The sequence below is a fragment of the Chionomys nivalis genome, chromosome 2, assembly GCF_950005125.1.
Source record: "Chionomys nivalis chromosome 2, mChiNiv1.1, whole genome shotgun sequence".
Classification (NCBI taxonomy): domain Eukaryota; kingdom Metazoa; phylum Chordata; class Mammalia; order Rodentia; family Cricetidae; genus Chionomys; species Chionomys nivalis.
This window is the reverse complement of record NC_080087.1, coordinates 130,676,218-130,748,306: the sequence shown is the minus strand read 5'-3', so window position 1 is coordinate 130,748,306 and position 72,089 is coordinate 130,676,218.

Genomic DNA, 72,089 nt, shown 5'->3' with positions numbered 1-72,089 from the left:
TAAGTCCCCAATGTATGCTTTCTCTGTTTTCTTTAAGTGGGCACTTAGTGCTATGAACTTTCTTCTTAGCACTGCTCATCATGTCCCATAGGTTTGAGTATGTTGTCTCTTTATTTTCATTAAATTCAAGGAAGACTTTAATTTCTTTCTTAATTTCTTCCTTGACCCAGGTGTGGTTCAGTAGTTGACTGTTCAGTTTCCATGAGTTTGTTGGCATTCTGGGGTTAGCCTTGTTGGTGCCTTCTAACTTTAATCCGTGGTGATCTGATAAGACACAGGTGGACACTGATTTTTTTTTGTATCTGTGGAGGTTTCTTTTGTGTCTGAGTATGTGGTCAATTTTTGAGAAGGTTCCATGAGCTGCAGAGAAGAAGGTATATTCTTTCCTATTTGGGTGGTGTGTTCTATAGATGTCTGTTAAGTCCATTTGCTTCATTATCTCCAACAATTCTCTTAATTCTCTATTAGGTTTCTGTCTGATTGACCTGTCCATTGGTGAGAGAGGTGTGTTGAAGTCTCCTACTACTAGTGTGTGTGGTTTAATGTCTGTCTTAAGTTCTAGTAATATTTCTTTTACATACGTGGGTGCTTTTATATTAGGAGCATAGATATTCAGGATTGAGACTTCATCCTGATGAATTGTTCCTGTTATGAGTATAAAGTGTCCATCTCGATCTCTTCTGATTGATTTTAGTTTGAATTCCGTTTTGTTAGAAATTAGTATGGCCACACCTGCTTTTTTTAAGGACCATTTGCTTGAAAATCCTTTTCCCAACCCTTTACTCTAAGTAGATGCCTGTCTTTTGGTTGAGATGTGTTTCTTGCAAACAGCAGAATGTTGGATCCTGTTTTCGTATCCAATCTCTTAGCCTGTGCCTTTTTATTGGTGAATTGAGACCATTAATATTAAGTGATATTAATGACCAGTGGTTGTTTGCTCCAGTTATTCTTATTGTTTTTGGTAGTAGAGTTTGTGTGTCTCCCTTCTTTGAGTCGCGCTAGTGAAGGGTCGCTAGATGCCTGATTCATTGTAGGCAGTGTTAGCAATGTTGGATTCCTTTGGTTGTGATTTTCCTTCTATTACTTTCTGCAGGGCTGGATTTGTGGCTACGTATTGTTTAAATTTGTTCTTATCCTGGAATGTCTTATTTTCTCCATTGATAGTGAATGATAGCTTGGCTGGGTATAGTAGTTTGGTTTTGCATCTGTGGTCTCTTAGTTTCTGCAGTACCTCTATCCAAGACCTTCTGGCTTTCATGGTTTCCATAGAGAAGTCAGGTGTAAGTCTGATCGGTTTACCTTTATAAGTTACTTGCCCTTTTTCCTTTGCAGCTCTTAATATTCTTTCTTTAATCTGTATATTTTGTGTTTTCATTATTATATGGCGAGGGGTTGTTTTTCTTTGGTCCAGTCTGTTTGGTGTTCTGTATGCTTCTTGAATATTCAAAGGAATTTCATTCTTTAGGTTGGGAAAGTTTTCTTCCATAATTTTGTTAAAAATATTTTCCGTGCCTTTGAATTGTGACTCTTCTCCTTCTTGTATCCCTATTATTCTTAGGTTTGGTCTTTTTATTGTGTCCCATAATTCCTGAATGTTTTGTGATGAGAATTTGTTGACTTTGCTGTTTTCTTTGATCAGTGCATTTATTTTCTCTATGGTGTCCTCAGGATCTGAGATTCTTTCTTCTATCTCTTGTATTCTATTGATTATGCTTGATTCTGTAGTCTCTGCTCGTTGACCTAGATTTTCCATATCCAGCTGGTCCTCAGTTTGTGTTTTCTTACTTGCTTCCATTCCAGTTTTCAATTCTTGAACTGTTTCCATTACTTGTTTGATTGTTTTTTCTTGGTTTCCCAGGGTATCATTCACATATTTACTCATTTCTTCAAACTTTTTGTTTTACTTCTCATCCATTTCTATAAGGGCGTTTTTTACATGTTGTTTAAGGGACTCTATTGCTTTCATAAAGTCAATTTTTGCCACTTCTTCTGTGTTAGGGTGTTCAAGTCCTTCTGATGTAAGATCATTGGGTTCTGGTGTTTTCATGTTGTTTTTCAGATTGTTAGGTGAATTCTTGCCTTGGCACCTGTCCATCTCCTCTTATTGATGCTATCTAATGGGTCTTTTAAAGCAGGATCAGGTTTCCCTGCTGGGCCAGGGGCCTCGCTTACAAGATGCCCTCGCTCCGTTTCCTGTCTACCACCATGGGCCATGATCCTTCTCACCACTCAGAAGGGTCTCTAGGAACATGGCCAGGCTCCCCGTTCACCAGGGATCCCGCCAACAAAAGGCCTACCACTCTGTGGGCCAGCCACCAAAACAGAGAAATTCCAGCTGCCCTTTGTCCCGAGCTCCTGACCCAGAGCCCAAACAGGCTAAACTGGGTGATCCTGCGGCCCCGCGTAATGGAGGGAGAGTGAAGGGGGCCCCCTGGTTACAAGCTGGGATGGGCCAGGAAGAGAGAGGTCGCAGCAGAGGAGGAGCAGCACCAGCAGAGGGGACCAGCCCTCACAGGCTAACCGACGGGTCAAGGAGGTCTGGGAATGCCCCTGCTCCATTTCCTGTGGCCTGCCGTGGGCCAAGAACACTCTTCCCACCCAGGAGTGTCTTCAGGGACAGGCCAGTGGATCTCGCCAATAAAAGGCCTCCCAATCTGCAGGTTAGGCCCCAAGAAACCTACTTGATTTAATTGTAGTGGGATGATCTGCTCTCAGTGTGGGCTTCACTGTTTCATGGTTGGACTATCCCACATCTGCCAGTCTCCGCCGCATCTGCGCGCCGGTCTCCGCTGCGTCTGTATGCCGGCCCGCCAGTCTGTCTCCGCCCGGCGCGTGCGTCCCATCTATTACTTTAAAATATAAATTCTACCATAATTGATTCTTTAATCTAATAATTATGTAAAAGTGTGAAGCTTAAATTAGTCTTTAGAAAAATTTTCTCCATTTCAATTATTTAATTAAAATTATTTATTTTTTGGATTAAAGACCTCAATATAAATCCAACCCACTGAACCTGATAGAGGAGAAAGTGGGAAGTAGCCTTCAATGCATGGGCACAGGAGACCACTTCCTAGGTATAACCCCAGTAGCAGAGACAATAAAAGCCACAATAAATAAATGAGACCTCCTGAAACTGAGAAGCTTCTGTAAAGCAAAGGACACAGTCAATGAGACAAAAAGGCCACTTACTGAATGAGAAAAGATCTTCATCAACCCCACATCAGACAAAGGACTGATGTCCAAAATATATAAAGAACTCAAGAAACTAGACATTAAAATTCTAAATAACCCAATTAAAAATGGTGTTCTGAACTAAACAGACATTTCTCAACAGAGGAATTTCAAATGATCAAAAGATACTTAACGACATGTTCAACTTCCTTGGATATCAGGGAAATGCAAATGAAAACAACTTTGAGATACACCTGTCAGAATAGCTAAAATAAAAAACACTAATGATAACTTATGCTAGTGAGAATGTGGAGTAAGAGGAACACTCATCAGTTGTTGGTGGGAATATAAACTTGTGCAATCACTTTGGAAATCAGTGTAGTGGTTTCTCAGAAAACTGGGAGTCAACTTACCTCAGGATCCAGCAATACCACTCTTGGGAATATACCCCAAAAATGCTCAATCATATTGCAAAAGCATTTGTTCAACTATGTTCATAGCAGCATTATTTGTAATAGCCAGAACCTGAAAACAACTTAGATGCCTCTCAACTAAAGGATGGATTAAAAAAAAGTGTGGCACATTTACACATTAGAGTACTACTTAGTGTTTAAAAAACAAAACAATGATTTCTTGAATTTTGCATGCAAATGGATGGAAATAAAAAACACTATCTTGAGTGAGATAACCCAGACCCCAAAATATGAATATGGTATGTACTCACTCATTACTGGATACTAGCCATAAACAAAGGACATTGAGCCTATAGTTCATGATCCTAGAGAAGCTAAGTAATAAGATGAACCCAAAGAAAAACATATAGATCCACCTGGAAATTGGAAGCAGACAAGATCACCTGACAAAATTTGGGAGCATGGGGACCAAGGGTAGAAGAAAGGGGAGAAGGGGAAGAGGATGGGAGGAGGAGAAGATTGGGGAGAGCTTGAGGGAATAGAATAGTTGAGATAGAGGAAGGACAGATATGAGAGCAAGGAAAGAAATATCTTGTTTGAGGGAGTCATTTTGTGGTTAGCAAGAAACATGGCTCTGGAAAAATTCCCAAGAATCCACAAGGATTACCCCAGCTAAGACCTTAAGCAATAAACGAGAGGGCATCAGAACTGGCCTTGCCCTGTAGTCAGACTGATGATTATCTTAACTATTACCATAGAACCTTCACCCAACAACAGATGGAAACAGAGAAAGAGACCCACATCAGAGCACTGGACTGATCTCCCAAGGTCCATTTGAAGAACAGAAGGAGGGAGAGCATGAGCAAGGAAGTCAAGACCGTGAGGAGTGTGTCCACTGAGACAATGTGCCTGAGCTAATGAGAGCTCACCAACTCCAACTGGACTGGGAATGAATGAGCATGGGATCAAACTAGTCCTTTTGAATGTGGTTTACAGTTGGGGCAGACTGAGGGGCCAATGACAATGGCACTAGGATTTGTCTTTATGGCATGTTTTGGCTTTTGGGGATCCTATTCTCTTTGGTTGTATACCTTGCTCAACCTGGATGTAGTTGGGAGGGCCTTGGACTTTCCACAGGGCAGGGTGCCTTGACCTCTCTTAAGATTGGAGGGGAGTAGGGGAGAGGGTATGTAGAGGGGGTAGGAAAGGAGTGGGAGGAAGGGAGGAAGTGGGAATCTGGATTGGTATTTTTTAAAGTAATAAAATAATAAATAAATAAAAATTATTCATTTGTTTTATAATTCCAAAGCTGGTTTCCACCTCTCAAAAGACATTTTCCCACTCTTAATGACTATGGTGATCATTTCTAATTTGCTAATTCATAATCAAATTTCAATGGCCTTTATCACTAATCCTCTTTGAACAATACCTCACAGTCATAAAATAATCATCTCTTGCCTCGGGTGGCCCCTTGAATTTGTGGACTTCTAGTTACAGTTGTTAAGATACGACTTTTTTTGCTGCCTTTCTTGAGTCAGAAAGAAAAAATGACATTAAAAATAACGACTGTTAAAAGGAAGCCACAGCTTGTTGGTTTTCAGCCACCCAGCTAACTTAGACCAAAAATAATCACACAGAAACTATATTAATTAAATCACTGCTTGGCCCTTTAGCTATAGGTTCTTATTAGCTAACTCTTATATTAATTTAAGCATTTCTATTAATCTGTATATTGCCACATGACAGTGACTTACCAGCAAAGTTTTGGCATTTCTGACTCTGGCAGTGGCTCCATGGCATCTCTCTAACTTCACCCTTCCTCCTCCCAGCATACAGCCTATCTTTCCTTGTCTAATTCTGTTCTTCCCTGCCATAGGCTCCAAGTAGTTCTTTATTCATTAACCAATAAAAACAACACATAGACAGAAGGACCTCCCACACCATACAACTTAAATTTCTATAATGATAACAATTACCTTTCAGATGAAGAAATTTGTCAAATACTAGAAACAATTGTTCCTGTCCATAAGCCTGTAACAATGGTGAAAACTTGATTTGACTTCTGTATGTAGTTCTGATAATTAATCAATTTCAAACATAAGTTCTTAGGCAATAACTTATCAAAGTAATTTCTTCTGTTTATTTTTACTAATAATTCCTTCAGCAAAATCTTAGCAAATAGAAGAGAGTTCAGAATGTGGACTTTAAGTGATTGTATGTTTCTGGTTAAGGCTCTGAAAGCTTTGGGTTACCTATAGCTATGGCAGGACCAAACTTCTTGTTTCTTTCCTGCCCCTGATTCTGTTCTAACTTTTTCATTTGGAAATCCTATTTAGGTTTAGAAATAGGAGTTAGATATAATTTTGACATCTTACACCATGCATTTAAACTCAAAGAGGATTTGTTTGTTTATTTATAAACACAGTACACTGGATCTTCATATTGGAAGTCTTAGTGACCAAGCAATAATAATTTTCCAAGAAGATAGGAGAATGTTTCCATCAACTTGGCAATTGAATCTATCTATTTTGAGTTGTTCATGACAGAATTAAAAGGGAAACAAAGGCAAAAATAAGGAATGAGAGAATTAAAAAGAAAAGGAGAGAAAAAATAGAGAAAGGGTGTGTTGGAGTTGTGGATTGGTTCTTTATTATTGAAAATTTAAGAATGTAATTGTCATAAAATTAGGTCACTGGGTAAATCAATATGGTAAAGATATCTTTAACATATCATCTTAATCAATGATAAAAACTAAAGATTGATTATCTAAATCAATCACATAAACTGTTAGGATTATAATAGTTATTCAAAATTTATTTTGTTATTGGGTTTATATACACACATATATATCACAATTAATTATGTTTTAATCTTAATATTTGCTATAACATATTTTATTGTCACTGGTGATCTTTGTAACATATCTCACACATTTTATATGGCTGTCATATAATTATGTTCTAAGAAGAAAAAGAATTAAAATTGTCCAGACCCAGGTGGGGACTTTGGGAGACAGGAATAAAATTTCATTATGTATGTGAGATAATTACATAGCATCAGATGGATGAAATTGCTGATGTTTTATAGCCTTTTCATGGGTATGAACAAGTATAAGAATGAGCTGATTGGATGCTATATATTTATATTCAATTTCTTGTAGTACAGAGACTATAATATTAAAACTATATTCCACATGTGCCCCCTAACTAGGGTTCTTTGTAAGATTTACAACCATTTCATTAAGTACAGATTTAGAAGATAGAATAAGCTAAAAAGAAAGCTATGATTATCAATCTGTAATTCTGTTAATAAGTGCCATTTAAAGTATCTGATTTTTCTTCAGTGTCTTTCTTTGTGACACTTTTACAGAACACAGTAGTTTCCTGTGGCTGATCTCTACAGAAAAACTTTGAAAATCATATCAACAAACAAAATTTAAACTTTGTTATCTTAGTCCTTTCAATAATTCTTAATGCCAGTTAGTAAAGCAAAATCCACTCTGTTCTGATTAATTTACCATAGTTTAATTTCCTAGGAATTCAATTTTGATCAGTAAAATTATGATACAGGTTAACTCATTGTGGAATGTAATTTTCAAATATATGCAAACATTATCTGAAAATACCATTTTGCTTTCATTCCTCATGTATAAAGTAATGAGTTGTGTAATAGCAGATTTAATATAGAAGCCAGACAACAGTGAAAAGTTTTTTTAAAATAAGAAAGGGGGAAAAGGAATGAAAAGGGGATGAACAAAACTGAGGTCTCTGCTGAGGGAAATTCTCCTTGAAAATCAAGAGAAAACTAGGACAATAAAGGACAATTACAAGTATTCTATCCAGCATTGGTTATAAGTATTCAGGTATTTGTAAGAAAGTAGTTCAGTATTTAAAATAAATCTGTCATTGCTGATGCAATTTATACAACATCTAACATTGAGAGGTGTGACAGAGTAGCATGGATTCCAGGATATTATGTTTCATGAAATGTAATTCTATATTCATTCTAACTGAACTGTGAAGGAGTTTGTATCTGTCTCTACATTCATATGTACAGGCAAGCAGTAACCAAAATACACAGAGAAGTAAATTATGAATAGGAAAATCAAAACACAAAAGTGTAATTGTTTAATCAATACAAATAAAAACAGAGAAGGCAAACAATGGAAGAAGAAACAAATGCTAAAATTGACATATATCCAACAATGTTAGATATAATGTCTAAGACAAAAACTTGAATGTACGGACAAATTATAGTTATGAAAAATTTAAAATGGTGTGAGAAATTGAGCAACATGGTTAAAGTATTGCTAATTATATTTGAACATATGACCTACACTAGCAAACATATTAGTTAAATTAAAAATTTTAAGGTAGTATATCCTATTTTCTTTTCAAGCATGCAGAACATACTCATCAAAAAGGCTGTATGCTGGACCATAAAATATATTTGGAGGAATTTTAAAGAATCAAAATTATGTGCATAATATTCACTGATCTCACAGAACTATGCATTAAATCTGTTTTATAAAGAAACTCAGCAATGGCTGGTAGAGATGGCTGAGTGCTTATTCATATGGACTGCTCTTGCAGAGAATTGAGTTTAGTTCCCAGCATCTACACAGTGAGACTCACAACTGTCTGCAGCTACAGCCCTGGGGTGGAGTGGGGTTCCATCACCCTCTTCTGCACTCCAAAGGCATATTCATTTACACTTGCACACACCCACACATCGACACATACATATGTGGAGATCATAGGACAGTTTGCCTGTAATCCTGGCAGTTGAGAGGGAGAAGTAGGAGTCTTGCTGTGGAAAAAATAAAAATCAAAAGTACTGTCTGGGACTCTATGTGATCTGAGTGCTGAGTGTGGAGTTTCTTCTTTCTGGCTGTCAAATCAATGTTACTTTGCATATGTTCTGGCCTAGTTGAATGAGTTAGCTAAAAGCGCAAAGTTATTAGCATGCAGCTGTCATTTGAATCTGTAGTGTATGTGAATAGATAATAGCAAAGTGAGAGAAGGGAAGGATTACAGTGGAATCTTAGAGAGCATCCCCAGGGATGATGCTCAGCAGAAGAGACTAAGGGGAGGAAGGAAAGGAGCTGGAAGCCATTAGTGAGTGTAGAAAAACACATACTGAGCAAAGTGTAGTGAAAGAGAGAAGACCACAGTGTTTTATGTTAGAGGGAGACTGAGTAAAGAAAAACCAAACCCAGGTGCAGGGATGCCTGACCACAATCGAAGCTATGGTCAACAAGAGAAAATTTTCAGCAAAGGAATGAAAAGGAATGGCCTAATATATATTTTAGAAATATATTCCTGTAAAAGTAAAACAATCCTCAACTTCATTGGTGAAATGAGAACATGTTTTCCTATGTACAAGAATAGTGTTAGGAAATTGCCAATGTCTAGTAAAAAGCAGAGCAGTATGGAGCTGAAATCTGTGTAATCCTCTTTTGGTACTATTAAAAGGTGAAAGATGCCACTTCTGTCTTTTATCTAACTCCTGTTTCCAAAGGAATCTGGGACAGTGTGGGCTCAGTTAAAAGCTCAGCTGTCTGAGGGAAAGTCAATCTGTTAGCAAGGAGGAAGTGGGAAGGATGACAGGACCATAACCCAGAATACTTCATGCATGTGTATCTCATTCACTGAGACTATCCTTCATTCCACACAGATGCCACACATTAGCTTCTGAATCTTTTTCATCATTTCACCAATGTTTGTTGAGTGTCTGTTACTTTTCAGGTACTGTTCTAGGTCTTTGGTGTATGTTACAGGCGAAAATTAAAAAATTCCTGATGATGGAGCTTAATTATAGCAAGAGGCTTTAGAAAAAAAGTCACACTTCATTGCCTCAGATTACTGATGACAGTGCAGTTAAGTGTATGGTTTATCTCAGAATACAAATGCTGCAAGCATAGCAGCATGTGTACTACCCTTGCTGGACACACCTCTGGAAGCTATAGTCAGCAAGGACAAGGCCTTTTTCCAGCTAACAGTCACTTTTTCAACTGAAATTATTTTCTCACTCCTAGTTAAAATATCCCAAGTTAGCTATAGTAGTTCAAAGACTGTCCCTTTAATTATTTCATGTCTATATATTTAATCCAGAAATAATTATTATGATGCCTAAGTAGGAAATACTTGAACGAGATACCAGCGTTTAGGCACACTTTTGGCTGTCTCCTGAACCATACCTAGAAGGTGCCTGTTGAGCATCACAGGATAAGGGGTAAGCATTTACTCAGCTCTTGACTCTGTTCTACACACACCTTTCTGCATCTTAAGTAAATGCCATGTGAAAGTGGTCAAAAGCAACACAATAGAGAGAAAAATGGAGAAAGCAAGCCATGGGTCCAGGAGGCTAAGTGGCTGTTGATTGACACACAGAATCCTCTCATCTCTCTCATCTTCAAATGATAATTATGTAGTAGCATTAATAACCTAGGCAGACATTACTGTATTCTCTATGATAGGACCACGTTCCCACAGCCACGCTGGACTAGGTATAAACAGCTCAGCAATTTCAAGCTCAGTGGTTATAATTCATCAGTGGTTCAATAGGACCTCTAAATGCTCCATCACAATACTCATGTTTCTAAGCAACTATTTCTATAGCAGTGTGCCACTAACCTATGATTAAATAAATTACACACAGGATTGAGTAATAGTCTTCTGGAAGATTTGAAATTCACAACAAATTTTGCATCCCAATTTTTATTTTAGTATTTCATTAGTTTTATCCACCTTCCTTTGAAGACATTAAAATTCCAGGTGTGTTACACAGAAGGAGAAAACATACATTTCAATGAAAATAATAACAAAAATAATAACAAAAGGGTCAGAAATGAGATATGACTGGCTGTACCAATGACATAATGGTTTAATTCTGCCTGCAGATGACAACACCCAGCCAGACAGAGGAGGAGACAGGTTAGAGACATCCTTTACTACTGCATCCTTTTCTGGAAATCTGGGAAGAGAATACTATGTAGCTTACCCAGCTAATAGTTGTATTGATGTGAGAAGGGCCAAAGGAAAAAAGAATGAAGGAACTTGACATGATTAACACAGGACAACAGGAAATTCTTTGATTTTGTAAGAGACCTCAGTTCTGTTTTTGTTTTCTTAACTTTATATGTATGTTTATGTATCTGTATGTGAATGCCATGGTGCATACATGAAGTTCAGAGCACAACCTTGGACATTAGTCACTGACTTCCATCTTATTTGAGACAGGACACCTTGCTTATCATTGCATATCCAGGCTAGTTGGCCCTCAAGCTTGTGGGAATTCTCTCATCTCTATCTTTTACCCCAACCGAGGAGTCCAAGATTACAGATGTGTGGCAGTATGTCTTTACACGACTCTGTGTATCTGAATGTGAGATCCTAAGTCAAGTCCTCATGCACTCTTTAACCACCCTGTGATTTTCCCAGTTTTCAAAAGGAATTCCTGCATCAGTAAGATTGGATTGAACTTTAAATCAGTTTCAAGAATAGTGTCTTAACAATTAAAATGACTATAGAGTGGTCAAGGAGATGCTCAAGAGATGATCTGATTTCAGTTTCTGGATCCATATAGTAAAAGGCAAGAACTAACTCCAATGAGATGTCCCCTGACCACCACACATGCCCTGTGACACATAGGATAATACATTCTCTCCCTGATAAATATTTATAATTTAATATGTTTTTTAAAGAAGAGGTGCTAAAAAGGCAAAAATCCAGGTGGCAAGTGACTTTAGATGAGTTCTAGAATATTCTCTTTTCTATGATAGTCTCATTTCATGAATGACTGAGGCAGACATTAGGGAATTCACAGGAATCTCTGCATACTGCTGCCACCAGTGTCATAAACTTCCCATTCTTAACAGTTTAGCAAATAACTCCAGTGGTTGTAATTCAGTAGTAGTTTAATAACATGCTCAGTTGTTGGAGGATGCCTTTTGTTTGTTTCCCAGCCCCGACATAATCACCCAGAAACTATATTATTTAAAACATTCTTTGGACCATTAGCTCTAGCTTCTTATTGGCTAACACTTATATTTTAATTTAACCCATTTCTAGTTATCTGTATATCACCACGTGGCTGTGACTTACCAGGTAAAGTTCCCAGCATCTGTCTCTGGTAGGGCTACATGACTTCTCACTAACTCCTCCTTCATTCTCCCAGCATTCAGTTTAGATTTCCCCATCTACATCTATTCCCTATGCAGATCCAAGGCAATTCTTTATTAACCAATGCTATTCACAGCATACAGAGGGGAATTCCACATCACCTCCCTTTTCTGTTTAAATAAAAAGGAAAGTTTTAACTTTAGTTAAAATAACAAAACAATTATCAAGCAAGAATTACACTTACAATATTTATATCTACTTTATCTCTTATCATAACTAAGGAAAACTATAACTATAAATTCTTCAACTCCATCAAAGACTCCAGAAGGATATAATATTACCTAAGTAAATAGGAAGTGCATTGTAAGTAACTCCCAAAACTTTAGAATTGACAGACGTCTCGCTGCCTAGACAATCACCCAAAGTTCTTCTCTATAGTTGGGACATCCTTCTTCATCCTACAAACATCTGGCAGACTTTTCCACGAAGCAGAAAATTTCAAAGACAGTTCCACCTATACTGGCAGTTTGTCAGTCACTTTCTTCTGTATTCTGCAGAATGTCTAGCAGACTCTTTCATGAAACAGTAACTCCAAAGGATTGTCACATCTTCAGGGAAGTTCAGTAGTCATTTCTCTGTGGGTTCTACATGTTCAGTTCACATAGCATACCATCAAGCAGTCCATGCAAGAGAAGTTTCTTGCCCAAATGTCTAACCAACTTCTTAAGGAGCCTCATTGATGCCCATCTTCTTTTTGAAGTAGATTAGTGTTGCCAGGAACAGATGTATCTCATTGTCATGAAAACTCCTAAGTTCTAAAGACATTTAAATACCATATTCTGAAGGTCTTTGAAAGGTTTGAAGACCACCTATCTAATTGAAATATATCTCTATATATCTAGAAAACCTAACTAACCTGACTAGAATCATGACTATTATAGATGATTATCTATTAACCTATATTTCTTAATTATATATTATATTTTTAAATAAGCTGGACAATCATAATACCTTAATCAAAATCAGAAATACATATACACAGTATAACAAAATTGACCTTAAATCTGTATCAATAAACCAAGATCCATAGCAATGCAAATTTCTATAGCATATCCCCCTTTGAATGTAAACAAACATTTATAAGCAATATTTGGGAATATGGGCATAGTTCTTTTCATACTGTTTCCTGCTTTTTGTTGGGTGAAGTAATTTTTGGGGATGTTCATGGTAAGCTTTCAGGGGTCTTGGTGTATCAAGCCACATTAGCTTGGAATGAATACATAGGTTCTCACTTCTGTGGAAACAAAAGAAGACCCTCTTTTTCAAAGTAACATATCCTTGGACCCATATTTTAAAATCAGGATGTCTTTAAGATATATATAGGTTGGTTTAGCTTAGCAGCCTGTACAATGAAATGTCTCTCTGTACTTAACTAATTCACAAACCAAAAATTCAAAGAAAACACAGTAATATACATAATCCAGACACTCTGAATTTTCCATCTTTACATGCCTTATCATTTTTTACTCTATTTCTTTAATCTATGACTGATTGTACTCTGTTTCTTTAAAGACTTTACCTTTTTATAACCATTTACCTTTTTTTATAACTGTCTATGTTTTTTTCTTCTCTCGCCCAAGCCTATATACATTTATCCAACACTGTAACCCATTTAGAGGTCTTTTTTAAAATCTGAATCTGTCTTTATTGTGTATCTGTAATTATTTTCTGATCAGAAATGCTTCTTAAAATGCTAAGCCCTTCTTATGAACTTAAGCAGAGGCAATGGTAGGGAAAATACAGCACTGCCTGATTGCCCTGCCCAGTCCAGCAGGGCAGAGCTGTTTGCTGCTTCTGAGAGCCATGCTCAGAGCTCCATTTTTAGACACACAGCCAGTCTATGTTGCTATTAAGCAAGTTGTAGCACTCTGTTAACAAATCCCATTTAAATGTTCCATAGCAAGATCTCGTCAGAGTTCACCCTGGCAGCACAGCCCAGGAAGCCGCAGTTTCAAAATAGGGTGGCTTTTTTTCTGCTACTGCTGAATCAGGTAAACATCTCTTAAAGAGATACATGCTTCTTCTTGCTTCTAGCAAACAGAGCCCACCCATGAAAATATTGCTACCAAACCATGCTTAACTCTGTTCTTTTGTGTCTAGGATTCTTTGTAATTTCCTCAGGTATTTTCCTCATGGGTTTAGTCAACCATGTTGGCATGCCATTTTGTTGGAGGAGGCCATTTGTTTGTTCCCAGCTGCCCAGCAGCTCAGACCCAAAATAATCACACAGAAACTAATGGGCACCACTCAGTATGTTAAGTTACATTCTTCCTAACAAATTTAGTTTACAGATGATACTAAAGATGTAACTTTGAAGTGAAAACTAGGAGAACAAATATCCTTGCCACTCTATTTTGTTGTAGTTAGAATGGAATAGCTAACAAATATCAGAATCTCTGGGTAAAGTTAAGCTACACCCTAATATAATGTGGCAATGCATTTTTAAAAGTTTACGTGTACAGGGACAAATATGTGGTTCATTTGCCCTACAATAAACACTGGTGATTTGTTTTGGTGTGGAATGTCATGTGAGGCTAGCAGAGGTAACTGTTATGGCAGTTTGGCCTCATGGAAACTCTATCTTTAATGGTAATCATTTCTGGGAATGGATGGTATTGAGAAATCAAAGTATCACACCACACAACTTTGGGGGCATTTAGCTTTATGGATTCACACAGTTGGGCATTGTTCACTTATTCCTCTGCACACTCATTCAGATGCTACAGTGGGTCCAATGCCCTGGCTAGGAAGATGAAGCAAGTACAATGGGTTGTTCTGTATGCTGACCTCAGACATTGAAAGAGTTGGATGCTGTGTCTACCTCAGCTAGGCTCTGGTTTCTAAGATGCCTTCCCATGGTGGTGCTGGAGAAAATAAGTGAGTCAAGGAGACTTTGTCTCCAGAAGCACAGAAAGAAAACTCAGAAGCTTTCTCAAGCACAAAATTCAACTGCCCCTTCTCACGCATTATTTGTAATGCTCCTTTGTGGTATAATGCTTCATGCAAAAACAAACACCTCCAAAACTGCTTACATCTTTCCTGAAACTTGAGTGCTGGCATCATGCCCCCTTTTTCCTGTGTGTGCACTTTTTCCACATATAGATTACTTCCTCAAGGGTTGGCTGGGAATAAGACACACACAAGGGAGCTTTAATTAAATAATATCCAGCCCCACTTTCACCCACTGAAGCCTTGGCTACCTTTGCTATTTGTGATGAAATGCAAAACAACTTCATATTTTCCTTCTTTTCCCCACTCCCCTCTTCAACCTTTTCTTCCTTTTCTGCCTGTCATTTTGTCTCCTCTTTCTCCTTTCTTCTTCTCCTCTCATTTGTTTTGAGTTATTAATTGTCCTTTGTATCTTGAGTCTTATCTGCCTCTACTTCACTTGAATGAATTTGAGCAGATTGTTTTCAAGCAGAAAGGGAACAGTAACCCAACCATTGGCTGACACCTTGATAGAGTTAAAAAAAAATCACTGAAAGGTTTTTAAAAGTGTAGGAGAGAAAAATCAATAGGTTATGAAGAACATGATAGGCAGCCCAGACAAGAAAAATGCCCAGGAGGAAGGATATGATGGAAAGCAGAGCTGTGGCCTCAGCAGACATTTCTCACTCCATTTAGTCACCTGGGTAAATTAGTAACTACTGAGTGGCTCAAATGGCTTATTTCAGGCCTGTCTTGGTTCTTGTTGCCATAGATTCTGACTTAAGAAAGAATCTTTGATGCTGGAGATCTGAACTCAGGTCCTTATGTTCGCATAGCAAGCACTTTACCCACTGAGCCACCTCTGTATCCAGGCCCTGCTCTTAAAGTCTGTTGAATTATAGCCTTACTAGAATTGATCAATTTTAATTAAATGCCAAAACATATCTTTTATTTAACTATCACATTCATGTATAGAAAACCAATACCTAGCCAAAGTTCCAAATGAACTAATGTGAGGTCTAAATAGATGAGAAAGATGTGTTACAGAGGGAAATGATGTAGTCCCGTGTTCTCCCTCTTTTGATAAAGCCAGCGTAACTGCACAGAAGCCACATCCTCAGAGGCAGTGACATATAACTCTCATTAGTTTTGTTCTTTTAATTTTTTTTCTAACTTTCTCCTCCTCATCGGTGAATCATAAAAATTTAATATTTTGCAGGCAAGTGTGATATTAAAAAATAAAGGAAATAATAAAACTCATCTTTTTGCTATTATTGCTGACTTTATATCACACTCAAAGCAAAGGTATCTCCAAACTCAAAGTGTTTTTAAATAGGTCATTTTTGTGTCAACTATATGCCAATAAAATTGCTTAAAAATAAGGTAAATCTTTTATTACAAGGTCACATATAATAGTTGGGACTAGTTCTCTTTGCAAAATGTTTAAAATGAAAGGCAGAATTTCCCAATATTTCAAGGTACAGAAAAGCAGAAGGAACAACAAGGACGAAGTGAAGGGCTGTATGCTTGTCCCTGATGGCACAGCTGTGAATCTGGAGTGGAGACTTCCTTGAAAACACCAGCTGTGGAAGATCAGTGCACCTGCTGTTTGGGAGAAGTGAATAAGCCTGATTCAATCTGCACAAACCACAATTAGAGAATTTTTCAGATAATTATTCAGCCTTCATGGCATTATTCTTACCATGTGAGAAAAAAATCAATTGCAGAAATGACAAAGTTCAAAGTGATTTCCTTATTAATTATTAGCATATCATATGATTTAATTGGATTAAATTCATTGGTGCTTACTCATAGAACATCACCAAATTTTAATGTCCAAAGATCAGAAATCTCTGTTAGTTGTTCAAGTTCAAGTCTTTGACCCTGCTGAGGAGTCTTATTCTCATGTCTGTTCATCCATGAGGGCTGTTCTGTTCCACATTGAGGAAGCCATGCTCTATTCTATTTTTGTTTCTACACCATGTTCATTTTAGAAATAATATAAATTCTTGCATATTTAAAGGTCAAGTAGAAGAGAGAAATAAACTGTCAACATTTTTTGGCTTAGAATAGAAAAAAAAACAATCTCCACCACTTAGTGTAATGATTAATTCTATTTTCTCTGTTTACTGTTAAACCTGTCAGTAATGAGATAACAGTGACATAAGCAGTGAATATTTTATGATTTATCTACAGAAGACAGCCCCGTTGCAATGCCTATTAACTTGGAAATCTATTTTAACTATTCTTTAAGGTGAGATGCCACCCCATCCTGTTTTAGTTAGGGTTTCTATTGCTGTGAAGTAACAACATAGCCATGACAACTCTTATGAAGGAAAACTTTTAAATGAGACTATCTTACAGGTCCAAGGTTTAATCCATTATCAAAATGGTAGGTAGCATGAAAGCAAACATGATGCTGGAAAAGTTGATGAGAGTTCTCCATCTTGATGCATAGGCAATAGAATGTGAACTGTACACTACACTGAATGTAGCTTGAGCAAATGAGACCTCAAAACCCACCATAAGTGACACATTTCCTCCAATAAGGCCACACCTACTCCAACTAGGTCACTCTTCCTAATAGTGACACTGCCTTTGGGGGTCATTTTCTTTCAAGCCACCAAACACCCCTTTAAAATAGTAGAAGTCATCATCCCCACAAAAAAGCATGTGTATAATTCTTTTTTTCAAGAAACTATACTTTAAGATGAGTCAATTAGTCTTACAAGATGATCTGAGTTACAGGAAGTACATTTTTTTCAAGAGCTTTATCTTACTGTTAGGCACAAATGCAAATCATATGCCTTAATATTCTACTCCACCAGGTTCTTTAGTTTTGGAGGTTAACATTTCATAATTATCACATTCCTATATGATATCATTTTCTCATGAACTGAAATCACTCATGAGCTGAATATTTATGCTGATCTCAGAACATGTTTCTGTAACTTATTACCGGGCACAGATTGTTCTATGTGGAGCTTATTTTTTTAGTTTCTGAAGACATTTAGATTCTGATATATGCTAATCATTGAGATAAATTATTGTGCTAAAATGAATTCACGAGAAACAAATAAACAGAACAAACAAACAAAAATCACCACATGAAACAGACTTAGAAAATTAGCAAGAGAGTATATTGCTCCTCAGTTGCTCCTGTAAATCTTCTTTTTATAGAAGTGATAATATATAGCCAAAATATTTAACCAAGTTTTAAAAAAATTATCTACTCAGCTATTTATACATTTACACGTAGTAAGTGATTTTAAAATTCTGTTAAATTTTAACTAGTAAGAAAATCACTCTCACCACTGATAAGTCATAAAGGCTAGACAACTACAGCTCCAAGTAAAAAACCTTTACAACTGCAGAACAATTTGATAGCATTTGATAGCTGTTTACACAGAAGTAAGTATTCTAACTCTAGCTACTACCTCTATTGTATGAACTTTATTGTTTTGTGATGAATTACAACAGATACTTAGAAATTGTTTTTGCTGAACAGTACTGACTTCTAGACAAAGATCTGGGACCTCTGCTTTCATTTATTCCTGCTGAACTATACACATCCATGTCAATAAATCATTTGTCTTTAACCTGGTGATGCTGTCGGGTAGCTATTGGGTATTAGTGGGTCTGGAGACACTGCTTATGGATCCTGTTCATAACCAACTGCTGGATAAGACAAAGACTGGAGCTGCAGGAGTCTGACTGTTGGCCCGCGAAATGGAGTCTGAGTCATATATCTAGCCCTGGGAGGATCCATAATGTTCTCCATTTATTGGACTGTTATCATATCAGCGGTGTGGGAGACAGAATCATAGCTCAAGACTGCTATTATTAACAGCCTTAGGTATTTCCCTAATCTTCCAGGGACCCCAACCCAGGCCAAACCAGGATTTATGGCTTTGATACTACAAAGAATTTCAGGGTTAGTTGCTACTATGAAGCCATGTCAGAGATATTATCAAAGATATTGAGAAAGAAAGTCACTCAAGTAGAGAACAAGGGCACATCTGAGGGATTTTCTGAGAGTCTGATTTCAAGTATTCTGGTATTAACTTTATATAGGATTTTGGAAGAGTTTGAAAGTGTATTGTTCAATTGGTTTCTTAGGACTCTTTCTGCCTTCTACCCTTTTTTCTTTGATAATTGAGATTACAAGTTGCTACTGGGTTGCTAATTGTATTTATACAATTTGATAAAATAAAAAGCAGGGATTCATTGCACATGGGTTTAGAACATGATTTTTCCTGTAAATGGGATTCTGTGAGAATCTAGAAAATGACAGATTTTCAGTGAGTGAGCAACTGAGGCCACAATTATTGATTTGCTAGATTTCTTCATTCAGTGCTGTCAAGAGACTTTGCACAGACTCCAGGATGATGGGATCTCCACTCTTCTCCCAATGGAAAACACTGAGCTCAGCTCAAAGGAGATGAAAGATAATTTATTCTGAAGCTAAACACGAGTGACCATGGCCCAGGAACATAAATTTATATTTATTCAACTTCCACATTTCAATATGAAAGCAGTTTCATAAAGCATTTTAATAACAGAACAAAGAAACCATAAGTCAAGATCCTCTTACAATACTTTGATGGAGACATTAGGTCGGCAGATTAAAGCAAAGTGGAAAAATCTCTGCTGTAATTTTCAGATGCCTGAATGGCATTCTCAGTCTTTTAGTTAGTAGATTCCAGGTGTCTGTGTATGCTAAAGGGTTTACCTGATGGTCACAAAGATGCTAGGTCATGCACAAAGGAAGACAATAAATGGCTGTGGAGAAGGATAAACATGTCCCAAGATAATTTGGCTGTAGACTATTGTTTCAAACTCTCTACAATCCTTCCGTTCTCATCAGTTATTCAGCCTTGCAGAAGGTTCAGTGGAAATTGTAGCTTCTTTCCAAGAATTTTTGTTCACAGCTCTCGTATCCCCCAAATAGTCTTTATATTCTGCTTCAAATGGTAAATAGCTATTCAAAATCTCCCAGGAATTTCATCTAGCCAGAGGCTTTTGAATAAAGAACAGAGACTATTACCCATTAGTAACATAGACAGGAAAAAGCCTCTTTTTAAAGATAGTCTAAAGCCTTCCTGAAATGTAGGTTAAGACAGACTTGGATTCATTGTCCAGTCTTACCCTGTGAGTGTGCTCTACATTGCAATAAATTTACTTTTGTTCTATCCTGTTTTGTAGGGTACCTCTGAGTGTTTTTGATACAGCTCACGGGGTTAATGGGAGAGGAGGCCCGCTTGTTTGTCCCAGCCACCCGGCTTGCTTAGCCCCAAAATAACCACACAGGAATTGTATTAATTAAAACACTGCTTGTTCATTAGCTCTAACTTCTTATTGGCTAACTCTTACCTATTAGTTTAACCCATCTCCATTAATCTGTGTATCACCACCTGGCTGTGGCTTACAGGCAAGATTCTAACCAGCATCCATCTGAGGTGGAGGATCCATGGCTTCTCTAACTCTGCCCTTCTTCCTCCCAGCATTCAGTTCTGTTTTCTCTGCCTACCTAAGTTCCACCCTATCAACTAGGCCAAGGCAGTTTCATTAACCAATGAAAGCAACACACAAACAGAAGGACATTTCCTCTCGAGGAGATGCCTCAGAGGTTAAGAGTACTGGCTGCTTCCAGAGGTCCTGAGTTCCATTTCCAGAAACCACACGGTGGCTCACTACCATCTATAATGTTATCTGGTGCCCTCTTCTGGCATGTGTATACATAATAAAAACTTAATTAAATTTTTTAAAGATACATTGAAATGAAAGCAACTGAGATGTTTTATTGCTAGCTTTGCTAGTGCCTTATTACTGACCATGAGAAGGCATCCAAAACTGTGCCATCATTGTTCTAAAACTACAGTCTCCTTAGATTCCAAGAATAGCAAAACTTTGCATATAAATTGCCCCATTATTCAACCTCAAATAGAAATAGTTATCTCCTGGGCAATTGGGTAACTGGATCATGTTGTAGCAAGTAGCTAGGTCTTGCTTGGGCTCATCTTGTAGAACCAGAGCTGAGACGTGGTTAACTGGATCACAAGCTGAACAAGAGTGTTTGGTTAGACATCTTATCTCCTACCCAATTCTTCCCCTGTTTAAACCTAAATCTAAGGTCAGCACCACTAAGATTTCTGGAATGCTTGGTCACCATTTTCCAGAAATGTCCATACTGATAAAAATAATTTCCTGCCTTTTCACCATTGCAGAAATAAAAACAACAAAAGCATAAACAATCAAAGCCCTACAACAAATACCTTCTGTATACAGTCATTGTAGAAGGTAATGTTTCATAATGACAGCTTCATTCAAGTACACTATTTACCTCAGTACCATCTCCTGTTGGTGGAGATTACTTGTTTATTGCCCGGCCACCCAGAAGCGAAATAATCACACAGAAATTATATTAATTATTGCACTGCTTGGCCTATTAGCTCAGGCTTCTTATTAACTAACTCATACATCTTAAATTAATCCAATCCTATTATTTTATATTTTACCATGTGGCCCATGGTTTACCAGTAAGGTTCCATGGCATCTGTGTCCTTTGGCAGCTACAGGGCATCTCCCTGACTCTACCATGTTTTCTTCTCTATCTATGCTTGGAGTTCCTACCTTGCACTATTCTGCCCTGTCATATGCCCAAGAAGCTTCTTTATTCATTAACCAATAAAAACAACACATATATAGAAGGACTTCCCACAACCAATCTCCAAATCAAACCTCCATCCTCTTACAAATCCTTTTCCTCTTCATATCATCTGTGCTTCTGAGAACACAGTCAAAGAACTAAATCAACAGTTGCATTTTTGCCTTTCTAACATATTGGAAACCTTGAAGTTGGTTTTTGGTTGAAAAATTAAATGTATACTTATAGTCATCTTCAGAGAAGGACATATCAATTTATTATACAATGCTAAATTGTCAGCCCTGAAGACATATACATAGAAGTAATATTATACAGACTGATTAGATATTACTTATATATTTAGAAATGAACATACATACATCTACACAAATTCACACTCACACATACATATCATACATATATGTAACAACAATTGAAACAAAAAGGGTCATAAATTTGAAAAAGAGCTCTCTCTTCCTAGCCCACCCAGCTTGCATCCAGAACCCTTCTTCCTTCTGCCCCCTTCCTTCTTTGGGCACATAACACCACCTAGCTCAGCCTGTCTGGGCGCTGGGGGCAAATCCTCAGGGCAAACAGGCGAGCGGGAGTTCCTTTGTCTCACTGGCCTGCCTGCACCAAGCAAGGTAGGCGCTTTGTTTACGAACTACCCAACCAGCACGGAGATCTGAGCTCGGTACCAGGAGAGCCATCATTGGGGTGAGTTTGTGACCCACGGCAGCAGGCCCGGACAGGGAACTCAGAAGTTCCTCACACTCCCCCATCCCTCCTGGGATCCCTGCAGAGACTCTACTCCCTGCAGACTGCCTCTCTCTTCCTATCCCACCCAGCTTGCATCCAGAACCCTTCTTCCTTCTGCCTCCTTCCTTCTTTGGGCACATAACACCACCTAGCTCAGCCTGTCTGGGCGCTGGGGGCGAATCCTCAGGGCAAACAGGCAGGCGGGAGTTCCTTTGTTTCACTGGCCTGCCTGCACCAAGCAAGGTAGGCGCTTTGTTTTCGAACTACCCAACCAGCACGGAGATCTGATCTCAGCACCAGGAGAGCCATCATTGGGCATGGAGAGCTAATCTTGGCACCAGGAGAGCCATCATTGGGCACGGAGATCTGATATTGTCACCAGGAGAGACATCACTGGAGAACCAGGAGAACCATCACTGGGGAGTACCATCACTGGGAAGGTACAACAGTAGACAAGGAGACCTGATCCTGTAAAAGAAGATCCATAGGAGAGCATTCGGAAGAAGAGATGGGCAGACGCCAATGCAAGAATTCACCCAACAATCTGAAAAATAATATGAAACCACCAGAACCCAGCGACCTCACAACAGGAGGACATGAACACCTTAATCATGAAGAACTAGAAAAAATTGACTTTATGAAAGTGATTGACGCCCTTAAACAGCATGTAAAAAATGCCCTTATAGAAATGGATGAGAAGTATAACAGAAAGTTTGAAGAATTGAGTAAATCAGTGAATGATACCCTAGGAAACCAAGGAAAAACAATCAAACAGATAATGGAAACAGTTCAAGTCTTGAAAACTGAAATGGAGGCAAAGAAGAAAACACAAACAGAAGGCTGGCTGGACATGGAAAATCTAGGTAAACGAATAGAGTCTACAGAAACAAGCATAACCAACAGAATACAAGAGATAGAAGAATCTTAGATTCTGAAGATACCATAGAGAAAATAAACACGCTGATCAAAGAAAACAGCAAGGCCAACAAACTCTCATCACAAAACATTCAGGAAATATGGGACACAATAAAAAGACCAAACCTATGAATAATAGGAGTAGAAGAAGGAGAAGAAGCGCAGCTAAGGGGTCCAGAAAATATATTTAATAAAATTATAGAAGAAAACTTTCCCAACCTAAAGAAAGATATACCTACAAAGGTTCAAGAAGCATACAGAACACCGAATAGGCTGTATCAAAAAAAAAATCCCCTCGCCATATAATAATCAAAACACAAAGCATACAGAACAAAGAAAGAATATTAAGAGCTGCAAAGGAAAAAGGCCAAGTTACTTATAAAGGTAAACCTATCAGACTTACACCTGACTTCTCTATGGAAACCATGAAAGCCAGAAGGTCCTGGATAGATGTACTGCAGAAACTAAGAGACTGTGGATGCAAGCCCAGACTACTATACCCAGCCAAGTTTTCGTTCACTATAAATGAAGAAAACAAAATTTTCCAGGATAAAAACAAATTTAAACAATACATAGCCACAAATCCAGCCTTACAGAAAGTAATAGAAGGAAAATCACTAACCAAGGAGTTCAACATTGACCACAATATCTCAGACAACTAGAGACCCTTCACCAGCGCAACTCGAAGAAGGGAATCACACAAAATTTACTACTAAAAAAATGACCGGAGTTAACAACCACTGGTCATTAATATAACTTAATGTCAATGGACTCAACTCACCTATAAAAAGGCACAGACTAAGAGATTGGATACGAAAACAGGATCCAACATTTCATTTACAAGAAACACACCTCAACCACAAAGACAGACACCTACTCAGAGTAAAGGGTTGGGATAAGGCTTATCAAGTAAATGGCCCTAAGAAACAAGCAGGTGTGGCCATACTAATTTCTAACAAAGTTGACTTCAAACTTAAATCAATCAGAAGAGATGAAGAGGGACATTTTCTACTCATAACAGGAACAATTCATCAGCATGAAGTCTCAATCCTGAATATCTATGCCCCTAATGTAAAAGCACCCACATACGTAAAAGAAACATTGCTAAAACACAAGGCAGCAATCAAAACAAACACATTAATAGTAGGAGACTTTAACACTCCTCTCTCACCAATGGATAGGTCAATTAGACAGAAACCTAACAGAGAAATAAGAGAATTAATGGAGGTAATGAATCAAATGGACTTAACAGACATCTATAGAATATTCCACCCAAATAGGAAAGAATATACCTTCTTCTCTGCAGCTCATGGAACCTTCTTGAAAATTGACCACATACTCGGTAACAAAGCAAACATCCACAGTTACAAAAAAATATCTGTAACCACCTGTATCTTATCAGATCACCATGGATTAAAGCTAGAATTCAACAACAATGCTACCCCCAGAAAGCCTACAAACTCATGGAAACTGAACAGTCAACTACTGAACCATACCTGGATTAAGGAAGAAATAAAGAAAGAAATTAAAGTCTTCCTTGAATTCAATGAAAATAAAGAAACAACATACTCAAACCTATGGGACACTATGAAAGCAGTCCTGAGAGGAAAGTACATAGCACTAAGTGCCCACTTAAAGAAAACAGAGAAAGGTCACATTGGAGATTTAACAGCCCATCTGAAAGCTCTAGAAAAAAAAAAGAAGCAGACTCACCTAGAAGGAGTAGAAGACTGGAAATAATCAAACTAAGGGCTGAAATCAACAAAATAGAAACACAGAAAACAATTGAAAGAATCAATGAAACAAAAAGCTGGTTCCTGGAGAAAATCAACAAGATTGATAAACCCCTATCCAAACTAATCAAATGGCAGAGAGAGAATTTGCAAATTAATAAAATCAGAAATGAAAAGTGGGACATAACCAAAGATAAAGAGGAAATTCAGAGAATCATTAGATTTTACTACAAAAGCCTGTAAGCCACAAAACTGGAAAATGTTAAAGAAATGGACACTTTTTTAGATGAATACCATATACCAAAGTTAAACCAGGACCAGGTAAACAGCCTAAATAGACCTGTGAGTCGCGAAGAATTAGAAACTGTTATCAAAAACCTCCCTTCCAAAAAAAGTCCAGGACCAGATGGTTTCAACGCAGAATTCTACCAGAACTTCCAAGAAGACCTAATACCTAAACTCCTAAATGTATTTCACAATATAGAAACAGAAGAGTCATTGCCAAATTCCTTTTATGAAGCTACAGTAACTCTGATACCAAAACCACACAAAGACCCAACCAAGAAAGAGAATTACAGGCCAATCTCACTCATGAACATCGACGCAAAAATCCTCAACAAAATACTGGCAAACCGAATCCAAGAACACATTAGAAAAATTATCCATTATGATCAAGTAGGCTTCATCCCAGAGATGCAGGGCTGGTTTAACATACGCAAATCTATCAATGTAATCCATCATATAAATAAACTGAAAGAAAAAAACCATATGATAGTTTCATTAGATGCTGAAAAAGCATTTGACAAAATTCAACATCCCTTTATGATAAAAGTCTTGGAGAGATTAGGGATACAAGGGTCACACCTAAATATAATTAAAGCTATTTACAGCAAGCCAACAGCTAACATCAAATTAAACGGAGAGAAACTTAAAGCCATCCCACTAAAATCAGGAACACACCAAGGCTGTCCACTCTCCCCATACCTCTTCAATATAGTTCTTGAAGTCTTAGCAATAGCAATAAGACAACATAAGGGGATAAAGGGGATTCGAATTGGAAAGGAAGAAGTTAAACTTGCGTTATTTGCAGATGATATGATAGTGTACTTAATCGACCCCAAAAACGCCACCAAAGAACTTCTACAGCTGATAAATACCTTTAGTAATGTGGCAGGATACAAGATCAACTCCAAAAAATCAGTCGCCCTCTTATACACAAAGGATATGGAAGCAGAGAGGGAAATAAGAGAATCATCACCTTTCACGATAGCCACAAACAGCATAAAATATCTTGGGGTAACTCTAACCAAGGAAGTGAAAGATCTATTTGACAAGAACTTTAAGTCTTTGAAGAAAGAAATTGAAGAGGATACCAGAAAATGGAAGGATCTCCCTTGCTCTTGGATTGGGAAGATCAACATAGTAAAAATGGCAATTCTACCAAAGGCAATCTATAGATTCAATGCAATCCCCATCAAGGTCCCATCAAAATTCTTCACAGATCTTGAGAGGACAATAATCAACTTTATATGGAAAAACAAAAAACCCAGGATAGCGAAAACAATCTTATACAATAAAGGAACTTCTGGAGGCATTACCATCCCTGACTTCAAACTCTATTACAGAGCTACAGTAATGAAAACAGTGTGGTACTGGCATAAAAACAGAGAAGTCGACCAATGGAATTGTATAGAAGACCTCGCTTTTAACCCACAAACCTATGAACACCTCATTTTCGATAAAGGAGCTAAAAGCATACAATGGAAGAAAGAAAGCATCTTCAACAAATGGTGCTGGCAAAACTGGATGTCAACCTGTAGAAGAATGAAAGTAGACCCATATCTATCACCATGCACAAAGTCAAGTCCAAATGGATCAAAGACCTCAATATCAATCTGAACACATTCAACCTGATAGAAGAGAAAATGGGAAGTACCCTACAACATATGGGCACAGGAGATCGCTTCCTGTGTATAACCCCAGCAGCACAGACATTAAGGGCAACATTGAATAAATGGGACCTCCTGAAACTGAGAAGCTTCTGTAAAGCAAAGGACACTGTCACTAAGACAAAAAGGCAGCCTACTGACTGGGAGAAGATCTTCACCAACCCTGCAACAGACAAAGGTCTGATCTCCAAAATATATAAGGAACTCAAGAAACTAGACGCTAAAATGATAATTAACCCAATTAAAAAATGGGGCACTGAACTGAACAGAGAATTCTCAACAGAAGAAGTTAAAATGGCCAAAAGATACTTATGGTCATGCTCAACCTCCTTAGCGATCAGAGAAATGCAAATCAAAACAACTTTGAGATATCATCTTACACCTGTCAGAATGGCTAAAATCAAAAACACCAAAGATAGCCTTTGCTGGAGAGGTTGTGGAGAAATGGGTACCCTCATCCATTGCTGGTGGGACTGCAAACATGTGCAACCACTTTGGAAATCAGTGTGGCTGTTTCTCAGAAAAATTGGGATCAACCTACCCCTTGACCCAGCAATACCACTCTTGGGAATATACCCAAGAGATCCCTTATCATATGACAAAAGCATTTGTTCAACTATGTTCATAGCAGCATTATTTGTAATAGCCAGAACCTGGAAGCATCCTAGGTGTCCTTCAATGGAAGAATGGATGAAGAAAGTGTGGAATATATACACATTAGAGTACTACTCTGCGGTAAAAAACAATAACTTCTTGAATTTTGCATGCAAATGGATGGAAGTAGAAAATACTATCCTGAGTGAGGTAACCCAGACCCCAAAAGAAGATCATGGGATGTACTCACTCATAATTGGTTCCTAGCCATGGATAGGGGGCCACTGAGTCTATAATTTGTGGTCCTAAAGAAGCTAAGCAAGAGGGCAAATTCAAGGAAAAACATATAGTTATCCTCCTGGCTATGGGAAATAGACAAGATTGCCAAGCAAAAAATTGGAGTCTTAGGGGTGGGGTGGAATGGGTGTCAGAGGAGATGGAGAGAGAAAAGTGTGAAGGAGAGGATGAGGGGAACTTGGGGAAACGGGATGATTGGGGATATAGGAAGGTTGGATAGGGGAGCAGGGAAACTCATATCTTAGTTAAGGGAGCCTCCTAAGGGTTGGCAAGAGACTTGAACTTGGAGTGGCTACCAGATGCCCAGGGCAATGTCCCCAGTTAGTTCCTTGGGCACCTGACGATAGGGAACCTGACATGAACCTATCCTATAGCCATACTGATGAATATCTTGCATATCACCATAGAACCTTCAACTAGCAATGGATGGAGATAGAGACAGAGACCCACACTGGAGCACCGGACTGAGCTCCCAAGGTCCTAATGAGGTGCAGAAGGAGGGAGAACATGAACAACGAAGTCAGGACCATGAGGGGTGCACTCACCCACTGAGACAGTGGGGCCGATCTATTGGGAGCTCACCAAGGCCAGTTGGACTGTGACTGAACAAGCATGGGATAAAACTGGACTCTCTGAACATGGCGGACAATGAGAGCTGACGAGAGGCCAAGGACAATGGCACGGGGTTTTGATCCTACTTCAGGTTCTGGCTTTGTGGGAGCCTAGACATTTTGGATGTTCACCTTCCTAGATATGGATGGAGGGGGGAGGACCTTGGACATTCCACAGGGCAGGGAACTCTGACTGCTCCTGGGACTGGAGAGGGAGGAGAAGAGGAGTGGGGGGAGAGGGAGAGGGGTGGGAGGATGGGGAGGGAAATGTGAGGTGGGGAGGAGGCGGAAATTTTTTTTTTTCAATAAAAAAAAATTTGAAAAAGAACTGAAATGGGTACATGGGAGGGTATAAAGAGAGGAAGAAGAAGAAAGTGATGCAATTATGATATAATCTCAAAAATAAAAAAATTAAAAGTACATTTTAAATCATAAAATCAGCTCTTGCCTGCTTTAACTTTGAGACAAGAGCAAGGGGTCATTTAAAGTAAGGTTCCCATTTTCTTATAGAGACTAAGATGCAATGTACTGGTTTCTTTGATGTTTACAGTTCAAAGGGAAAATTCCAAGGCCCTTGACAAAGATAATTTTACGTTGTAAAACTAAGAAAAGGACTTTTAAGAGAGATTTATATCTCAAAAAGGCAGTGAAAGAATTGACACTTGAAAATTTTCTTTTTTTTCCAGCTTTTTTCCCCTTTGTTGAAAATAAATTCTTTTCTCAGACAATATATCTTGATTATAGTTTCTGCTCCCTCTATTCTTCCCATTGCCTCCGCATTTTCCTCCCGTTTCCCTCCTCAGGCTTCTAAGAGAAAATAACCAAACATGACAAATTAAAATATAATAAGATAAAGCAAAAACTATCTTATCTAATTTGGACATGGCAACCTAACAGGAGGAAAAAGTCCCAAGAGCAGGCCCAAGAGTCAGAGGCCCACTCGTTCTCACAGTCAGAAGTCCCTAGAAACCAATAAGCTAAAATCTGTAATATAAACTCAGAGGACCTAGTACAGAGCTTTGTAGGCACTATGCTTCCCGCTTCAGTCTCTGTGAGCTCATATGCTCCTTGTTTAGTTGCCCTGGTTTTCTCTGCCCCTTCTGGCTTTTTACAGTCTTTCTGCCTCCTCTTCTATGGGATTCCCTGGGACCTAAGGAAAAGGATTTGATGAACTGCAGTATCATGGTAGCTCTCTCTGTCTGCCCTTCTTCCCAGCATTCAGTTCTGTCTACTCCACCTACTAAGTGCTGCCCTATCAAAAGGCCAAGGCAGTTTCTTTATTCAACCAATGAAAGAAACACATAGACAGAAGAAACTCCTACACCAAAGTCATGTGTGTCTCATGGTTAGTGTTTATAGATCAAAGACTTGTCAGAATGCAATCCATGTGAGTAGATTCATTACAATGTACATGTACACAGCTATTACTCATGTCTTATAATAGTATTATGATTTTTCAATAATTCTAGACCCTTTGGCTTTTTAAAGATTATGCTTTAGCATTTTGTAGCTAACAGAATCTAAACAGTAGAAAATTATATAAACAATTATGATCCATCTCTCTTGCAGTTAGAAAGTACAAATTATAAACTATGCAAATGTATTTCTGCTGCTTTGAAAGAAAACAAATTATATTTGGTACAAAAAATAACCATCCTTCTGCTCACATTTCAAAATGGTGCATCAGTGTTCAGGATAATTAAACTTAACTTGGAGAAAGAACATTATTTATATATTAAGCCATAAGAAAAATTATAACTAATATGTGGTTATTATTAGGATAATCCAAAGAATAAATCATTGTATCATAAATCTTAAGAAATATAACAAATTTAAAACATAAAATCTCTGCAAAAAAAATTAACCACATTATAACTCTTGGCTATATTTTATGAATCAAAAAAACCAGTAAAGGATGTTTTTAAACAATAAGAATGTTGCAGCTAGACTTTTTTTGAGTCCATCTTAATTTTATTTAACTAACAGAAATGAAACAAAACTTTATATAGTTAAACAAATGCAGCAAAAATAAAAAAGTAGCACATTTTTGACTAGTTAAACAAATATTCTACAACATTTCTCCCTTTTGTCTTTTTTTTTTTTGGTTTTTCGAGACAGGGTTTCTCTGTGGCTTTGGAGCCTGTCCTGGAACTAGCTCTTGTAGACCAGGCTGGTCTCGAACTCACAGAGATCCGCCTGCCTCTGCCTCCCGAGTGCTGGGATTAAAGGCGTGCGCCACCACCGCCCGGCTCCCTTTTGTCTAAATAAAGGAAAGATTTTAACTTTAACATAGAAAAAATATAAACAATAAGAACAGTTGTTAAGTACAAATTACATTTACGAAATCTAGTCCTTTTGCATTTAGCAAGTTTGAAGAAATCCTTTATTAATCTATCCTATCTTGCTGAGTCAAAAGCTCTGTACCTAATTTACCTTCTATCATAAATAAGGAAAACAACTATAACTATCCAGTTTTCAACTTAAACAGAAACCAAAAGAACATTGTCCCATTCATTGTATGATACCACCTTTACCTTGATACTCAAAACCATATAAAGACTTAACAAAGAAAGAGAACTACAGAACATTTCCCACTATGAACATAGATACAAAAATATTCAATGAAGTATTTGCAAACCAAATCCAAGAACACATCAAAGAAATCATCCACCATGTTCCTACTTAGGCTTCATCCCAGATATGTGAGTGTCCCAGAGATGGAAGTTCAACATATGAAAATCAGTCATAGCAATACACTATATATACAAACTGAAAGAAAAAAAAGCATATGATCATCTCATTAGATACAGAACAGACCTCTGACAAAATCCAACACCTCTTCATGAGTAAAGTCTTCAAGTGGTTTGGGATACAAGGGACATACTTAAACATAATAAAGGCAATTTACAACAAGTCTATGGCCAACATCAAATTAAATGGAGAAAAGCAATCCCACTAAAATTAGGACAAGGTTGTCCACATTCTCCATGTCTATGTAATATATTGCTTAAGCCTTGACCTAGAGTAAGAAGACAACTGAAGGAGACCAAGGGGATACAAATTGAAAATGAAGAACTCAAAGTATCATCATTTTCAGATGATACTATAGTTTACATAAGGACTCTAAAAATTCCACCAGGAACTCCTACAGATAAACACTTTCAGCAAAGTAACTGGATACAAGATATATTAAAAAAATAATTAGTAGCTTACAACATACAAATGTCAAACATACTGAGAATCATATCAGGAAAACAATACCCTTCACAATAGCCACAGATAAGACATCTCTTGGGGTAACTCTAACCAAGCAAGACAAAAAGTTATATGATAAAATTTTTAAGTCCTTGAGGAAAGAAATTTAAAAAGATATTTGAAGATGGGAAAGATCTCCCATGCTCATGGATCAGTAGGATTAACATAGGAAAAATGACCATCATATAAAAAGAAATCAACAGATTCAACATGTCATCAAAATTTTCAATACAATTATTTACAGAACTTGAAAGAATAATACTTAACTTCATATGGAAGAAACAAAACAAACAAACAAATTCATGATTACTAAAACAATCCTGAGTAATTAAAGAACTTCTGGAGGTCTCACCATTCCTGATTTCAAGCTGTACTACAGAGCTGTAGTAATAAAAATCCACATGGTAGTTGCATAAAAGCAGACATGTTGATCAATGAAATTGAGCTGAAGACCCTGACTTAAATCCATACACCTATGGCTACTTGAGTTTTGTTAAAGAAACCAGACATTCATACTGGAAAAAAAATAGCTTCCTCAACAAATGGTGCTGGTCAAACGGTATGTGTGCAGTAGAAGAAATGCGAATAGATCCAAACATACCACCCTGAACAAAACTCAAGTCCAGGTGGATCAAAAACTTCAACAGAGGACAAGAGAGAGTAGGAAATAGCCTTGAATGCTTTGGCACAAAAGACATCTTTATAGAAAACATTGATGGCATAGGCACTAAGACCAACAATTAATAAATGGGACCTCATGAAACTGAAAAACTTTTGTAAGGCAAAAGACATTGTCAATTAGATGAAGTGGGAGCCTAAAAAATGGAAAAAGATTTTTACCAACCCCACATCCAACAGAGGGCTATTATCTAAATTATAAGGACAAAAAAAAAAAAAAACTAGGTATCAAGGAAACAAATAATTCAATTTAAAAATGGGGTACAGATCTAAACAGAATTCTCAATAGAGGAATCTTAAATGGGTGAGAAGCACTTAAAGAGATTTTCAACATCCTTAACCATCAGGGAAATGTGAATCAATACCTGTCAGGATGACTAAGATAAAAACCACAAGTGACTTCATGCTGACAAGGATGTGGAGCAAGGGGGAACACTTCTCCACTGCTGGCGTGAGTGCAAACTTTTGAAACTATGGAAGTCAATATTGTAGTTCCTCAGAAAAATTGAAATCGACCTACATCAAGACCCATTTATACCACCCTTGGGCATATACACAAAGGATACTTCATCTGACCACAAGGATACTTGCTCAACTATGTTCATCAACTATTTATTCTAAATAGCCAGAAACTGGAAACAACTTAGATGTCCTTCAATTGAAAACTGATTAAAGAAAATGGAGCATTTCTCAGAAGTTAAGACAGAATGAAATCATGAAATTTGCAGGCAAATGGATGAAACTAGAAAATACCATACTGAGTGAGGTAATGCAGACCCAGAAAAAATAAATATGGTTTGTACTCACTTATAAGTGTGTATTATCTGTTAAGAAAAATGATAATCAAGCTATAATGCACAGATCCAGAGAAGATAGGTAAAGAGGAGAGCCTAGTAGGAACTCATGGATCTCCCTGGGAAGGAGTAATAGAATAGATTTTGTGGGTGGACTGGGGGTAGGTAGGGATAGGAGTGGGAAGGAATCAGCTGATGGTAAGGCGTGGAGGGAAAGAGTTTGGGGAAGTACAGCTGGAATTGGAGGTCATTTGATGGACAGTGTGGAAATCTAGTGCAGTGTAGACTTGGAATCTGTGAAGGTGACCCTAGTTAGGACTCCTACTAAGGGAAGATATAGAGTCAGAACTGGCCATCTTTGTCACCAAAAGCTTCCAGTGCTGGAACGGGATTTCATTTGTTTCATTTGTTGGCCCATGTGTAACAATGAGATCTATAAGCAAGCAAGGCTGATGCTAAGGCAGAGGGTTGCTCTCTAGATGCTGACATCAGGGCTGCATTGCTGAGGACAACATCCATGTAACTCATTGAATGTAGAGAGGTTGAGTTGGTGCCTACATGGAACCTTCAGCCATGTTTGAGTCTCTTTGGTGCAGCAACATATTATGCAGGCTATGGAAAGAGAAACCTGAACACTAACTCAGTCACAAAACCTTTACCTATATTCTGTCCCCGCTGAAAGATGTGCTGGAGCAATGATGGCACCAATCTTGTGGAGTGGCCTGTCAATGTTTATTTAACTTGAAGCCCATGTCATGACAGGGAGCCCATGTCTGACACTTTCTGAATGACCAGTAACTTGAGACTGGATAGCCCAGAGCCTGGGAAGAAAGCAAACACAACTGCCCCCAACCACTGAAAATGTCAATTAAACTGTTCCTAAAGATATTGTGTTATACTCATAGATTTATATCTTGCCCAGGCATCATCAGAGAGTCTTCCTCTGGCAGCAGATAGTAGCTATTGCAGAGAACCGCAATGAGACATTATGCAGAGAGAGAATATAAAATGGAGGTTTCGGTCATGTCCTCTAGAGACAGGAGAGCTCTACAAAAAGGTAAAGAAAGATTGTAGAAGCCAGAAGGGATGAAGGACACCAGGAGAACATGGCCCGTTGCATCAACTAAGCAAGGTTCATATGTGCTCACAAAGACTGAAAAGGCAAGCATGGGCCTGCATGGTCTACACCGGGTCCTCTGCATATATGTTATGACTGTAGGCTTGGTGTTTTTGTGGGTCTCCTAACAGTAGAGTGCTCCTGGAGGATCTTCCGTTCCTTCAGCAAATAGCTGCTGAAATGCCAGCCCACTGGGGCGTGGTCTATTTATCCTTAAAAAAGAGCGGCAAGCCTCGACCTGCTGTCTTGGTTCTGGGGCTTGGTTCCGGCTCCTGCTCCAGCGACTAGGCTCCTTTCCTGATGGTTGGTGTTTTGTGAGTTTTACCTCCCAAAATAAATACCCCTTTAAATCCTAACTGGTGTGGGATTGTTTCACGCATTAGTGGAGGCAGTGTGTTTTTGTTTTGCCTGCCCTTGGGACTCTTTTCCTCCCATTACTGTGCCTTGTCCAACCTCAATTTGAGGGCTTTTTTTTATCTTGTCTTTTTGTATTCTGTTTGGTAAGGTTCGGTTGTTGTCTCTTGGGGGTCTGCTCCTTTCTGAAGGAAACCAGAGGGAGTATAGGTCTGGGGGACAAGGGAGGTTAGGGGAACTGGGAGGAGTGGAGAGAGGGGAAACTGTGGCTGAGATGTATTAAAGGAGTCTATTTTCAATAAAAAAGCATCATTATATCTTATGCTTAAAAAATTTTCCGTAGACTGCATTTTTTATAATTTTAATTTTAAAGTGTATGCTGGTTATTTCTGAACTTTTCATTAACGTATCAAACTTTATCTGAAGTCACCTACACAATAAATGATAGCTTTCAAAAGAAAAAGAAAGAAAAAGAAAGAAACTGAGCCCCACTTCCATATGTGATTTACTGTGCATCTTCTTATAAATTAACTGATTCCTTAATGTTTATCTCAAAAAGTTTTAAATCCCAGATGCATCAAATTGGCTCCAAGATCATAATGCAGGAAGCTGCATCATACATGATCTAAAACAATACAATAGAAGAAATCAGTTTGATATACCACCCAAATACAAATTAAGATTTTTTTTCCCCTTGTCAATAATAATCAATGTTTCAGGGACCTCTATGTTGAAGTTGTTTTTTCCCCTGAATTTCTTCATCTTCTAAATACTGGTACAGTGCCTTTCAGTTGAAAATTCATTTTTCACACCAGCTCTGAGATAATGGAATAGACTCCTCAAGTATTTTTCCTTTAGAGTGAACAAAGTCTACCAGCCACTAAGAGAAACATAGGACTGAAAGTACATCTGATTCTGGTCACAGAGAACTAAGTTTTGTTCTTGTTTTTTGCTTCTGTTTCATGCCCATTAGTAGTGTAATTAGAATTATCCAATCTTTATGTTGAGGTCTTTGATCCATTTGGACTTGAGTTTTGTGATAAATATGGATCTATTTTCATTCTTCCACATGTTGATATCCAGTTATACCAGCACCATTTGTTAAATATGCTTTCTTTTTTCCATTTGATATTTTTGCTTCTTTGTCAAAAATCAGTAGTTCGAAGGTGTGTGGATTAATATCTGGGTCTTTGATTCAGTTCCATTGGTCCTCCTGTCTGTTCTTATGCCAATACCAGGCCATTTTCAGTACTGTAGCTCTGTAGTCGAGTTTGAAGTCAAGGATTGTAATGCCTCCAGAAGTTCTTTTATTGTACAGGAGTGTTTTAGCTATCCTGGGTTTTTTCTTTTCCATATGAAGTTGAGTACCACGCTTTCAAAATCTGTGAAGAATTTTTCTGGGATTTTGATGGGCATTGCATTAAATCTGTAGATTGCTTTTGGTAAGATTGTCATTTTTAATACATTAATTCTGCCTACCCAAGAGCATGGAAGATCTTTCCACTTTCTTGTGTTCAACTTCTTTCTTCAAAGATTTAAAGTTCTTGTCATAGCTGTTGGGAATGCAAGCTGGCACAGTCCCTTTGGATGTCAGAGTGGTGATTTCTCAGAAAATTAGGAAACAACCTTCTTCAAGACCCAGTAATACCACTTTTGGGTAGATATCCAAAGGATGCTCAATTGTGCTACAAGGACATATGCTCAACTATGTTCATAGCAGCATTGTTTGTCATAGCCAGAACCTGGAAACAACCTAAATGCCCCCTGACTAAAGAATGGATAAGGAAAATGTGGTACATTTACACAATGGTGTACTACACAGAAGAAAAAATAACGGCATCTTAAATTTTGCAGGAAAAATGGATGGAGATGGGAAACGTCATTTTGAGTGAGGTGACCAAGACCCAGAAAGACAATTATCACATGTACTCACTCATAAGTGGTTTTTAAACATAAAACAAAGAAAACCAGCCCATACATCACAATCCCAGAGAACCTAGACAACAATGAGGACCCTAAGAGAGATATACATAGATCTAATCTACATAGGAACTAGAAAAATACAAGATCTCCTGAGTAAATTGGGAGCATGAGGACCTTGGGAGAGGGTTGAAGGGGAGGGGAGAAGCAGGGAGGGGAGCAGAGAAAATATTTAGAGTTCAATAAATATCAATAAAAAAAATTATCCAGTCTTGCTTTACCTAGTCATAAGCCCACAGTTAAGTGTGGTCCTTCAGTAACCTCAGAGCAACTTCTTGTGATATTTTGGTATTAACATGGAACATTGCCCCAGGGTGTTCAAATCCCTCTGCACACCCATATACAAATATTAGCTCACTTATACTTGACACTGTTGTTTCTTGTGTCTCATTATTGTGGGCAAATGGCGAGTCTCACAATGGAAACATTGACAGCCATTGTATGGGTTTTTAACCTACATTGTCTTAAATAAAGTTTGATATCCTACCTTAGAAGATGTTCTTTCCACTTTTGTGTCTCTTTAGAATTCTATAGAACAACTCCATAGTTAATGAAACATGAAAAGTTATTATTTATATCAACTTGCTCTGTTTAAATCTAGTATGTTTTTTGCCTCCCAAAGTTCCATAACCATATGACTTTAATAAGAGTAATTCATGTAATCTTTTCTTCTTCCTCAAAATATCTTGAACATATTTAGTCAATGAGAGTCTTCAATGTAATTGTATTTGTTTTATTTTTACCTTTGGCTCCATATGAAACAAACATGTGAACCTCTAGTCTCTTATAAGTCTGTAGTCTTTATATAAGGCAGTGTGATGGGAACACAAAAGTCCTTATATTCACAGATTACCAAAATACCAGAAATGTTAATCACACAGGGTTTTCTTTTCAAACAAGAATTTGCACCACCTTACTCAGCCCAGAAGGCTGGGAATGAAGGTGAATAGGAGGTGAATTGCAATCTGAGTTATCTGAAGGGCCAGGCCATATAAAGCTTGCGTAACCAGCACCAAAGATACTTGATAATCTAGATGACTCTTACATCATTTGTGTGGCCAGGGGCTCATTGAAGTTTCCACAGACCAGAGATTACTAATAGCCCAAATGACCCCCATGATATCCATATGACCAAAACCATGCCAGATCCTTCCCTGGGTACTTAAGCTAATACATTTAGTCTATCTCTAGACCTTATCTTCTTGGAAAAAATGTTGTGTACACCTTTTTGATATGTCCTTTGAATTGAGCTTAGATGTAATTATGCCTTCTTGAACACGTGGGATTGTACTATACCAGAAAGCTTTCTTCCTAATTTTGATGTTTAAATATGGCTACAATAAACCACCTGGCATCAGACTCCAGAAGTTTGGTTCAGCCTGGCTAACTAAGTCAATCTGAACCAAGTTTTCATTCTCACTTTTTCATGGATCATTTTCCTTTCAATTGTGATGCTTTCAGGGACTCCCTACATAAATATATTATGTATAGCCATTGCTAAATATACAAAATTTTGAAATGGAAATTATATTTGAACAGATTATGACAGTTGAGCATCCAAACAGGCTAAGCTCCCACAAAGCCAGTTCATGTATTAGGATCGAAACCTAGTGCCATTGTCCTTGGGTTCTCATCAGCCTTTATTGTCCGCCATGTTCAGAGAGTCCAGTTTCAACCCATGCTTATTCAGTCCCAGTCCAGCTGGTCTTGGTGGGCTCCCAATAGATCAGTTCCCACCATTCTATGAAATAAACTTTTAATACTCTACACTGTACTTGCCTTTCTGAGTCTAACTTATTTTTTTACTAAGTCTTTGTAAACTTTCCTTGTGAAGAATTATTCACTAAAATCCTGGCCCTGGAAGTGAAATCTAAATTGTATAAATGTAAATAGTGGAGATTTTCATTTCATAGAAAAGTTCACAAAATGTATAAATAATTTTTTTTGCTGCTGTCCAATGCATGTTAAAACATTATGTTCCGTTCTACAGCTAGTTAACCAGAGACATCTAAATAATGATCAATTCTTTAGGAAATGCTTTTTATTTATTTAAAATGATTTTTCCTACACCATTTACTTATTTAGTTTTTTATTTCTATATGAGATTGCACCTTGTGAATCCTGTGGACTGGACTTAAGTAGTCAGAACTGACAGTCAGTGTCTTTATCTGCTAAGCTATTGTCCAGCACACATTTTATTTGATTTTTACTATATCTCATTCTTCAGTGGCACTTTAAAACATACTATTTTAAATTAAAACATATAATAATTTTGTTGAAAGAGTATAAATCTCTCTCTACATGCAAAATATTTAACTAAATCCATGTCTTCAAGTATTTTAGAAAGGCTTTTATGTTAATTTCAAACCTGAGAATCTGCTATTTTACTCCTATGAGTTGAAAAGATATTTTAATTCTAACTTTATTCCCAAGTACTCATATAGAAGAATAAGATGATTTTCATTGTGTATAGGGACTTTTAAATTCATAGTAAAACTGGTTGTTATCCTTTTCTCTAAGGACATGATTTATTGGCCTCTTTATTTTCTCTAACTTTTCTAGGTTTAACTTGAGAATTCCATGCTTCATGTAAAACTTAGAATTTTTCAACAACCCTGCCCAGGTAGGAAAATTCTCATAACTTTATTTCTCATGCAACGGTTCTCTTTTTATTCCTAATTATCAGACTAGATGTAAAGGGAACTACATGATTGTAGAATTCATATTGTATCTGATTTTGGGTGTGTTTACTGAATTAAAGTAAAATAGAGAAAATGCTTTTCCACATTTTTATTATACAATAATTTATAAAATAAATGGAGATGCAACCAAAGGTAAAATGTTGGTTCTATTTCCTTTCCTTTAAAAAGCTGTATTGTTACTTGTTTTTCTTTTTCTTGATCATTGTACCAATCAATTCAGCATCTCAAACCTCTGTTTCCACACTTGCTTTTCATCTACTCGTTATTAGGAACACATTTCATACTATTTACTCTTTCTGAAAGTGGTTCCAGTGGTTTGGGTCTGAGATGTCATCACAGGACGTTTGTGTATTTGAAGCCACATACTGATCCCTGCAGCAAACCCTGGTCATAGGTGGAACATGTGAGAAGTGTCCCAGTGATAAAACACTGCTCAAAAACAATGGAGGGTAAGAACGGTTTCATTTCACAGTTCATCAGGAAGGAAGTCAGGGCTGGAACTCAAGGCAGCAAGCTACAGGCAAGAAATGAAACAGAGACCATAGAGGAGTCCTGCTTACTGAATTGCTCCCGGATTCCATTAGCTATCTTGCTTATACAACCCAGAACCTTCTGTCTAGAGATGCACCATCTGCTTTGGGCTGTAACCTTCAATATCAATTAATAATTTAAAAAAAATGCTCCCTTCAAAAAATGTAAAAATTCTGGGCATGGTGGCACACACCTTAAATTCCAGAACTTGGGAGGCAGAGACAGGTGGATCTCTGAGTTTGAGGAGAGCACAGACTGCAAAGCAAGCTCCCAGACATTCAGGGTTCCACAGAGAAACTATGTTGAAAATGCTCCACGTGTGTATAGAGAGGCTAATCTGATAGAGGGAAATTCTGAGTGAGTGCCCCTTCCATAGCTCTGAGCTGTATCGAGTTGAAGCCTGAAGCTCTTTCTCTAGAAAAGGAAGTGGTTGACTTATTCTGGCTCTGTCTTCATACGTGGGTGGATCTAGTCCTAAATGCAAAGTTTAAATAGACTTTTGGAGGAATTGGAAGTCAGGTCACTGTGAAGGGTAACACCTAGTTGGGGAATTGTGTCACTGGAGGTCAGTTCTAGGGACTATACTTGCCATTGGTCATTCTCTGACACTCCTTGCTTTGTTTCTGGATTCCCATAAGGTGAAAGGCTTTTTCCATATGTCATAGTTCACCATGAAACTCTATCTCACCGTAGGCCCCAGAACCAGCTGTGGAACTGTGGAGCCAGCTTAGCACACACTGAAGTCTTTGAAACCAGGAGCCAAGAGAAATCTTTCCTCCTTCGGGTATTTATCATACTGAAAGGATCTTATTTTTTTTAACTCTCAGATGCCATTTACAATAGTCTATACTCAAGGAGAATTCTTATATAGAAGACTTTATGCTCGTAATCAATTGAGGTGATTTCTACACAGTGCTGAGGTTTGTCTTAGAATATTTCCTGAATAGCTTCTGATAATAAACAAGTTAATTTTTTGTTCAAAAATATCTCAAATAAGATTTATAAAGTATTGGAAGTTAATGGAGACATGGTCGTGTAAAACAAGGAGGAACCATATCTCACACTAAGTTTCACTTAGGATGCTTAAAATCCTGGGACGGAGAAATGAAGCTACAGAGGACTCAAATGAGACACATAGAATGCAGACTCTCAAGAAACCTCAGGGACATAAAGATCAGTTTTTTGGTTAGTATCCTCTTTTGGTTCTTGTTCCCCCCTGCTTTTTTCTTCTTCTTCCAATCTACATGTAACAGAAGTTTGTATTCCGCAAATACCATACAAACACAGACAAAACCCAAAACAAAGGGAAACAAAACCAGAATGGGATAAACCTATTGCTTTAAGCCAGTTGACTGGGAAAGAGGCCTTTAGGAAAGGTATCTTAATGAAGTAAGTTTTAGACCAGGTGAACGGTACTAGGATTATGTGAACCAAGTTCTATCTCCTGGCTAGGGGCAACCTCAGTGGTTGTCTCTGGCCCCTTCATCCTGTACACGAAGGGCTAGCTTCATCTAACAGTTGTTGGATATCTATAAGGGCTTGTGTATTAACTGCCCTATCAGAGAACAAAGCAGCTCCAAGTTGCAAGAATAAACATTGACCAAGGCAACTGACGAGGCATAAATCTGTCAGTCTTCTTCAGTAGAAAGACAGCTCCAGAGTTTGAGGGACAAGTATCCACACCCGAGAAATCTGTCTCTTTGACACTTTTTCCCTCATGAGAAGCTGTCTTGGTCTTTCGGCCTTGTCCACTAGGGCTACAGGAGGGAGCCCATCACTCTGTCACTCCGGCTAAGCAATATGGTAGCTTCAAATCTTTGCTGATCTCAAAATCATCAAGCAATCGATCTTCAGAATCCTCAATATAGATGAGGCTTCTTTAAGGCCCATCCCCAAAGTCTTAAGCTGCCTTCATTATTACCTTTCTGTTGGAAAAAAAAATTCATTAGCAGTTCTTAAAGCCAGGTCTGCTTGTAATCAGCTCTGACAATATCCATACATACAGGTAACATTATATAGCCTGAGCAAGTTGTGCTTACTTATGTAATGACACATGTGAATATATCATTGTTACATGCACATTTTTGTATATGTACTTAACAGAAATTAATGATAAAAGAGGCCATAAATTTGATAAAAGCAAGAAGGAATCTATGGGAGAATGTAGAAAGGGGAAATGATGTGATTATAATCTCAAGAACATAATTAAAAATCTTAGGCATGCTTATGACAAATGTTCTTGGGTTTTTGTTGCTGTTGTTTTTGAAAATATCTTCTTTTTTTCTTCATTCTCCGAAGACTTAGTCTCATGATGTATGATTTGAATTTGACAGTTTTTTCCTTTCTGCTCTTGAAAATGCTCTGCCACTTTTTCTGGTCTCTGAGACATCAGAAAACTTGTAATTATACATTCTTCTGTGTTCCTTTAAGATAAATCTTTTGTTGAGGCCCCGGAAGTCATCATTGTGAGATGTAATCACTGAGAAAAATAGGTTTTCTATGTCCTATTCAATCCAGTGGGATGGCGATGGCCTAATCTGGTCACAAATTAGCAAGAAATGTTATCTAATTTTGCTGACAATTTCTTCCATAATACTCTCCGGTACTTTTCCACGAAAAATCCTCAGCATTTCAACTCTTCTGCCTTCTGTTTCAGTGAACTTGAGCTCAGCTTCCTACGTTACCACAGCAATCTTAGATAAAGTTTTTCTCATTTTGTTTGAACTAGTGTTTTTACATGTAACTTAGGTTCTTCCCCACAAATTTATCTAGAACAGCAGAAATTTATAGACTCATAAACCTTTTACAGCATAGACTGTGCTACCCATACCAATTACAAACTCATAGAAGACTAATTGAAAGATTTTAGTACATTAATTTGCATTTTTATATTTGCATTGCATCTGAATGGACCTTGGTATTATTTGGTAATCACTGATATCCTGCACACTTAAAACTCTAAATTATTCTAAAATAAGGAAAGCAGTATGTGAAAACTTGTCCTAATTTGTGGTGGCTATAATATTCAGTGCTTTAACTATTTTAAGTTATTTTTAATTAATTTTATAATAAATTATAGTATGTTGTATAATACAGTACAGTAAATGGTACAGTTAGTATCTGATTATTTTGTTTAAAGAGTATTGTAAGCATACTGGAATAAAGACAGCAAAAACACAGGATTGTCTTAAAGGGCGTAGGTATATGTCTTCGGTTTACTCTTGTGATAAAACACCATGACCAATGCAATTGGAGAGGAAAGGGTTTATTTGGCTTACATATTCCAAAGCATAGTCCATTGAGAGAAGTAAAAGCAGGAACTGAAATCAGATAGTAATGTGGAGGCAGGAACTGGTGCAGAAGCCATGAAGGGGTTCTGCTTACTTACTTGGACCTCCTTGCTAACACACGTGCTTTCTTATAAAACCCACCATCACCAGCCCAGAGGAAACCCCACCCACAGTGGACTGGGCCCTCCCACATCAATTCGTTAAATAAGAATTACCTGCCTACAGTCTGATCTTATGGAGGCATTGTTTTTCTATCGAGGCTCCTTCCTCTCGTACGCCTCTAGCTTGTATCAAGTTGATCTGAAACCAGCTATCATAGTATATAAATTACATTAACATGTAAAGACAAATTCTTTCAGATGGTTGAGGGGAACAGAAGTGGGAGAGAAAGTGTTTGAAATACACTTTATGTATCGTCCCCAGAGAGTAGTTAGTCTGATCAGAAGAATTCTTCACCAGTGCCACCTAGGTCTTCAGAAAGGTCTGAGGTGGTTATTGTAAATTGGGTCTGAATCGTTCTTTTAAATCTTGTTACTTTCTGTGCAGCAATGGCCTGGAGTAAATGTAATGCCTGCTTCACCGCCCTTGCCGTCCTGCATGGTAGGGGAGTGTTCTGAGGGCTTCTATAGCTGGCTTTAGAGCATCATGATTCAAACCCAAATTCGATCCCGCTGCTATATAAATGCTATAATCAGAAATTAAAGGACAGTAAGTTAGCTGCAAACCCTAGGTGTCTTCTGATTTCTCAGAATACCCTAGAATCAAGTGAGCAAAAAGTTCTTCCTGTGTTTTAAGTTGCCAATTATTTAAGCACATGGCTGGTCATTAAATAACAGACCTTGGTGATGGCATGTTTATTTCTGTTGTTCACACTTTATTTTTATTAACATTGAAACTCATTTGAAAGTATATTACCGTAAAGTGTGGTAATATATTAAATAGATAAAAAGTAAAGAATATGATTTTATTTCTTTAAATAAGAATAAGAATTGTATTTTAATTGAGTGCTTGAAGATAAATTGCTGGTTAATGAAGCTAAAAACTTCTTCCCTTCCAAAAATTGAGTTTAAAAAACACTGCTCTGCATAGAGCATATACACACTTAGTCATTTGGTACTTGCACGCATGCATGTACATACAGGTGTTTGATCAATACTTGCATTTACATAATGTGATTTAGATTCTACTTAAAATGTGTTGTCTATTCCCCCCCCCCGACTTTATTCTAAATACCTAGAACTAGAATGAAAACAAAACAATACATGGAAGAAGGTAAATGCAATGTCAGATACCTAAGATTGCCGTCCCAGTTCAGCCATTCTCATCTTGCAGGTCATAGCATCTCAAACTTGGGTTATTGACAGAGACAAATTAATTAACACTCATCCTGTTCAGACACACTGGTCCAGTCTTGATAGAGAAATCTTGTGTTTGGCCTGAGATCTAAAGCTAGGTTCATGTTCTACTGTCAATGTAGTTTGCCTTGACACTGGCAGAGAGTGACCACCAAGCCGATGTAAGGGCTACTTTGAGGCCAGGTAAAGTGTGAAACTTGGGCCAATAGAAGACAGGGAGTAAGAAGAAGCCAGTGCACTTGTTTTCTGCTTACACTCCCAGGCACCTGGGCTATTTTGCACTTCCATAGTTTATGAACCCTCGGGAAAGCCATATTCTAATAGTAACAAGTCAAAACGCACTTGCTGTAAGCCTGTAACCAGTTGGTTAGACTATTCTCATATTCCCTTCTCTCACTCATTCCTCCTTCCCTCTCATCTTCAACTCTGATTGCTCCTTCTAGTCAAGGGTTTCCACATAAGCTTCCTTCTCAGAATATACTTCCAACAATATCAATAACAAGACGTTCCTACAGGAAATTGTCCTATGATATTACACTAAACTATGTAAATCATGGAATATTGGGGGGCTGGGAAGAAATCAATGTAGTTGGCAAAGGTGTGAATGGTAGAAATAATAAGTTATTTTACTGAGTAAATACCATTGACTGAGTATCTAATTTAGACTAGGCGTTATTATATTAGGAAAGGGAGAGGGACATTTAGCAGTAAACAAACTGAAGATAAGGGGTTTATGGATTCCACATTCTATTGGTGGAAACCAAGTTATAACTCACACCTCTCTTCCACCAGTAAACCTAATTAAAGCTTTGTGTTCTTAAGAGCATCTCTCTACCATATTCAAAATATGTAGTTTTGTTTTTCTCATATGATGTCTAGACATTATGGTAAATATTGCCTTGCTAGAGGATAAGGTATAAGTGATAAAAGTATACAGGTATGAATTAGAATAATGAGAATTAATTGTAGAATTTAATAATCCTTAAAGAAAAAAAATGGAAGGCTGCAGGCCAGGCAGATGAGATGCCTACAACAACTACACAACTGTAAGAGACGGTGTCAAGGGCAAAGAGTTCTTACACATATTTTTATATATTCTGTTTGGGATGTCTTTTAATGAACATTGACAGGTTTGGAGTAAGTTTTAAAGTTTACCAGGAGTTCTGAAATACACATTGATTAATCTAGTTATAGGGTATTGAATTAAGAGTGGAAAAAATGAATAGGAAAGTGTGTGTGTGATTCACTTGAACATATATACCATTTTAGTTGCTTAGACTGGCTATCAATGATATTATTTTTGTTTGTTTGCTCAAGACAGGGTTTCTCTGTGTGTCCCTGAATGTTTCTGAATTTAATCTGTTTACCAGGCTGGCCTCAAACTCACAGAGATTCACTTGCTAGGATTAAAAGTGTGCACCACCATTGTCAGGCAACGATATTCTTTTGTTTCTCGGTTTTACAAGAATCTCTGACTTTCCGTGGGGGTGATTTTTCTTTGCTCTTACCACTGGGAGAATTACTACTGCCTGTTTACTTGGAAACAAACGTAAAAGAGCTAAAAGCAAAAAGAAAGATAAAAATGTTGGAAAATAAAAAAGAAAGTTAAACATGAAAAGAAAACACAAATAAAAGATGTTTTTTCTTATTCTTAATCAGTTCTCTCTAGCACAAATTTCCTTTGCACGTACTTTTCTCAATGAAATTTTTTTTTGTTTTCTTTCCTTTGTTGCCTCCCATTCTTATGTCAATGTTTTTCAAAAAGCAAATTCAAGTCGTAGGTAATAAATACACAAAAACTAGACCACAGGAAGGATTCATCTAAAAGTGAAGTGAAGGGAGAACAAATAAGGGAAAGTAGGACTCAAAGGCTTGTCAATCTTTCAAAGTGTACTTTAAGAATAAGATCCACTAGTTCTCACTCTATGCTGTTTGTTTCTTCACAGAAGCCTTTGGCATGAAGACCATGAAACCACAAAAAGAGCAAAGAAACCATATAAAAGTGATCAAATGGCTGAGAACTCAGGTCTGTGACTGTTTCACTGGCCACCTCAGATGATCAACTGCTTTTTGATGTTTGAAGAAATCATTTTACCTAATGAAGAAAAATGTACTCAGAGAAATCGTGAAAAGTCTGTGTGTCAGGGAATACCGTTCATCATGCATCCCTGGACCACAGGTCTCTTCAGTTTCCAGCCCACCAAAACCCAAGTGGATTTTCACATTTCATGCCTGCATATCAGAGGTTGGAAGTAAGCCCCATTTCTGGAATAAATTTCTGGAAACAAAGTGAGCTTTTCTCTTTCTTGTTTGTTTCCTTGCTAGCATGGCCTGGGGGAACATAGGAATGGGGGGACCTAAGAAGACAGAACTACATGAAGAAAACTGCAAGCTGCAAGTGTCTAAATCTTAGCTTATAAATATCATCTTGGAGGGGACTCCCTTCCTCTATAAGCTCTTCTTATTTTGTTGTTTTGTTTTTTGAGTCAGGGTTTCTCTGTAGCTTTGGAGTCTGTCCTGGAACTCACTCTGTAGACCATGTTGGCCTCAAACTCACAGAGATCCACCTGCTTCTGCCTCCCGAGTGCTGGGATTAAGGCGTGTGCTACCACTGCCCTGCTCTTTTTTTTTTTTTTGAGATGTAAGGATTATTTCAGAGAAAAACATGATACCATTTACACATGTAATTGATAATAGCAGTAATTTGGAGTGGAATGATGTTCAATTTTTAAACAGTGTCTGAAATACATATTCCTTCCAAGCTAAAATCAATGGAGTAGATTATAAATCTCTAAAATGCACAATGTTCACAGGGGACCTTATTAACCTTCGTCTTTCTTCACTCAAGTCATTTCTCTGGTAAAGGAGGTATTTCACTGAGTCTGCTAGCTTCAGAGGCCACATCTGTAAGAAGCTCCTGATATATCATGTAAGTACACTGCAGGGTCATCTAAGAATATGCAAACCATTCATAGAATTGTCATCAGCCATGCTTATGTGTTGTAATGAGGAGCGGTGGGCTGCGTCCCTGCCACCCAGCTACTTTATACCCAAAATAACCACATGGAAATTGTATTAATTAAACAGTGGCAGGCCCATTAGTTCTAGCCTCTTATGGCTAACTCTCACATCTTGATTCAACCCTTTTTCTAATAATCTGTATGTCACCATGAGGCAGTGGCTTACTGGGAAGGATTCAGCATGTCTGACCTGGCAGCTTCATGGTGGGTGGCTCTCTCTCTGCCTCTCTTTCTTCCTCCCAGAATTCTGTTCTGTCTTCCCCGCCTACCAGAGTTTGCCCTATCCACTAGGCCAAGGCAGTCTCTTTATTCAACCAATGAAAGTAACACCTAGACAGAAGACCCTCCTACATCACTGATGCCCTCCCTTGTCAAGAAGTTGTTTTGTTGGTAAATCATTGACTTCAGGGACCAAAAGCCACAATAGTTTGTGTACAGAACAAAGTAGCAAGATCATAATGTAGTAAGGAGAGAGGCTGCTTGTTCTTCCCAGCTGCCTGGCTAGCTTAGACCTGAAATAATCACACATAAATTTTAATTAAATCACTGTTTGGCCCATTAGCTCTAGCTTTTTGTTGGCTAATCTCTTACACAATAATTTAACCCATTTCTATTAATCTGTGTATGGCCACATGACAGTGGCTTACTGGCTAAATTTCCCAGTGTCTATTTCTGGCTGCTCCATGGCTTCTCTCTGACTCGGCCCTTCCTTCTCCCAGCATTCACTCTAGCTTTCCCTACCTACCTAAGTTCTGCCTTGCTATAGGTCCAAAGCAGTTTCTTTATTCATTAATGGTAATCACAGCACACAGAGGGCACTCCTACATCACCACCCCTTTTCTGTTTAAATAAAAAAGAAGGCTTTAACATAGTAAAATTACATATAACAAAATAGTTATCAAGCAAGAATTACAGTTACAATATTTCTATTTACTTTATCTTTTACCATAACTAAGGAAAAGTATAACTATCTATTCTTCAACTCCATCAAAGTCTCCAGAAGGATATAATATTACTAAAGTAAACAGGAAGTGCATTGTAAGCAACTTCTAAAACTCTAGAATTGACAGAGATATCTAACTGCCTAGACAGTCACCCAAAGTTCTTCTGTACTGTTGGAGCATCCATCTTCATCCTACAATCCCAGAGTATCCAGAATGTTTTTTCATGAAGCATGAACCTTGAAGAATTGTCTTACCTTTAGGCAAGTTTATTTTTCTGTGGGTCCTGCATGTCCAGTTAAGCAGTCCAGGCAAGAGCAGTTTCTTGTACAAATGGCTAGCAAACTCCATAAGGAGCCTCTTTAATACCCATCTTCCTCTTGAAGTAGATTGGTGCTGCCAGGAGCAGATGTGTCTCATTGTCATTAAAAGTCCTAAGTTCTTAAACATTTTAAATGCCATATTTTTAGGGTCTCTGAAAGATTCCAAGAACTGAAATATATCTCTATATATCTAGAAAACCCAACATAACTACAAGCTTGACTATTATAGATGATTGCCTATTAACTTGTATTTCTTAATTATACATTACATTTTAAAATGAGCTGCACAAAACAATACCTTAATAAAGATCAGAAATATACGTATAACAAAATTGACCTTAAATTTGTATCAATAAACCAAGATCCATACCAATGCAAATCTCTATAGCACCATAACACTTCACAAATTATTTGAAAAACAGAGCACTATCTGATATCACTCTCCAGTGCCTATCCAATTAGAATCACTGAAAGCCAATTAGGCTATGTTCAGAGCTCTGGGAATGAGAGATGAAGAGCACTATAAATGGAAGTGCTCAAGCTGTTCTGTGTTTTAATGGGAGCTTGTTCTTGCCTTTTAGTGACTTTTCAAGTTTTGTTTTTAAAATTATATTAAAAATCTTTTGGTAATGCAAAACAGGTGGTTCTAGATTTGCATAAATGAGTCAATACAAGTTCCCTTTTAATGATTCATTTGTGATAACAATATGTAATTTCAAAGCAGCTAGGGAAGTAGTTTGTTTAATTTCCTGGTAAGTATCATCATAATCCCAGGATTAACTGTCCCCCAATTTGTAATGTGTGGCTTGTACTGTTCAGCAACATTCGACCATCTTCAACCCCCGGGACAATAGTAACTTTTAAAAGGATGTTGTGAGAATGTTGCCATAAAGTGGTGTGAAAATTTTTTGACTTCACTGATGGAGCAAGGATCAACAGTCTGAAAATACTTCCTCTTTATCCAGTTTCTTTGCTTTCTCCCCTTTGGTTTTCCTCTTCATCTCTGACTTCTTTTGAGACATGTTCTTTGATGACATAAGTACATGGGACTAAGTGACCAATACCACATTTCTCACTATTTGTCATTCCTCTACTCCTACATTGCTTTCATAGAGGGAACAAAAACCCACTCCAGAGACAAGCAGTAGCAAAACATGATACACTAAATTTCTTTCTCATCACCCAAGAGAACTATGGAAAGACACTGATGATAGTTGAAGTATAAGATTTTCTTCTAAGAGCTGAAAACCTTTGGCTTGTGCACAAGGAAAGGAAGGAATAAACACAGAGAAGTCCTGGCCAGGAGAATTGGTTTTCTTAACTTGAAATACAAAGGTAGGACTCCAAAGGGAAATAAATCTACATCAACTTGTCACTTAACTCTTATTCTCTTTATAAACATTTTTTTGGTATAGAAAAAAGTGTTGGAGTCTTAGTTGATTTCAGGGCTGTGACAGATTTGAGGTGTCCGAGTGGGAAGGGTGATGGGGAAATGTACTTACAAGAAACTTCCATGTGAAAATTTCAAAGCATGAAAACTAAAAGATGCCTTGAAGACAAATTAAAATGAAGATATGGGATATTTCACCAGACTTCATCTTTAGATGACTAGTTACAGGCAACCAATAGTTCCTGAGAGAGGTAGATTCAGTCTTCTCCAGGGCAAGGTCTCCTGACGGCTTTTCCAATCTCAATGTACATAATATACAACATGTGTATAAACAACACCAAGTGAACTCAGAAAGTATTCTCTCTGTCTGTCTGTCTGTCTGTCTGTCTGTCTGTTTGTGGGTGCCTATGCACACACAAGTATGTATATAACAATAATTACAGAATAAGTCATTAACTTGAGAGGGAATGGGAGTTAAACAAAGGGAAGAGTCAAAGGATAGAGAAGAGAGTGTAGAAATGATGAAAATACAATACTCACATATGAAATTATCAAAAATATTTTAAAAAGAACATGCATTTAATCTACCTGAATATGAACTACTATGGAAGATGTTTGAGAAATTAAGATCATCTGGAAACATATTTACATTACAATTCATAACAGCAAATTTATAGTTATGAAGCTGCAACAAAATTAATGCTGTGGTTGGGATCACTGCATCATGAGGAACTGTATTAAAAGGTTGCAGAATTAGGAAGGTTGAGAACCACTGTTTTAGATTCTACAAGTGACAAATGAAGAGACACTACTAAAATGAATATTGTTGGACTTTCAGGTGAGATGCTGGTCAGAAACTGTGTCTATGGGATGGTATAAAATTAGGGAAGGAACACAACAGATCCCAATCCAGTTCTCCCACTACCTATCTTAGATTCTACTTTCCACTTTGATACCAATGTTATTGAAAAGGATCTTAAAATTCATTTAGCATTTGTATTTCCATGGACATGTGTGTGTGTGAGTGTGTGTGCATGTGTGTGTCCAGATTCCATAGGAGAGCATCAGATCCCTTAGAGCCAGAGCTGCAGGTGATTGTGAGCCACACATTGTGGGGGCTGGGAAAGGAACTCTAGTCCTCAATAAGAACAATATTGCTCTTAAACACTGAACTGTCTCTCCAGCCCTTTTGATGGTGTTTGAAAAGAAGTGCAACATTCCTAAAAACATGAAATAAATTTGATGCCATGAAATTGAAACCACTTTAAAGCCAATTATATTCATTCATAGTGAGTCAGAGACCCTAATGCATCTAAAGTTCAAGTTTTAAAATAGGCAAAGCTCAAAGCCATTTTTTATATGTTTTATAAAAAGAATGCTATTTTCTACCAGGAACAAGAAATTGGATTCAAGAAAAATGCAAAATTACCCTTTCGCTTTAAGACTTGATTTTAATAAATTTCTATAAGTTAGTTAAACTGTATCTTTTATAGTTTTCTCTTTATTTTTACAAAGTACATATTTTTAAATTTCTTGATATTAATCTGTCTGTGTACATAGATTCCTTATGTAAATACAGCAAGTACCTACGAATTCACAACTTTATTTGTGTCTAAATCTTCATTTACCTTTAAAAGTATATTCACGCTCTCATTCTATGGAATAAGTTTGTCTAAAACATGTCCATCTTGTTATTATACAACTCTATGATTTTCATCTTTGCCATAGCTGTGGGTCCATGTTGATGACTCTGAAAATGTGTGAGTTGATAATTGATAGATACTTCTCTAGAGCCTTTTTATTAATGGAAATAAGGAATCACAGATTTTTTAAAAAAAATGTTTGTTAAAGGAGAAGGAAGTACAATAGATATTAAATTTACATATTAATAATTCTATTGGAAGACAGATTTAATATAATGACCAGAAATAATACGAGGCTCTTCTTTTTGCCAGTATGTTGCGATATTGCCCAAGGATGAAAGTATAATATATATATTAATATGTACCATACATAAGTCATGTATTGCCATGGGTCTCTGCCCAGAGAATAAGGAACTCTGTATACACAGTAACCATCTCCTAGTGTCAACATGTTCAGTATTTTGACTTAATATTCCAATATTGTGTGCCAGCCATATCATTTCCCTCTACATTTTTAAATTTTAAATATATTGGCAATCATAACTGTGAACTCAACCTTTGATTTTTTTTTAGAGGTTAGTGGTTTCAACAGGGAACTATTGTGCATTCATAGGGTTCTGTAGAGACTGTATTATAAAGAGGGATTCATAAGCTTGGTTTACGGAATAAGAGCTGGGTAGCCCAACATTCGATGTCTGCATGCTGGAGAAACTGAGAACATAGTCGATGCTCAGTCCACAAAGCTGGATGCCTTGGTAGCTTCAACCTGCGGCTAAAGGCATAGCCACTGTTCTTCTATTAAATTTAAAGGGTAAGGAAGAATCCTCTGTCAGTGAAGAATAGCAGAGGTTGAGATGACACCAGCAAGAGAACAGCAGAGACAGAGACTCTGATAGAAACAACAGCAAGCAGGCAGGTAACACTGATCTTTCTCCAAAACACTTATTTGGAGGTGCTGCTCACACTGAGGGATATTCCTCCGACTCCCCACATCCTTTTTGGAAATACCCTTACTGACCTGGCCAGTGAAATACCTCTTCATTCATCCTATATCTATTCAGGTTGGCAATCATTATTAATCATCACAAGTCTACCCCTTTGTCTGATTGACACCCAACCCTATCTCCTTACTCTTTATATAATTTCCAATTGAAAACAAGGCAAGGTCATATTTCTTTCTAACGTGATATAGCTATCCCACATACAACCAAAAAAATCACTAAGTCATCCCCTAAAACAAATGCCAAAGTCCCCCAAAGAATGTTTTGTCTTTTGATAGCCCGTAACTTAAATCTGATAATATAGGCTTAACAGGAAATAAATTTTGATGCTAACTCAGTTAATGTTATAGTAAATGATAAGAAATAGATGAAGAAAAACAATATATACATTGCTTAATACACATTCCTACTTTATGAAGAAATACATTCTTTTTCTTTTTGGTTTTTCGAGACAGGGTTTCTCTGTGGCTTTGGAGCCTGTCCTGGAACTAGCTCTTTTAGACCAGGCTGGTCTCGAACTCACAGAGATTCACTTGCCTCTGCCTCCCAAGTGCTGGGATTAAAGGCGTGCGCCACCACCGCCTGGCTCCAAAGAAATACATTCTTAAAAAATAGAATAGAAATACTTAGAATGATTACTTCTTTGTTTCTTTTAACTGATCATATGGTCTTAGTGGTATTTATAATTCTTCTGCTCATTTTGTGTTCCCTTAAGCAAATGGTCAGGTATTACGTGGAGAAGTAACCCATATCTTCATTCCTGGAGGATTTGGGGGCATTTTCATCCATCCTGAGTTAGTTTGGTGTAGTTGTCTCAACCTTAATCACAGGACACGGTAACACTTAGTATCTTTTATACTCTAGGCATACTCTTCCTCACCTCCACTGTGGATCAGGGGTTTATTTCAGCTTGGAAATCTAAACCAATCAGCCTCTCAAACACTAATTCACTTCCCAATCTGTTGATTCAAGGACACCAGGAACTTAAGATGGCCAGCATGAAGTTTTAGCTTTTAGTTCAATGGGATGTTTGTTGTGCCTTATGGAAAAAGCCCTGCTTGCACTAGAACCAAGGCTTCCACACCAGCTGAACACAAGGTTGCAAAAATAGGAAGCAAATTTGTGCTAGTGGCTCACTAGGAATGATAGTTAATGGTACCATTTCCTTCTCCACTCTTTGATTTCCATACTTAATGAATCCTGGGTATAGAGGAAAGAGTATCAGGGGCTTACTTAAGGGTATACAGCCTTCCAAATAACCCTTTTAAATGTTCTAGTTGGCACTGAAATTGTGTCTTAAAAGGCCATTTCACAATTCTTTAGAGTCAGCTGCTACATGGCAATAGAAAATGTGGAAAAACCAGTGGATTCCATGAGTATGAGCCACTATTGCACTACTGTGGCTATGAAGTGAGTTTCTTGGTCAGAAACAATGATGTTTAGAATACCACAATGGTGGTAGGGGAGGAAGGTATTCTCTAAGTCCATGGATGATAGTTTTGGCAAAAGCATTGTGTGTAGGAAAAGCAAATCCATACATCAAATAAGTATTTTATAGCAGAGACAAAGTACTTGGATTTTCACAATAGAAAGAGACCAATGTACTCAGGCTACTCCCAGGCCACTAGCTGGCCACCCTGGAAAATAGTATTGTATGAGGGACTCAGTGTTTGTTTCTGCTTCTGGAAAATTGTCATTCAGCAGTAACTATAGCCAAGACAGACCACAAGAGTCGAAGTCCATGTTACTAGTTTATTCATAAATTTTATCATTGCTGCCATGACCATTTTTCCATGGCCTTATTGGACAATGGCGTGAATGCATAGGTGGAGCTCTGAGATCAAGACCAGCCTGGTCTACAAAGCAAGTTCCAGGAGAGTCAAGGCTACACAGAGAAACCCTGTTTTGAAAAGCATGCAAAACAAAACAAAACCTCTCAAATCCAAAAACCAAAACTCATTTCCCAAACCCCCAAACCAAAACAACTCCCCTCCAGAAAGAAACCCTAAACCAAATACAATCAAGCAAAAACAAAAACAAACAAACAAACAACAACAACCAAAACCAGAGTTGAAGTCTGGGAAGGTTCTATAAAGATTTCAAAGGAATGTCTGGGGAGGTGAGGACTTAAATACCAGAGCCCATTCCTTACTGAATATTCCTAAGAAGGTGATAGCTGAAACTGTAAGGTTAAAGCTTAAGTTATTTTGGAGATGTCAGGAACATAAAACATCTAAGCAGGACAGTCACAGGCAATGAATGAAGCCAGTCTAAGAAGAAAATCACATGGGCTGTAAATGACAAAGCCGCAGACAAGGACTTATAACTCTCACCATAACATCACATGTGGTTGCAGGATTAAATTTCTTACCTGTTTGTTATGCTCTTGCTTAGATCTATTATTTTCTTGCTATTTTCCTGTGCTTACTTTTGGAATGGGTTGTAGTCCATCATGTAATGGAAATGTGTAACTTTTTGTTATATTTTTTGCAGGGACTATAGCTAGGAATTTGCCTTGAATTTCAGAAGAAACTTTGAATTTAGAGTTTTAATAATTTTGATGTTTTTAAGATTATGAAGACTTTTGACCCTAGCCTGAATGTATTCTCTATTGTTAGATGGTCTTTTAGGGACCAAAGTAGAATACTATGGTTTACAATGATCTGTTTGTTTGCATGTCAAGTTGGTGGCAATTGGGTTTTATTGATAATTTTGACTGTCAACTTCATTGATTTAAGAAACATCTAGGGAATTCAGCTCGGAGATGTACTCCTGTAATCTTAGCACTTCTGAGGTGGTGGCAGGAAGACAAAAGTTCAATGTTATACTCTACTATTAGCAAATTTGAAACAAGTTTGAACTATAAGATACCCTGTCTCAAAAAGTCAAACAAACAAACAAATTAATCTAGGGATCATTGCATTAAGAATCATCTAGGGAATTAATATATTCACCTCTGTATGTGTCTGTAATGCAGTTTCAGAAATACATAATGGCAGCTCTGGTTTAATTAATAAATTGGTTACTTAATAGATTTAAAATATGATGGCTTCATTTTGGATGTGGTAAAAAAAATGGAACTGTAGATTACTTGAAGACATAAATCTATTTTTTTTTAGTTTGATTTTACCGCTTTCTGTAACTTTAGTTTCAAGGAATTATACACATTTTGGGGGTCTTCATGAGCACCCATACACATGTGGAATTCACTCACCCAGGAACGCATACATAAATAAAAATAATAACTAATTTTTATTTTAAAAGACATTTAAGTTGGTGTTCTAATAGAGAACTGTAATTCCAGAGCTAATCCAAAGCAAGAGGATTGGGTGGGTTATAGACAGATTGGATTATAGAGTAAAGCTTATATGTTGGGAACTGTTTTGACCTTGGCCTCTTCCCACATTCCCCCTCTTTCTGCAGTTTTGCTACCAGAAATGGAGCAACAGCCACTGTCACATAATCTCACTGGCATCATTATCTCCCAGGTGTATAGAGCCAAGGAGCCATGGGCTGAAACTTCTCAAACTATTAATTGCTTTTCCATCATGCATTGACCACAGCGATGGGAGAGTAAATATGCATCCATGCTTGCAATAAGGGAGACATGTAGTTATTTTGAGCTTCAGCATCAGCCATCAATCACATCCTTATCGTGTTATCACCTTCTTCCCAGGCCATGCAGCAAAAATGATCTCTAACAATACTAATTAACTAATACATGTTAATTTTCTCTGACCAGTGTCTCTGAAAATATGTTTAACAACTATACAACAAAGTGTTTGGAGCAAGACCAACTTTTCCTGTAATGGTAAACATGTGTTTGAGTGCTCATGAACATCTGTTTGAGTGTTCATAAACATGTGTTTGAGTGCTCATGAACATGTGTTTGAGTGCTCATGAACATGTGTTTGAGTGCTCATAATTATGTGTTTGAGCACTCATGAACATGTGCTTGAGTGCCTATAAACATTTGTTTGAACACTCATGAACATCTGTTTGAGTGCTCATGAACATCTATTGTTTGAGTGCTCATAAACATGTGTTTGAGTGATCATGAACATGTGTTTGAGCACTCATGAACATCTGTTTGAGCGCTCATGAACATCTGTTTGAGTGCTCATGAACATCTGTTTAAGTGCTCATGAACATGTGTTTGAGTGCTCATGAAAATCTGTTTGAGTGTTCATGAACATCTGTTTGAGTGCTTGTGTTCTAAGCTACAGGTGAGAGGATTTCCAAGTTTAGAGTGAGTGTGTCTTAGTTAAGGCAGATTTCCTCTAGTAAGAGAACAACAATAGTTTTCCCAAAGACACAAAAACGAGGGGTTTGTGGTAGTTTATTTCAACTTGGATTGTTAGTTGAGTATTTGCAACTATTCAGAAAATCCATTAGTACAGGAAAACTATGTCTGTTTTCTAGTAACATGTGACTAAAGACAATGCAATAGAATCTCATGCCAATGAAAGGAATAGTTCTATTTCAAACTTCATCTTAACAAGCAGCCTGTTTGCCTGGGAAGGAAGGCAAGCTGGGGATAGATGGAATGTCACAGCTCTCCCTACACTTACCAGTATGTCACTTCAGGTGTTTTGATTTTATTTCCCTTTTATTGAAAATAGATTCTTTTCTCATATAGTATATCCTGATTAGAGTTTCTCCTTTCTCTGCTCCTGACAGTTCCTCCCCACTTCTCCTCTCATCCAGCTCCACTCCCTTGCTGTCTCTCATTAGAAAAGAGTAGGCTTCTTGCTCGTGCTCACTCTCCTTCTGCTCCTCCTTTGGATCGTGAGACTTCAGTCCAGTGCTCCAATGTTGGTCTCTGTCTCTGTCTTCTTTCATCGCCTGATGAAGGTTAATATTCAGGGGGATGCTTATATGTTTTTCTTTGGGTTCACCTTCTTATTTAGCTTCTCTAGAATCACGAATTATAGTCTCAATGTCCTTTATTTATGGCTAGAAACCAAATATGAGTGAGTACATCCCATGTTCCTCTTTTTGGGTCTGGCTTACCTCACTCAGGATAGTGTTTTCTATTTCTGTCCATTTGTATGCAAAATTCAAGAAGTTATTGTTTTTTACTGCTGAGTAGTACTCTAATATGTATATATTCCATACTTTCTTCATCCATTCTTCCATTGAAGGACATCTAGGTTGTTTCCAGGTTCTGGCTATTACAAACAATGCTGCTATGAACATAGTTGAGCATATACTTTTGTTGTATGTTTGGGCATCTCTTGGGTATATTCCCAATAGTGGTATTGCTGGGTCGAGACTCAGGACTGCGAGGGGTGCACCCACACACTGAGGCAATGGGGATGTTCTATCGGGAACTCACCAAGGCCAGCTGGCCGGGGACTGAAAAAGCATGGGACAAAACCGGTCTCGCTGAACATAATGGACAATGAGGACTACTGAGAACTGAAGAACAATGGCAATGGGTTCTTGATCCTATTGCACATAATGGCTTTGTGGGAGCCCAGGTAGTTTGGATGCTCACCTTAATAGACCTGGATGGAGGTGGGTGGTCCTTGGACCTCCCACAGGGCAGAGAAACCTGCTTGCTCTTTGGGCTGAGGAGGAAGGAAGACTTGATTGGGGGAGGGGGAGGGAATGGGAGGTGGTGGCAGGGAAGAGGCAGAAATCTTTAATAATTAAATAAATTAATTAATAAAAAAAAGAACTCCAGAAAAAAAAAAAGAAAAGAGTAGGCTTCTAAGAGATAACAACCAAACATGACAAAATAAAATATAAGGTGAAACAAAAACTATCATATTTAAACTGGACAAGGTAAATCAACTGAAGGAAAAAAGCCCAAGAGAAGTCACAAACGTCAGAGATCTACTCATTTTCACACCCAGGAGTTCCATAAAAATGCTGTATTTATGCAGAGAACTTGGTGCAGACCTGTGTAGGCCCTGTGTTAGCTGCTTCAGTCTCTGTGTGTTCATATCAGCTTTGCTCAATTGATTTAAAAAGACTTGTTCTCCTAGTGTCCTCTGTCCCCTATGGCTCTTACAGTCTGTCTCCTTTTTGATGGGGTTCCATGAGCTCTGAGGTGAGGGATTTGATGGATACATTTCACTCAGATCCCTCTGTCTCTCTGTCTCTTTCTCTCTATCTCTCAGTCTCTATCTCTGTCTCTGTGTTTGTGTGTGTGTGATGTATGTGTGTGTATTGATATTTGTCTATGGTCTTCAGCATCTGTTCCATTATGCTGCAGGAGGAAGCTTCTCTGATGATGGCTGAATAAGGCACTGATCTATGAGTATAGCAGGTATCATTAAGAATCATTTTAGCACTACCTTTTCTATTACAGACCAGTAGTATTTGATTTCACTGTAGGTCTCTGGGCTATGTAGTTGCTAGTTTTTGGTCACACAAGCTGTGTCAGGTATGGGTTCTATCTCATGGAGTGGGTCTTAAGTAAAATTAGACATTTGTTAGTTACTCCCACAAGCTTTGTGCCACCATTGCCCTAGCATATTTGTCATGAAGGACATCGTTGTAAAGCAAAGTGACTGTGGCTGGGTTTGGTGTTTATGTCTTTCTTTTGATAGTCTGCAGAGCACCTTCCCATTACATAGACACTAGAACATGAGGGTGAAGGTTTTATGTAGGTAGTAGGGCAGTCTCTCCATGTTCAATGAATTGTGTGGGTATTGTCTTCAGCAATGGGGCCTTGTCAGTTTGTGAAGAGCAACCTTTTGTCTCAGAAATTTCCATGAGACCCCTTTAGCCAACAACTCAATTGGATGTAACCCAATCCTAGTACCTGAAGCTTAATTTTGTGACAAGAGACGGCCAGCTGGTTCTCTGTCTCCCCCATGTTTTGAAGACTTCATTAGGAATGCCTTTATATATTTTTGGAGGTTTCCAATGCACTAGGTTTCTAGCAGTTTCTATTTTAATTCCTTCCCTCAACCCCATCTCCTCTCCCCATATGATTCTCCTGTTCTTATCCTCTAAGACCCCAGGGGATTTTTTTTTTATGATGGAACATTTTAATGACCTTCGATATTATGTGAACCGTTTGGAACATTTGCCTACAACCATCTCAAAAGTCTATCTTAAATTTAAAACATGCAAAAATGTTAACTAAAAGAGCATCAAAGCTAGTTAAAGAATCTGTCTGACAGTTCAAGTTGAAATATTCTTTATGTGATTTACCTCTTATTTACAGTGCACTGGTGTCTGTAATTGAGTCATTCTTGGTGAAAAGAAATTATATCAACCCCCCAAAAATTACATTTCATAAATGAAGATTAATTATAAAGCTATATCATTCTTTCCTAGTGCACCTGTCACCTGTTTGACAGATTACATTGATTTTCAGTAAGGGTACCAGGATGATTGCGAACAGCATAATTTCTTTATAGTTTCTATGTTTCTGTAGAGGTTACCATGAATACATTGTAATTGACTAAGGACTAATGGCAACTGTTTTATTCATTCCCCGTGAGGGAATGCTTGGTTATTTAAAAACTATTCTCTGCATTTCAGTCTAAGATTTATAAATATAATCTGAATAGCTACATGTCTATATCTAGACCCGAGTATCTCTATATATCAAATACAAAAATACAGAAATTTTGACAAACAGAAACTTTTTTCTATAAAAGCAGTGAAATAACACACAACAGAAGAAACTACATACCCACCACAACAATAGCAAAAATCTTTACAGTTCTCTTTAGGCACAAAGGGTAGCTATCATCATTGAAAACAGGCAAAGAGAGACGATAAATGTGACTATTTCAGTATGAAGGACAAAAGGTGGCTGCTATTACTAGCCTGCTATCTTTATCTTTTTATTCAGGTCATTTGAACACAGTCAAGCTATTCTCATGATAATTTAAGTATGACTCAAGAAAAGGTTGTATTGATTCAGCCACCAATAAAACATTACAGAAATATCTTCTGAATTTTTGGAAAAGTTGGAAAGTTTGGCAGAAAGAAGTTTGCTAGTAAGTTCTCAAGTTATCAGAAAAACGAGTTTTCTCTAGCAGTATGGAAACTGTTGTTGGATTTTTTTCTTTGGTTACGAGGTACAAACAAATTTAAACAAATTAGCGTGTGTACGAGGATCTTTGCACCTAATGGGAGGTTTCTTTGGCACTTTGAAGTTTAGAGAATAGGTATGCAAATAAACTATATGTTGTGAGATATTTGATTACACTATGTAAAGATATGTCACTGTGATTGATTAAATAAAAAGCTAAGTGACAAATAGCTAAGCAGGAGGTGTATCAGGGACTTCTGGACAGCGAGAGCTCTAGGAAGAAGAAAAGCAGTGTTGCCAGCCAGATACAGAGGAAGCAAGACATGCAGGAGGAGAGGTAAAAACTACAAATCACCCGGTAACACAGACATGCATAGAAATGGATTATTTTAAGCTATAAGAGCTAGTGGGACAAATCTAAGCTTTAGGTAAAGCTTTTGTAATTTGTCTACAACTACATATGATTTTTTTTCACTTCCAAATAGCAAAGGGAATGTGTTACCACACATTTTCTATTAAAGAAGATATTGAGTTTAGAATAGTTGAGATTTATTAATATTAAAAAATATAAAGCATTCAGCAGATACTCAATAAGAACGTACATGATATATTAGTAGATATTTTGGAGGAAGACAGAATCTAATGCTAACAAAAGCGTGTTATAATTGCATGATAAATTATCATTATAGTATTAAATGTTATTCATGGGATATTGACAAAAGGTTCTATTACAGGAGATCATGCAAACATAATGAAATATAATACACTATGTATGTATGGTTGCACCCATATAAAATAAGTGTCCATGCAGAAAATAAGATGATAAAATTATCCACAATTTGAGTGTTACTTTTAATATTATGTTTTCTCTTAAAAGGAAAACATGGAATGTTATTTGTACAAAAAAATAGGTATTTGTGCAGAAAAATTATATTATATTAATGAACTTTAGCAAGAGATAAACAAATAAAATGTTAGAGATATGGTGGTTAGACAAAAATTTTCTTTAAAGATAGGTTACAGTCTGATGAAAATAAAACAAAGTTGATCAAACATGAAGTATGTGTATCCCAAAAAAAATTAGTCCCAAAGAGATACATAGCATGGTGATCCTTACAATTAAATTTAGTTTGTCTCTCCCTCAAGGGAGCCAGTATACCTACCTGAGTCATCTAAGGCTAGGATAAAGCTCTGATGACCACTCCTGTGTTTTCTGACTGATGTTACATAAGGTAGAGCTGGGAATGACAAACTGCTCTCATTGTTCCCGTGCTGGCTTGAGGGATCCTCTTGTTTTAATCTGCAGTCTTCAAGTCAGCTGTGGAGCTGTATGATTGAGTCGTAACTGTCACCAACATTCACTCAACATTTGGATGATTTTCACTGAGAATTCTCAAGACTTTGGAGAGAGTCGTCTACCCCAAAGGGTAAGTGTTCATCTTCAGTCCCCAATTTCTAATTTCATGAATCTCTGGATGAGTTGTAGTCCTTTTAGGGTACAGGGTAGGTGGAAGATACACACTATGTCTTGGTCATCAGCTCATAGCTGATCATGAATTTGGGAAGAAAAATTAGACAGGGAATGGGGATGAAATTAGAGGGGAGAGGATAAAGGGTGGATTTTGTCAAAACATATATGCATGCATATTATTCTCAAACAATAATAAAAAGAGAAGAATACAAGTATATAGACAATAATTCTTATTTTAACATTATAACTATAAATTAAATTTATCTTTAAATGTAAGAAACAAGTTATTATCTTAACATCTAATAACATAGCTACTTTTATTATATAGGAAGTAAGCTTTCCTAGATATTTCATGTTATTTTTATTGGTATTGTTTTTTTGCCTATAAAGGAAAATTAACACAAATTTTGATAAATATAGTTATCAATTTCCATGTAGTATAGTCTTAATAAAAATATGATATTACAAATTAAAATAAAAATTGGAAAATTAGAAAATAATAGATATATAAAAAATAGAGAGGAAAGAAAAAGTAATGAAAAGCAGGAATATAAGATGAGAGCCAGAAAAACATCCTGCTAAGTTGGCCCTGGGTAATAAATAAAGGAGAAATGAAAGTGAAGCAAAGAGGGTTGGATGGGTACAGAATCTGAACCAAGGATCTTGACAGCCTACTGCTTTCAGCCGGGACCATAGATGTTCCCTCCCGGATTTCCAGGAGCAGTCACAGCCCTGGGCAGCCGTTGTCAGGTCAGAGCCAAGAGATCACAAGTTGGGTTGTGCATGGTGGTCTTACCCTGGTTTAGTCTTTCCTGGCGTCCGGCTTGTGCACTTGGAATCTATGTCTGAAAACACTGCAGGTTACTAGTCTCCAGTCTGAGCTAAGGACTTTCAAGACTTTGTTGGTGTATGGAGTGATGGCAAATTCCATGCCAAGTTTGCATGTTGTGTGTTCAGAACCAGAACTGCAGGGAAGTTGCCCGAAAGAGCACAGGTGAGCATGGCAAGAGGCACAGTGAACACATGCATTTGAATTTGGATTAAAATGACTTGAATTTTTGTCATTGTGCATTTAGAAGACTTTTATTACTGCCAAACTTTTCATGAACCCCACATTCAGTTATATGACTCCACACAAGTTGCAAGCCACAGCTAAGAAACTGGATCTGGATTTCATCTAATCTAAAATAGTTACCTCTCATTGACACAAAGCAACCGAAATCTCTAAAATCTCAGTGTTAAAACTAACCATGACTTTTCACTTGGAAAATATCCCTCCCTTCCTACCTAGACTACCTCCATTATTAAAGAGTCTTTGAAGACGACAAGTCTGCTGATATGATGAGATCCTCACTGTGCCCTGTGGCCATCACTCTTGTCTTTCCTTCACTGCACATAGGAGAGAGAAGTCAAAGTCTGAGATCTTTAACCATACCTCAAATTCTCCAAGGATAGCACATATATCCTTATCTACAATGCTATTACATTCTTGTAACTAAAAAGGCTTAAACATATTTTAATGAAGAGTAATTTCATCATATGTATTTTTAATTAGTTCAGAATTTAATAAATTTTGAAGTATATAAAAATTCTATAGAAAAAGACACAACCTCAGCGTTCAACATAAATGGCTACTCATACGTGAGCTGATATCATTCTCTTGACTTCATGTAGAGTGACTATCTATAGGAGGCAAGAAGACAATTTGGTCAACAAAGCTAAGAAACCGGTGTTGGTTCAAACTTTGAGAGTTTTTTTTTCCTCCATTTCTTTAAGGGAGTTTTTCATTTTCTCTTTAAAGGTTTCCATCATTTTCGTAAAGTTACATTTAAAGTCATTTTCTGCTACTTCTTCTTGGTTAGGATGATCATGTTTTCCTGTTGTGTGACCACTGGTTTCTGGTGTTACCATGTTGCTTTTTAGGTTGTTGGAGGAACTCTTGCATTGGCAGCTACCCATCTCTTCCTTCAAATGAGACTAACCGTGTCTTTGTGTCTTGGTCCAATCCTTGCAGTGGCTGTCTGAGTGTTTGGGAGTTTTTCTTGGTGTACTTTGTACTGTCAATGTCTGTCTCAGAAAACTTCTGAGGTCTCTATAAATCTGCACTCTTGGTCTTTTCTCCTGATTTGCTCTCTTGCTCCTCTCTCTTAATCCCCTCAGTGTTGTAGCAAGCTATTTGTCTCCTCAGTGTTATAGCAAGCTCTCAGCTTTTAGGAAGGTTATGGCTAGTAGCTTGGGAGGTCCAGTGGATAGGTTTGGGTTTTAAGAAAGCCTTCCTGCAGGAAACTCACTGCTGGCTGACTAGAAAAGCTTACAGAGTTGGGGGAGGGCCCCAGGGATTTGTCCCACTATGGAGGTACTATAGAGTGTGGTGTCCCACCATGTGGCTGTTCACTCACCATTTAAGTCCCCTCGGTATTGGAGCAAGCTGTGTTTCAGAGTTCCACCGAGTTTGGAGGAGGATAGGCTGGTTTCCAAACTTTGAGAGTTTGAGCCCAAGTGATTTACTTTCGGCATGTTTAAGTATGGCACAATTTGGCAAAAAAAAAATATTTCTGGTGAAAATTAACTCAAGCTTGTGTGCACAATAAAACATGCAAAAGTCTTTTTGAGGAACATCCAAGATCTTAATAAGGTATATATGATGTGACACCTTCCATAAAGATAGGTTTTATAGATTGTCTGAGAAAAACAAGCTTATGGTAACCTGGGAGAAGGTCAGGTTAGGTCTCTGGTCACACAGATAGAGCAAAGGTCACCAGGCTAGAATGCAAGTTTGTTCTTAGTCTTCTGGGAAGATGGCAGGTATTAAATTTCTTCCTTTGAACAACCCTGGGTGCTAACATTCTAAGCTCTCTGAGTGTAAGTCTGTGAACACAAGAACCTCTGTGTCTCCTGCAGGTCCAGTTCTTAAAATTCTTCCTCATTTTCTTTCATACCTTACCCTGTCTCCCTTGATAGTTCCGCTGGTGTTTCTGATCTTTCATTATTGATATATTCCTGGGATCATTATTTACAACTGATATTTTTCTGTCTATCCTCTCTCCATTGATATTCTCATCTAGCTATCCTGTTGAGTTTTTTCAAATTGGATTTCATGCTCACACTTCAAATTGATGGTTCTTAAGCAAATATTCATACCTCCATTAAATGCCTAATAAACACATTAATGTATCTTAAAGTTGGCAGAATTCTGGCACAACCTCCTCACATCGAGTTTAACAGTAGCTGTTCCTAAAGTATTCTTTTATATATTTAAGTTTTCTGATAGATATGTATAAGTTTGGAAACAATGATTAACATTTGTTATCATAGACTAGGTAATTTTAAGGAATAGAGATTCATTTAGTTCACAATTCTGGAGACTATGAAATCTATTGTGAAAAGATCATATCTGTCATAGAACTTCTTTTGGTGAGAACTCTACAGAGTCTCAAGGTGTCAGGACATTACTTGTCATGAGGTGTGAACTATGAGACAGAAACATTGTGGTTTTTTACAGACCATTAACTCATAAGTAAATCATCCGTTCATCAATAGAGAGTCCTCATGACCCAATCGCATCTTAAATATCTTACCTGTTAAAACCTCAAAAGAGTTTTTTAACACCAACTGGTGGTGGTGGGGCTCTTAAATCACAGCACACACAAACACATGCACACTAACATACACAAATACATGTGAAATGCATAATTTCCTAGAAAAGTAATCTCATGTGTACAGGATAAATAAAAGCAGGCTATCATCATAAAATAATTTATAGGGAGAAAAGCTATATACATAAAGTTAAAATATGTGAAATTTCTAGTTTTTGCTTATTTACTTATTCATTTATCTTTGAGATGTGATGTCAAATAGCCCACACATGTACTTCAAACATCAGATTCTCTTGCCTCTCTGCACCACCACAATGTCCATACTCACGTCACTTATTTTAAAAATGTGTTATGATTTTGGATTATTAGAGACAGCAAAAGAAAGTAAATAAAGAAAACTATAAAACCAACAATAGACTATGGTATGAAGACTCTTGAGAGGGATAAAGAAAGATAAACGATGATAGAAATAAAACCATCAGTGAATCCCAGAGCTTAACGAACTCTTGTGCATTATTCAGTTTGCATCATGATTTTGACACAGCAAATGAGTGGAAATTTTAGAATATAAACCACTTTATTTCTGTGAAACATTGGGTTATAGTAGACAGACACTGGGGAAAGAGCTGTCCATGTCAAGTGGCCATCCTCAGGCCACCCACACAGCATCATGCAGAGCACACACTGATACCAGTCATCATGGTGATCACATAAGGACTCTTCTGCCACACAAAGCCTTGCCTGTCATACTTGTGTGGTTTGTTACCTGGCTCAAGATGCCCATCGTGTTTCTTTTCATTTCAGACAGGCTCTTTGAAGCGCTTGGGATATATCAGTAGAAAATGGGGGCAAATAAAATAACTTCTTCACAGAACTTATAACCCACTTGGAAATGGGAGTGAATTAAAAGGAATATTACAAACAACTATCATATCTATAAATAAAATATATAATAATCTATTTCTGTGACTAAAAGATATTTTAGATTTGATATCATTTAATATTAATTTTTTGTAAGTTAAATTTGATTAGGAGCAGGGAGGTATATCTATTTATAAATGAGTAATGAATAAAGCATAAAATATTATAAAAGTAATAGTAATTTTCATTTTAAATTACTTCAGGATACACTTTGGTATGATATTTTCTGTAATATAGCTGAATATTTTATATCAGAAACCTTGATATTTTCTAAATATCAATGTGTTCTTTAGTATTTAGATATTTACTTGTCATCAAATATTAATGTAAATTGAAAACTGTATACTGAAAGCCTTGTGACGTTATTACATAAAATTGTCTTTCGATTAAAACAATTACATAAAGTCTAAATTCTCTGGAGCACGTGGGCTTCATTTGAGTAGTTAGCCTTCCCATCTCAGTTTCCGTGTCTCGTTTGTACACATAATGAGTCTCCATTCCTGAAATATGTCTTCAGGTTCTATAACTCTGTTTTTTGGTGGACAAGATGAGGGAGAAGAAAGATAACTGTTAAGCGTTGTTTCTACATCAAGGAATTAAAAAGCCAGTTATTGCAGTTTTATTGAGTAAGAATATCTTATAAAATTTCCATGCAACATAGTCTGCTTTGACAGAAATGATTATGCTTTGAGTGTTTGCAGTTCTCTTAATAGAGGCAGTATTCAGAACCAGCATCTAGGTCAGTGTTCTCAATCTGCGGATCGTGCCCCCCTTGGAGGTCAATGACCCTCTCACAGGGGTCGCATAACAGATACCTGCATATTAGATATTTACATTACCATTCATAACTTTAGTAAAATTGCAGCATGATATTATTGAAATTATTTTACGGTCTGGGATCACCTCAACACGAGAACCTGCGTTAAAAGGTCACAGCATTAGGAAGATTGAGAATCACTGCTCCTGCTGTCAGGATTGCTAAGAGATCAGGCACTACATTGGGAATTAAAATACTTGGTTTCACTACATCTACCAAGTAAATGATTGGTCCATGTGTAAGGCACTGTTCTGTTCCTCCATTTTCTCCAAATGAAGTCTTTTTAATTGCCTTATAACCAAATAATCATATTTGAAAGACAACTGGAAAACAAGTAATAAGATAATGTAATTAACTAGCAAAAGACTGATTAATTATTGTAGGAACCCAAGTCTGTGTGTTAGAGATACCATGATAAGGGGCTGAAGAGATGGCACAGTGAGGCAGATGCTTGCATGAAAACCTGAGGTCTTGAGTTCAGATCCCCAGAACACATTTATTTCCGGTTATGAACTGCCTGCCCATTGTATTTCTTTTTTAGTACTATTTTTAGATTTACTTTTGTTGTTTTTAGTCATGTGTGTATTATGTGTGCATGTGTCTGCATGTGCATGCATATGACTATGTGTACATTAGTGCATGTGCCCAGGGAGGCCAGAGATGTTGGATTCCCTGAGCTAGAGTTACAGGCAACTGTGAACACTTTTGCTGGGGACTGAACTTGTGCTCTCACAAGAACAGTACTTGCTCTTAACCACCTAGCCATCTCTCCAGAGGCCCCCCCCATACACTCTGTTTCACTTATGTGAATAAAACTTGCACTTAAACTCAAAAACCACTTTCTATCACTCAATACAAGTGCATTTTCATTCATTTATTTGAGCTCTGCTCTGCTTTGGCACCAAGTATCTTCTTTCCCCAAAACAGTATTTCATTTTAAAAGTCATCTCTAGTTTCAAATGAGATGCTAGTCCTGGGATGGGGGAAATATACTAGGAAGAATTGGGTTTTTTCTCTCAAAAAAAAAATCAACCATTTTTTTCATAGTCATAGATATTATGGAGCTTTCTGAGGTAGGGAAATTTGAACAGTACATCTAAATGATTTTATCATGGAGGTACAAATGTCATTCCTCCCAAACGAGGAAGCTGCCAATGATAGCAGCGGCCGGAGGCTGCCTGTGAATCGATAATAGATTTAATTAAAACGTGAACTGAGACTTCCTTCCTGCCGGAGGTTTGCCTCAGCATTTAAAGACGTTATGCGTCACATCCAATTCTGTGCCAACCACAGAAGAGTTTGAACAAAAACAAAATCTACCTTTTATTGTGTTATCTTCTTTCCAACACCCTTTCCATACTTTCCTTTGCTGACCAATTCTTTACCGTGCAGTCTTTCTGTGAGGTGATCATTTCTCACCATCTTCATTCACAGACACATACATATCCAGTTACTACCAGCTGCTACAAAGACACAACAGGGAAGCAAACAGGCTTCCTTCCCACCACCATCATGCCTGTCCCAGCACAGGGTCATGTGAGAGGCTCAGGAGAGAAATTCCCTCTCAGTATAGGATGCTGTTTGTTGTTGTTGTTGTTGTTGTAACTTGTGGGACTGCACAAAGACTCTTAAGGGGGCACACTACTCCAGGAAGTTGCTGTAGGAACAGACCAGGTTTCGGTTCAGCTCCTCATGCTCCTATCCCTGGAGACACCTGCAGGCTTTCTTTCCTTGATCAGCTTATTGTGTTTCTTGGAGGGAAATGAATAGGGCTAGCATAGATTAAAATTTGTAACTGAATATTAAAACCCGGAAGATATTTTCTTTGATTGTATTTTATGAACTGTGAAATAATTGCAGATGAACTCAAAGTAGGATTACATTGGGCAAAATTCAGGTATTTCTGTTACCTCTGGTCTACAGATTCCAAAGGATTCAAATATACGTGCTGAAAGAGGATATTCTTTCTTAAGTCTGCACTTGTTTTCAGATGAATATATTCAGATCCTGAAATATATTCAGATACCAAAATCGTCAAATTCTTGTCATGCGTTAAGAAGGTGTGTGGCTGTGTTATGGAGTGTACCTGTAGGCAGAAATCAACATGTTTCCTCAATTTCCTGAGCTTTATGGTGACTCAACCAATTAGTTTTGTGACAGAATCAATATTAAAAGGGATGAATGGTTGCGTGTTTCTATTTGATCACAGCTACTTTGCTCACCAACACCTTATTCATACAAAAAGAAATTAAAATCAAATAATGAACTATTTTATACATTAATTTTTACCTTATCTGTCAGCCCCCAAAGGAAAATGCCCAGCTATTCTGCTGTAACACATAACAACCTGAAGAGATTTCCAACTTCCCAGCAATACCCTCACCTTGTTAGATGTACTATGTCCTTTTGTATTGCTCCTAACGTTTATACTGAAAGTGATGAGAGGGATGGTGTTTGGCAAAGGCCTTTCAAACATTCAATTAATATTTGAATTAATTTGTTCTTTCTGACGAGAATTATAGTGATGTGACAGCCAAAGGAAGGTGGTGGGGGAAGTGACAGCAATGTGTCTTATCACGAGTAAGAGAATTTTTACTCTTACTACAAGTTAACTAAATTATGCTGCAAACTATTGCCATTGTTTTTGATAATTTAAATAGTGAAATAATAAAAGATTCTGCAATTTTGTAGGCTCAGGCTTTTTATGATGTAAATTATGTATGTGTTCTTTACAAATGTTCCATATTTGACAAAAGGCTACCCTTATCATATTCTGAAACTCTGACCCTCCAGTCTTACACTGGGTTAAAGAGATGGTTTGAGGACTGGGTTTTCTTTTAGCCATTCTCAAAGAACATTCACATCTGCTTTATTATTGTCGGGTTCTCTGACAGAAAGATCCTCACACGGGACACCAATCTGCCAAGTTCTCTGGAAGAAAGAGCAGGGGCAGAACTGGAACTGCTGGACTCTCCTGAGGCTTAGCAGGATGGTAAGTGTAGAATAACCCAGCCTTCCCCCCTGGGCACCAGGGAGAAACACACACACTGAGTCGGGAGTCTGTCAAAGCAGGGACTTATATAGGGTTGTGATGGGGGTGGAATGGTTGACACAGAGTAAGGAACAAGGGTCAATAATACTCTGCCATGTTAGCAGTGGCTGGGCAGAGGCAGTCTAGGTCAGGTAGCCAGACACAGGTCTCCAAACTTGAGCTAGACTCAGGATATTATACTAGGCCTCACCAAACTCAAGTTAGGCTCAGGAAATTACACTGGGCCTCATGCCCACGCCTCATGAGGGCCAACATACTATATGAATTAAATAAAGAAAAAATGTTACAGAGAGTAAGGCATTCAGAACTTCTTGTTCTCTTTCTCTTAAAAATCTTTTACAGTTTTCATTAATATTGTGTGGTCCTTAAAAATCCTTACACTGAGTGTAATTTCCTCCACAATGAAGTGTTTTGTCTCAGTGGAAAGCTTATTAAAACACAGGATGTTCTAAAGCAGTGGTTCTCAACCTTCTTATGCTGAAGCCCTTTGATTCAGTTCCTCATGCTGTGATGATTCTCAGCCATAAAATTATTTTGGTTGCTACTTCAGAACTGTAATTTGGTTACCATTATGAATTGTAATGTAAATATGTTTGGAAATAGAAGTTTGCCAAGGGGGTTGCGACACAAAGGTTGAGAATCACTGCTCTAAGTGAGGAAGCACATTCTATTTTGCAGGGACTCTCATAAGCTAAGGAAAAACATAACTCAAAAAACTCCAGAAAGACATTCAATTTACCAGATTCACTAGTTCCCATCCCGCCAAACCCCTGCAAGCAGTAGGGATAGCTAAGAGACACTCTCACACCAGTTGAGTTGCCTGGGAACAGCTCCCACTAAATGGGTTCCCAGGAAAAGAGACTGTCCAACCTGTTGAGCTGCCCACACACTGTGCAGTGTGTTCCAGGCTTCCAGTTTTTGTGAAATGTCACATGGGCTGAGGTGGGATTTCGGTGATGTAATTGTTTTTGAGTCATTTCTGCTACTAAAAAGTAACCATACATATTCCTGTAAACAACCCAACATAAACTTGGTTCACCAAGTTTGACTTTGATGGTATCCTCATTTTGATCAGTCATTGGCTCCCTAACTAGGGTGAACTGATGCATCCATATGTCATGATAGCTAATCTTGTTTGTCAAGTTGATTGGATCTGATATACATCCATAAGCACATATTTGAATAGGTTTATTAGGGCAATTAGTGGAAGGACCAACGAGAGAAGACTCTTCTCTGGAGTGTGTAGTGCCTTCTGTGTGCAGTACAGTACAAAGCTCTGACAAGAAATCTTTTGCCTGTTTTCCTTCACTCTTTTGCTAGTGACTACAACTACTCTGTTGCTGCCAGTAAGGCCCTCATCATTTGATGATATTAGAACCCAAATTTTCATCCTCGCAATGTGAAACAAAGACGAGTAGCGCTTAATTTGTGCCAGTTGAGATCACTAAGTCATCTTGCCTTGAGTTCTAAGTCACTTCTAGATAGTACAGACAGTTGTTGTTACTGTGCAATCCAGTCTAATAATTCCCCTTGGAAATTGTTGTCATTGTGTCCATTCTGTTTCTCTGGTGAATTTGCTTATGTCTTGTCTCTCTAAATTTATCTGTTTCAGAACAGGAAATGATGGTTACAGGTAAGAGTTTTCAGCCCTCTCTCT